The sequence below is a fragment of the Monodon monoceros genome, unplaced genomic scaffold (genome assembly GCF_005190385.1).
Source record: "Monodon monoceros isolate NGI ecotype Baffin Bay Population unplaced genomic scaffold, NGI_Narwhal_1 Super_Scaffold_11, whole genome shotgun sequence".
NCBI classification, from domain to species: Eukaryota; Metazoa; Chordata; class Mammalia; order Artiodactyla; family Monodontidae; genus Monodon; species Monodon monoceros.
The window spans coordinates 116,921,686-116,993,774 of NW_021703767.1; the positions used below are offsets into that span (position 1 = coordinate 116,921,686).

General features: G+C 37.6%; 1 protein-coding gene and 1 pseudogene across 7 annotated transcripts; both read left to right on the top strand.

Annotated features, from left to right (window-relative positions):
* Nucleotides 1-12,579: 12,579 nt before the first annotated feature.
* PLSCR1 (phospholipid scramblase 1) lies at nucleotides 12,580-43,330 on the top strand. Of its 7 annotated transcripts, none has more exons than XM_029214394.1 (10): nucleotides 12,580-13,115; nucleotides 14,729-14,799; nucleotides 15,158-19,254; nucleotides 21,741-21,782; nucleotides 26,444-26,646; nucleotides 28,615-28,657; nucleotides 31,385-31,605; nucleotides 33,130-33,291; nucleotides 39,854-40,015; nucleotides 42,350-42,702. In XM_029214394.1, exons 3-10 carry the CDS (start codon nucleotides 19,242-19,244, stop codon nucleotides 42,401-42,403), a joined length of 900 nt encoding a protein of 299 aa, XP_029070227.1. In that variant the 5' UTR covers nucleotides 12,580-13,115; nucleotides 14,729-14,799; nucleotides 15,158-19,241; the 3' UTR covers nucleotides 42,404-42,702. The 7 variants fall into 7 exon arrangements, with proteins under 7 accessions (XP_029070227.1, XP_029070224.1, XP_029070222.1 ...); XM_029214391.1 differs by lacking the exon at nucleotides 42,350-42,702 and having other exon boundaries at nucleotides 15,158-15,223; nucleotides 19,215-19,254; nucleotides 39,854-40,933; XM_029214389.1 differs by lacking the exon at nucleotides 42,350-42,702 and having other exon boundaries at nucleotides 15,158-15,223; nucleotides 19,229-19,254; nucleotides 39,854-40,933.
* Nucleotides 43,331-66,267: 22,937 nt separating this feature from the next.
* The window catches only part of LOC114890349, a 21,096-nt pseudogene continuing 15,274 nt past the window's right edge, over nucleotides 66,268-72,089 (top strand).

Below are 72,089 nucleotides of genomic sequence, written 5' to 3' on the forward strand. Positions count from 1 at the left end.
GCAGGAAAAATTAAAAAGTGGGACTGTATCACACTGAAAGACTTTTGCAAAGCAAACAAACAACAAGATGAAATGGCAACCTACAAAATGGGAGAAAATATTTGCAAAACATATATCTGGTAAAGAAAGGGTTAATATCCAAAATATATTTTTAAATTACACAACTCAGTTAAAAAACAATCCAATTTAAAAAATGGACAGAGGAAATGAATTAATATTTCTACAAAGAAAACATACAACAAACAAGCATATGAAAAGATGCTCAACATCACTAATCATCAGGGAAATGCAAATGAAAACCACAATGAGCTATCACCTCACACCTGTTAGAATGGCTAATATGAAAAAACCAGAAGAGAACAAGGTTGGCAGGTTGTAAAGAAAAGGAAACCCTTGTACACTGTCAGTTGGAATGTAAATTAATGCAACCACTATGAAAAACAGTATGAAAACTCCTCAGAAAATTTAAAATAGAAGTGCCATATGATCCAGCAATTCCACTTCTGGGTATATACCCAAAGGAATGAAATCAGGATCTAAAAAGGTATCTGCACTCCCATGTTCATTGCAGCACTATTCCCAACAGCCAAAAATGGAAGCAGCCTAAATGTCCCTTGATGAACAAACTGATAAAGAAAACGTGGCATATACATACAGTGGAATATTATTCACCTTTAAGAAGAAGGAATTCCTGCCATTTGCAACAATATGGATGAACCTAGAGAACATTATGGTAAGTGAAATAAGTCAGATACAGGTGGATAAATACTATGTGATACCACTTATATGAGAAATCTAAATAGTCAAACTGATAAAAGCACAGAGTAGAATGATGGTTGCCAGGTGCTGGGGAGAGGGGAAATGGGGAGGTGTTAGTCAAGGAGCACAAGTTTCAGTTATGAAAGACGACTAAGCCCTAGAGATCTACTGTAAAATATAGTGCTTATAGTAAACAGTACTGTAGTGTATATTAAAAATTCACTGAGAGTAGTACTTATATTAGGTGTTCTTATCAAAAAAATAATAACGATGATAAATAAAGAGGGCAAGAGTGAGATATTGGAGGTGATGGATATGTTTCTGATTGTGGTGGTCTTTTCACAAATGTATACTCATGTCCAAACTTATCCAGTTGTATACATTAAATGGACAGCTTTATGAATGTCGATCATACCTCAATCAAGTGGTTTAAAAAACATATTTTAACTGCCCAATTTTGTTTCTACTTGAGCAGATAATATTGGTTCACTGTCATATGGGAGGACTAAATGATATGAACTCACTAATCTGATAATAATTTCAGAGGACAGGAAAAAACAAAACTGGTAATATGACCATGGTCCTGTTCTGACAGGTGAGTAGTAGAAAGAGGGAAGAAAGGAATTAAAGCCCAACTACAAATTACATTTCTTATCTTCGCTATCTTTGTTATCCTCAGTAAAGCGAGTCATGTCATTTTTGGCATCTTTTCTCCAATCTGTTATTAACAATTTCCACAAAGCCAAATGCAGACACCCCCAAGATAATCTAGCTTGATGCAAACACTTTGAAATTGAACAGGGACCAATCTAGCTTGAGGCTGTCATGATCAGAAAATTGTTTCCTGGAGAAATTGAATAGTCAAAGGAAAATAAAAAACCTCTAGATTTTTGGGATATCTGAAAGAAAAAAATTCAGTTTCAACCCATTAACCCTACAGTTAGGCACACCAATCAACAAGGTCTGCTGCTGAAATCTTTTACTGAATATTTTACTGCCTCTGGCATATATATAAATAGGCTATCTAAGGATCACCAGACACCTAAGGCAGGTATCAGACAAGAGAGACAAAAACAAACAAAAGAAAAGCAAAACTTGGGAAAAAAAGACAATTGCTGAAAAAAATAGGAAAAAAAAATATCCAAACCCATAATTAATATCCTCTGAGACATAAAAATCAATTTATAAAACAAGAATACAAAACTACAAGAAAGAGTATTTGGGGTGGTGGGCAGGAGTTGAAAACATAATAGCAAAAGTTTTAAATTAAGTTTGGGTATGAAAGATAAATTGAGAAAAATCCCTCAGAAATTTTAACAAACAAAAAGTACCAAGAAGGAAAATAGGGAAGAAAAGGTATGAGAGGGTAGAGGGGAAGGAAAAGGGAGAGAATTGAATGAGAAAGGTGAATTGAACACCCTATTAGGAAGGGAATTCTGGTTTACTTTGGATGTTGTCAAAAGTTCAGAAATAACAGAAGTGAAACCAATTAATCACCAAAGTAGTAAAAGTTTTCTGTGCACACACCAGAAAGACAGTTTGAGAATTGGGAACACTCAAATTAAATATTGAATGAGCCTCTGGGTAAATTATTAAAAGTAATGACTATTTTTTCTTCACAGTGATTGGTTATAACCTTAGAATTTTCTTAAATAATAGAGAATTGGTTAGTGGCTACCTCATATCCATTTTGGGAACCAGTTTAAGTTGTGCTTATGATTCCCAGACACATAAGCAAGAAACGACCCAAGTCAACATCAGGAACAAGTTAAATTAAGCTTTGTTTGTATGACTAAACTGATTTTTGTCGCTCAGGGAATTTTCAAGGCTGCTTGTCAATTTGTGTTTGATTTTAACACCAATTAAAATGAGAAGTTAGGGCTTCCCTGGTGGCGCAGTGGTTGAGAATCTGCCTGCTAATGCAGGGAACACGGGTTCGAGCCCTGGTCTGGGAGGATCCCACATGCCGCGGAGCAACTAGGCCCCTGAGCCACAACTACTGGGCCTGCGCGTCTGGAGCCTGTGCTCCGCAACAAGAGGGGCCGTGATAGTGGGAGGCCCGCGCACCGCGATGAAGAGTGGCCCCCGCTTGCCACAACTAGAGAAAGCCCTCGCACAGAAACGAAGACCCAACACAGCAAAAATAAATTAATTAATAAACTCCTACCCCCAACATCTTCTTAAAAAAAATAATAATAAATTAATTAATAAAATAAAATAAAATGAGAAGTTATATGTGCAACCAGTGTTGGACTCACTGAAACACCAGGCGTCTCTGGTCCAGAGGAAACTAACCTAGGAGGTCGTTTTTTATTTTCCAAGAATGAAGGAAGGATAGAGGGAAGGGGATAATTGAAGCATGTCTACTGAATCTCTATGTTCAGTTTCACAGCTCCTGAGTACTCTTCTGTAGAAAAAATGGTCCATCTCTGCTATGAAGAATTACAGACAATTTGTGAGACAGTCCTGTAAGTATTATTTGCAAAGCACGGCTCAGCTCTAATAATAAATGGAGATAACGCTCTTATTTTGAGAGATCTTTCTGTATCCCAAAGTAACTGAACCAACTCTATGGTTATTCCAGGCCTCAAAACTTCTCTAAAGAATGGATTCTGAATTTTCACAAACTCTAATCCAAAACAGGTCTCTTCATAACACACCATACTGAGACCTATTCATATCATTTGTAGCTAGAGCAGACCTGTATTTTTTAATTTTCTATGATCCCAAAGATAATACCAAATAAACAAGCATCTTTCTTCCAAATCTCAAAGCTTAAAGTATTTTTTTACAGGCACAACAGATGATAAAGTTTAATTTGAGTGATCTCTGAGAATTTGGCCTCTCAGTGAGGGAGTTAGCCTTGCAGAACTTCTGAGAGAGTGCTAAGGTGGGGATCAAGACCGGTCCACATGATAAATCAGTGGCAGCTACTTGATTTGGACTCCCTTATGATACCCAACCATGGCAGAGGAATAAGTGGTGCTTCCTCAGCCAAGATGAGTGAGAAAAGGAATAGGGCTGACTGCCAAGGCTATGACACATCTCACTGCCACCAGCATTAGATTTTATTCAGGAATGACAATCAAACGTGTAACTGGGATGGCACGAGACCAACGTAATCAGAATGGTAGCTGGGATAGATTGTAAGGATTTCTCCCCCAGTTTTCCATTCCCTGGTTAGTTGATCAAACACTTATCTAGGTACTGCTGTGAAAGTTATTAAGTTTGCTAATCAGCTGACCTTAAGATAGGGATAGTCCCTTGGATTATCCAGGTGGGCCCAATGCAATCACACAAGCATAAAAAGCAAAACAGGAAGATAGAAGACGCAGTACGAAAGATGCAGCAGAGATGGAGGTCAGACAGACTTCAAGCATGAGGAAGATTCAACACACAATTGCTGGTTCTGTGATGTATGGACCCATGTGGAGCTAAGGGTAGGCCCTAAGCTGACAGCCAAGAAGGAAATGAGGACCACGCTCGATAACCACAATGAAAGGGATTCTGCCAACAACCCGAATGAGTTTGGAAGTGGGTTCGTTCCAGAGCTTCCAGTTAAGAGCCCTAGATTCAGCCTTTGAGACCCAGATCAGAGAACCCAGTGAAGCCAACTACAGAACTGTGAAATGACAAAATTGTGTTATTTTAAGCTATTAAATTTGTGGTAATTTGTTACAGCAGCAATAAAAATCTAATATAAATGCCCATCCTATCAGTAGAACTTGCACACAGGCTACACACAGTAACTGCTAACTACCACCCCTGGCTATGCCATGTAATGTTTTACCTGAAACTAGTGTTGCTGCCTATCTAACTACTGAAATACAAAATGTTTGTTGCTGCATATTTCCTCCTACATTCTATTTACAGTCAAATAATGCATAAATTAAATACCTGAATATTCATTATCCACGTACACTAGTCCCATTTGTACAGGTATTTAGTGGCAAGGGCCAATAGTACTGATACCTGTAATAGTAATGATTTCATACCTAGGATTACCTGTAATAGTAATGATTTCATACCTAGGATTCTAATCCCTTTAAAACATTCTAGAGGCTCACAGGTTTCATGTAGGAGACTGCTCACAGCATTTTATATAACAATAAAGAATAAATAAAATACATCATGGCACAATTATTACATGAAATATTATGTAACCCTTGAATAGATTTTTGAAGGAAATGATCTCCAGTTGCTAAATGAAAGCAGGATACTAAATTGTATCAACTATCTGAGTCTAATTTTATTAAAATTACAAGTACACTTGCACACACAATGAAGACTGGAAAGAAATACATTATGTTATAGTGGTCATTAATGTGTGGTAGGTTATTAGTAATTTTTACATATTTTATCAAATTTTTATATATTATTACTTTGCAATTTGATTTTTTTTAAAAAACACTGAATATTAATCTGTAGAATTAGTTTGCTACTTATACATATGGCACTAATTCTATATACTACTTTGCCAAATCGACGTTTTAGCACATTGGTTCCCTCATCTTCAAAAATAAATTGACCCAAAGAACCTAACATCTCTTTGAACACAAAAATTCTAAGAATATCTAAGTATAGAAATGCCACGAAAACCCTAGGTTTATAATGTATAGCCCTAGAATCATCACTTGGTCTTCGGCATTTTGCTATTTTTCTCCTTCATGTCATCGTTGCCAAAGGTCCTTTATGAGCACTTTTTGAACTCTGAACATGAATCATCTCTTAAACCGCAATAAATGATCTTCTTATCATCCTATCACTACATGAGTTTTGAAGACAATTAAGAAAGTACAAACAAGAGCACAAACTATTGGGAAGTTGCTATCTTAATTTTTCTTTATATTTTTTAAGTAATATTCTTACATGAATGACAACTACATAGAAGTATTTGTGATTTTCCTTTTCAAAATATTTATGGTCTTATCATTGCCTTATATTAACATTATGCATACCAAAATAAGGTTTGCATATATGTTTGTTTGTAAGAGTTTTTAATTGAATTCATTATTTTAAAAATTATCAAATCTATTTTGTATCATTAAAATTATATTTCAGCCATCTAGTTTAAAACTTAATAAACTCTATGCATATCTGTTTTCATTTTTTAAAAATCCTGTCTTTCACATATTTCATTCTATATGTAGGAGTATAAATAAAATTTCAGGTGGAAGCAAACTTGGTACAATTCTTTTGGAAAGCATTTTAGCAAGATACACAAAGAGAATTAAAATGATTAAGCAATCTGACCTCAAAATCCACCTGGAAATTTATCCTTATGAAATGATTCAAAAGAAATAAAAGATCAATGATGGATATTTACTTCCATTTAAAAAACTTTTATTCAATTATGAGCTTAAAAAATCTATTAGCATTCATCCTGAATTGTTTGAATTTCTCATCTACACAACCCAGATTAAACCTAATTTCTTAATGTACTAATTTGCATTAACCCTCTAAGCCTAAAGAATGCATTAGAAATTCGGTACCCAGTGAAGGAATGGTTTGGAATCTATTTACCAGACTAATAAGTGCAAATAACATTCCTTGAAATATCACTATATTTAAGTTATTACAAATGGCTATGAAACTTTTTTCTTCACTATTATCTCTTCACAAATGAATATAAAACCATATAAATAAATGCAATTCCTGTTCTGGTATGAATTTAAATGATATTACTTTGCAAACGAATTCAGTTCACCATCTGAGTTTGCAAATATGTGCTGTCAATACCAAGCAGTTTCTTTCTTGTACCACAAAACAAAACAAACAAAATAAAACAAAACAAACATAACAACATCATTATTGGAAAGATCAAGACTAAAGTTTTCTTTTTTAAAAAATGTAGATAAAATGTTGAATTACTAAACTGGTGAAAGAAGAGCTAACATTTAACAGAACCATGATTAGTTGTTGCCGTATGTTGTGGTTTGTTTTCAATGTTGATTCCACTGGTAACTTGATTGTAGGTGATACAAACAAGCAAAGACGTGATCAGAGGAGAAAGCAAGAAAAGGGCAAACATGATAAAGTGTAATTAAGTAACTGAAATTTTTATCTGTTGACCTTATATAATATACTATCTATACTGAACTCAGATTGACATATGACATTCTTAATATAATGACTTATTGAGGAGATGAAAGCATTATTGACCTGCTATGGGGTTTTGTTTGTAATGAGTTACTTTGTTTTGTTTAAATTTGGCATTCATAAAGGAGTATGACACTCAAACTCACCCTCTGACTCAGTAACCAGATATTTGTACTTCATAAGCAAGAACGCTTATAATCTGCATATGAATTCCTCAGTTAACAGGGTTTCAAATTGTTCTTAGAGTTTTATTAAAGTGTCTCTTCTCTTGTTTTCACTTGTGATACATCCAAGAAAGTTAATGTTTTCAGTTAACAAAGGGTTAGTCCAATGAACTTGATCCCCTTTAGGGTTTTTCATTACATCTTCATGGTTAGTAATCTTACAATTGCTTATAATTACTTTTAAGTAAGCTTAATTAGCAGTCATTTTATTTACTTTAAAAAAATCCTAAAGTCGTCTATATTTCATTGCCTTCCTTTTTATTCCGTAAACCATTGAAATATGGTTTCCATTCCCACAATTCCAATAAAACTGTCCTTGCTAAGACTGGTAATGGCCTTTATACTTGTTAGACCATCTGGAAACTGTTAAATCTTTAACTGACAGCCAGGACAAATGTATATTAAAATATCTCTTGTGCTCAGATTCCTTGGATTTTTTTTTAACCTAATAATTATCTCTTTAGATGGTTATTTGATATTGGCTAAATAAGTAGAAAATTTAGGCCCCAGATCTGACTATTTTGTTTTGCTGGTTTGGATTTGGGGTAAGTGAAAATTGTTTGACTTGTGCAAAGTGAAGAATCAAAACAGATAAGCTCATCAGATGGTGATTGATAAAGCTATAGCTACAACTTTAAACCTCAGGAAAAGATTCAGCCCTGCACCTCCTTGCAGGACAACCTGGTGCAGCAGCCTGGCCACTCCCACCCTGTTCACTGAAACACAGCTCTCTATCTCTGTCTCTGTCTAAAAAAAATGGGAATTAGTACATTACAGGGACCTGAAACTGTAGAGCGAAATCTTACTTTCTTTCCACTCTGCTCATATCTACCTACTAAGGTTCCGATTGTGGATAAGATCGTGGGATATATTTTCTGTTTAGTAACTTCCCTTCCCTTCTAGAACTGGGGAAGTGGAGGGCACGATAAATTAGGCATTGCGTTTAACCAGAAGGTCTCTTTTTCTTGTCATCAGGTGCAAAAACAGGACATGATCTTATGACCTAAGTGCAAGACTCAGCCACCGCAACGACAATTTCTCTTATTTCTTGCAGTTGTGACACCATTAAAAGTTTCCCATTAAAATTTAAATTTAAATTTTTTTAAATTTAATAATGACACCATTAAATTTTCCTCATTAAAAGTCCCTTCCTCTGGGCTTCCCTGGTGGCGCAGTGGTTGAGAGTCTGCCTGCCGATGCAGGGGACATGGGTTCGTGCCCTGGTCCGGGAAGATCCCACATGCCGCGGTGCGGCTGGGCCCGTGAGCTCTGCAACAGAAGGGGTCACAACAGTGAGAGGCCCGCGTACCGCCAAAAAAAAAAAAAAAAAAAGTCTCTTCCTCCTTAGTTTCAGGAACATTACACTTCTGCTTTACATTGCGCTCTTTGTCCTTCCTCCCTTTCAGTTTCTTTAAGGGAAGGATACAGTACCCACACTCATTAAATACCAGTGTCTCTCATTTCCATCCTTGACCCATTCCTCATGCTGCAAACTCAGTGGTGTGGGTGTTTCTATAACATCAATTACTGTGCATATTTCAAGTTCTCTCAACAGGTAGGGCGGAATATCTTAACTATCTACCTTAACTACCTACCCATTGTCTCTACTTTGACGTCCCACAGCCATCTCACACTCAACAAATCTAGCTAAACTCTACTCCTATTCTCATTCTCTGATGTCTATACGTATGCACTAGCATCTATCCAATTGTTCAAAATGGAGACATTCCCCATTCCCCCAAAGGCAACGGGAAATAATCCCCTTCCCTTTCTCTCCCCAAAATCTGTAGTCACCAAGCAGCACCTGTCCTTTTATTTTTTTTTTCCCATCCTTGGAATTCATCTCCTCCTTTCCAACTTCACTAAACACCATCTCACTATTTTTTTCAGGATAGTATCTTTGTCACTAAGATGATCTCCTTTCTTCTCCTACTCTACAAATCATTCTTCTCCCTGTCACAATTCAGTCTTTCTAAAACAAGAGCCTAATAGTGTCTTTTTCATACTTAAAATTATATCATACTTCAATCCAGTCTCCAAGATCAAACCCAATCTCTTCTGCACAGTGTATGAACTTTTACTTATGCTTCCTGCCCAACCTTTCCAGAATTGATTAGTTTGGCTGATGATAGCTCCTATAACAAATTTTAATGGCTTTTATTAATACAACTTTATTTTTCTTTCCCATAACTATCAAGGTGAGAATTTCTAGTCTCTGGGCAGCTTTCGTTCACACAGTGTTTCAGGGCCACGAAAGCCTCTGTTTTGTAGTTCTGTCATCCCTTAGGGTCTCAGCGTCTTCTGCAACAAGCCAATGGGAAGGAAACAGTATGGTGAAGGCTCACCTAGTGCTTAAGATTCTTAGTTTGGAAATAATACCTTGGTTTCTTCTCACACTCTGTTGGCTGAAATTCAGTCATATGGCCAAATAGTAGCTGGCCACTTGTCAGCAGTAGTTCTATACCAAGGAAGAAGGAACACAAATTTTGGCGAACAGTTCATTTTCTCTGCGTCAACATCAAAAGTCTCCTTCCGTTCCCTATCTTGCTCCCTGTTGCATGGCAGCCATACTTAACCCTCATACTCCTGAAATACACTATGGCATCCCTTGGCATATGTTGCTGCCTTCTGCTCATGGCTATCTTCTATTCACCCTTAAAAATGCAGCTGAGAAATCTTTTTGTGTAGAAAGCCATTACAGAACTCTTATTTCTGGATTAATAGCCTCCCTATGTGTTCTATATTTTTTTGTTGCAATAGGTGCTTGGAAAATCTTGATAGACTCAGTTATGTACATTTTAAGTTCAAAAATGTTCATCTCTCTTCTCAGTGGGACCTAAAAAATATGAGTGTTGAAAATGAAACCTGACTCATTTGGAGCGATTCTTATTACAAATTTATGAAAATATTTTTGGTAAAGTAAAAGGATTTATGATTTTATAAATAGCTGTTATCATACAACTGGTAATATACAATTTGTCAAACAGGAGCTTTTTGTGTGTTTTTCATCTTAAGTGAAAACCTGTAGAAGATGGTATAAAAATCTTTTGCTTAATAACACTCACTTCCTTATTTTTCTGAAGAGACACCAGACAGCATCTCTCAGCTTCCTTTGCAGTTAGGTGTGGCCATACATTTGAGTTCTGACCAAGGAAATGTGGACAGAAATGATTTGTCTCAATTTCAGATCTGGCCCATATAAACCTCTCATATGCAACCAACTTCTTTCCCCTGCAGACTTAGTGTCAAAGCCCAGAAAAATCTCGAAAGCCATATGTTAAAGATGTCAGTGTTTCCATGAGCCTGGGTCCTTGAGTGATGCTGTAAAGCAGAGCCCCCGGCCTACCAAAAGGGAACACTTCCATTTGGCTGTTATGTCGTGAAAAAAACAAAACAAAACAACTTTTATTATGTTATGTCATTGAAGTTTTGAAGTTGATAATGCCACCAGCATTATGCCAAATTATACAGCCCAGTGTTGATGACTACAGAATTCATGTTTGGTGATCTCCTGGAAAATTAAAAATCTTTGCTAACATTAATATTTCAAAATAGATAAATTTGCCTGACCAATGGTGAGCCTGAGGCACTCAGATGTCAGGACCTTCTGCTGCTTCCCTATTGTACCAATTTCACCTTGGGGCTGCGGGACTCTCTTGGAGCTATCGGCTACAGCAGTTGGCCTAAACAAGAAAACAAAGAGCAAAAAAGAGGATTTTGGAAAGAATATATTAAGATTCTCGGTGGTACAATGCTAAGATTATTTAAAAAATAACTTTAAACAGCTTAAACAAAAAGAAAGAATCATGAAGAGCTATAACCATGGTGTAAAATTATAAAGACATAAACCCCACCATGCAGAAAAGGACAGCAGTACAGAATCCTGTTTATTTTTAGTATGCAATCAGATGAAAAACAAAAATAAATACTCTTGGTGAGTCCATAACCACAGCCAGCTTACACATAACAAGTCATCTGGAACTATGTAAGTCAGGGTCAGTGCTGTGGCTCAAAGGGGTCATTATGCTCCTGAGATCGTTCCACAATTCCTATATGTATGTGTGAGTGCATGTGTGTGTATGTAAGTGTGTATACATGTATGTGTGTAGGTATGTACATTTGTATGTGTGTATATACAGAAATATATATATATATATATATACACACACACACATATATAAAATTAGGCAGGAATGCTTTTCTCAAAGTCCTCAAGAAGATTTTTCCTCAGCCAAATCTGAGAAATATGCCCATGTGTGCACCAATCACAGGCAAAGGAGACAGGCCGGTGTCAATACAATTGTCTACCAATGAAAATTCATACTTCGGGTTAGGACACTTGTTCCATGAACACATTGCTCCCCAATACGTAACCAAAATAGGATTCCCTTACCAAGTGGTTCTCAAAGTGAAGTCCATGGACCAACATTATCAGCACCACATGTGAACTTATCAGAAAAGCACATTCTCAGGCTCCATCCCAAACCTACTGATTCAGAAAAATTGAAGATAGGGCTTCACAAATTGAGTTTTAACAAGAATTTCTGGTGCTTCTGATGCACATTAAAATTTGAGACCTACTACTTTACCATATAAAAGCAGATACTGAGTTTGGGGTAGGCAACTAATTGTTTATGCTATGCCTAGACATTTTCTAATTAAAGATATTTTCTAATTAAAAGTACTTTTCTTTAGAGATCATAACAAAATGAAAGCAAATACAGTTAAAACAAAACGAACAAAAAACCAAAGATATAAAAAGCACAAGAAGAACAAGAAAATGTTAATTACAGAGGGGAATAAAATCTTAACATGTTTGAGAAAATGGAAAGAGGCAGATGTGGTAACTATTTTATAACAGGAAGTTACAACGTGTGTATAGACAGATGTAAGAATAAAGAGATCCAACTTACTACCACAGAATCCCAGAGAGACTGAGGACTTAGTGACTTCAAGTAAAAGGGAGAATAAAGTTGAAAATTAAAGATCAAAATGAGAAATGCTTGAAAGTCTATATTCACAGGTCTATTCACCAACCCTCATTCACTATCGCCATGGAGAGAATGTGGCAATGGTATATACCACCCTAAGCAAGGTGTAGGAGCTTTCTTCTGTTTAAAAGATAACAGAAACTTCTAGAGATTCAAAAACAATATTCATGGAGGAGAGGTTGAAAAAAAAACATTGAAAATGGAAGGTACTGGATCTCTACAGTTTTCCTATTCCTTCTGCAGCAGATATCAGCAGTCAGAAAGCTAAACGGCAAGGTACATATCACTTCTTTTCTCCATATCCAGCTTTGTTTGGAAGATCGTGTGTTACTTTGGTAAATAAAAATTTTACTAGAAAAACAACAACAATGAATCCTTCAGGTCAACAAATATTTTCTTACTGCGCCAGTTTGCCAGTAGGGGCGCTGGAAATAGTAAACATTCTAAACACATCTGGTTGATTGGACTCTCCAAAGGAGTTAACATCATTTAGCGGAAAGAGAGAGACAGAGAGAGAGCGAGAGAGAAACAGAAAAGACACCATAAAGAAAAACAAGTTTGACTCTCCCTCATTTGTACCCTGTACCGCTTCCTGCTTCCTGGCGAGGCCACCCCGGGGGCGGCCACTCCCCTGTTAATGACCAAGTTCCAGCTGGTTTCGACCTCCCAGTCCCTCGCGGCCCTGAACCTCAGAACCAACGTTTTTGGAGCCTCTCCAGGGGTCAGAAAGGGAGCTGACAATCTCTCCGCGCTGCACTGGGGCGGCGGTCCCGCCTCCGGGTCTCAAGCCTCCCGCAGCTACGCGGAAGCGCCAGTCCGGGGACGAGGGCGGGAAGCCCTTTTGGAACTCACGATCTAGGAAACGAAACCAGAGGCCACGGGTTTCGTCGCCGTCACCACGGTCTCTTTCCTGGTAACTTCAGGGAAGGTTGTGTAAGGAGCACTCTTGACTGCGAAAGGTCGGAAGCCGAGCACCGGCTCCGCGCCCGGGTTCCCCGAGCTCGTCTCACCGCAGGCAGCGCCGGAGCTGCGGCGGCCACAGGTTGGTGGGCGGCGTGCTCGGTCTCCTCCCACGGGTGCCGGGCGCGGGGCTGGCGCGGGTTCCCAGGCCGGGCGGGGGGCACTGAGGGCTGCTTGGGAGCGAGGGGCGCGAGGGCCGGCGGGTTACGTTTGCGCTGAGGTTGGGGGCGGGGGGCTCGGGCCCCAGCGGCCTCGGGAAGCGACCGCAGAAGCCGACCAGGGGCTCAGCAGGGAGCCCGGCTGACCTAGTCCTATCCCGGCCTGTCCCAGGACCTTTCCAAGGCCAAGGTGTTTTCTGCCTGAAACCGCCTTGTACGTTCGAATGCGCTTAGTCCATCTCTTAATAGCGCATGGCCAGAACCTGGGCTCAGCGGTATCTGCGAGCATTTAGGGGTATTCAGAGGGACGATCAATAGATCCTGCTAGCTGTCGTTGAACAGTCAGTATTAATGAGGAGTGTGGCTGCGGCCAAAACTATACTAGGCACCCTGGGACAGCAGACGAATTGGGAAGACAGGCGGTTTATCACATAGAGGCTAAAGCCAGTAGCTCAGGTAACCACCTGCCTGACTTGAACCTGCCTCTACTACTTAATATCTGTGGATTCCCAGACAGTTTCTTCCTACATGTTCCTTCCTTGGCTCATCTCTGAAACTGGGTAACGATCAAAAGTTACAAGAGTTAGAGTGTGACGTATAACTTTGGCACTGCAGAGTGTACTCAGTAAACATTAGATTTATTACTTTAAATATTTGAGCAAGTCCTTGATCCTCCAAGCTCACTGTCTGGTTCCCATGTGGTTTTATTTAGACAGCTATTTCAGCAAATCCTGGAATGGCCACTTCCCAGTTCCGGGAACAGGCAGTCAGTGTTTCTCCTAGTTGAGCAATTTGAGATACATGGTTAGTGCAAGTGTCACTTGCTTAGTGTGAAGTATCAGGAGATTCAGGGTCCCCTTGTTCTTCCTGGAGCTTTCTTAACAATGGAACTTTCTCTTAATACCACCCTGGCGAGTATGACAATTGTAGGGCTTTGAACACTGAACAAACACAAGGAAATGAAAAATAAATAAAAAGGGAAGTGAGTGGGTTTCTGCAGTTGGATAGAAGTGTCACATGAAACAGCTGAGTCACAGATTAGCCAGCCTTCACATCTGTAAGGTAACTGTCCTTTCTGACTGAAGGGAGTGAAATAATACTGTACACAACTATTGAATCAGCAAGCACCAATTAAGCGTCTTGTCCTGACAGGCCATGCTCTGGCCTTTGAGAGCTTAGACAGGAAACCTGTAAGAACTGTTCCCTGTTCACCTCTCCATCCTCTGGTCCAGTGATCTCTCTCCTTCTATGCTCTGTGACCCACAGATCTTTATTCCCTTGAATGAGCCAAGCTCCCTCCCTCCAGCCTCAGGACTGCTACCTATGCAGTTCCCCCTGCCTCTAATGCCTCACCCCATCCAAATACACACCTCCATAGCCTAGTTGTGACTTTCACATCTCAGATGTGACTTTCTGACAACCCCACTACACTATCTAAATTAGTGCCTCCATAACTCTTTTTATAGAACCATTATTTTTATTCATAGCGCTAGTATTTGTAATAATATATTGTTAATTGTCTGCCATTTTGTTCTAGTGATTGTTATAGTGCCTTACATGCTCTGTGCCTTCAAGCAATATTCCTTGGAAAGAGGCACAAACTTTACAGTGAGTGACTATTTACAGACATATTTATATGTGTATATGTGCATTTATATATGTGTACATGAGTGTGTATACTCTACTGCATTTTCTGTAATAGTGCTAAATTTTAAAAAACCAAAGCATTGTAGTTAAGCAGTGCTAACTATTGTGCTTTCCATTTTTCAAATTTTGAAAATACTAAGTACTTACAAAAAACTCTTGCCTGGCCTAGTAAAAAAAACAAATAGGCAGCAGTAAATTTGAAATTCCTGCTCTCTGCCTTACATAAGAAAAACACCATAAAGATAGTCTCTTAACAAATTTCACTGAAAATTGGCAATTTGGGATAATGTCTTGTTTTTTTGTTGTTTTTTTTTTCCAGTGAATCAAGGACATGACTGCAAAGGAAATGAATCGTGAATCATTCCTATGAGCTAGTTACTGAGCTGTAAGCTGTATGACATCTCTGGCCTTAGTTTCCTCATTTTTAAGGAGGAAAGAAAACAACACAAATTTGTGAGGGAGCTCTCAGTTGTCAGGAAAGGCTCTTCAGGAGTAATAAAGCAACCAAACTAGGATAGCTGACATAAAGATTAGTTTATGTGTCTTTGGTCTCTTTGGTTTAGTTGCTAGTTTTGTACAACACTTGACTACCTCTCTCTCAGTTGGTCCCAGCTGATGAAATGTCTGCGTTGTTCTTCAAGGTTTACTATGAAATGCTATCCCAATGTGGTTCTGAGCATATTTGTTTTGATTTCTTGAATCTAAAATACAGAAGTGGTATTTTATAGGCAGAGTCTCTCTTTTCAGGTTCCTTGCACTGATGATGGCCTCAGCCACCCCACTTCGGTCCCCTGTCTCGGACATACGTGTACTGGTATACTCAAATCCTCACCAACATCTTAGCCACCTGTTTGTGTGAACCCATCTGTTTTTGCTCTGCTTGTGTTTTACCAAAACCACAGTTCAACAGATGAAGTGCTTTTGACCTTAGGTGTTAACCTTTCTAAATGCATAAAATTTACCTACAAACATAAGCTGAACAACATGGAAATTGCTTGATTTGTGACTTACCTCAGCAAGGGTTGGGTTCTCCGCTAGCTCTAATTCCTCCCCTCCCCCTAGTCTAGCATCTCATTTTCATTTATTCATAGGAAGTTAGGGATATAGAATTCTGGGATTGTGTTTAGAGCAGTAAAGTTTTGTTAAAATAATTAAGGACACATATCTCCATCTTGGGACTCTGAGAAAAATGTCAACTGGCTTGGTTTTTGGCAGTTAAGTAAAATTGGATAAGTAACCCAAATCTAGTTTATGCCTAGTTCATAGGCTTAGTAGTTTCAGGATCTTTCAGAATTAGGGATGTTTCCCCTTTGGGTTGCAGGTTATACTTTAATGTTTTTGACGAAATAAGATAGAAATTTCAGGACCCCAAGAGATGGGTCAAAGGGTTTCCTGTAATATGAATTGTGGAGCCACAACTGGATATCACGTGCACTATTTCCCCTTCTCCTGGGTGGTAGAGGTTTATGATTATCTAGTATCCCATAGCACCAATAGAATAGGTCTTAATGGTGTCTGATAGAATAAATTTAACAGATACATGCTTATATGTATAGTATATGATGCCTTAATTTCCTCAGAAGCTCTCATTTAACAAGTTAGGATAAGTGTGTAGTAATCAGATTATAATTTGGAATTCTGTATTTGTCCTGAAGTAATTATGATTCCAGTGGTACAATGTATAATATGACTTCATTAGAGTTCTTTTTCTTTTAGTACAGGATAAATATGATTTTCTTGCAAGTCTTGCTGTGATTTGTTTCTTACTAGGAGTAGTGGAAGACATTATTTAAAAGTTATAATATTAAATTAATTAACTAATAAATTAATTCATCCAGGACACACAGCCCGATCATTCCCAAAACTGAGTGATGTTATGTCTTGTAATAGAACCATCAAGTTTGAGAAAACCAGAACATCCTTAAAACAGCAAAGGAGAGTAGACAGGGATGAACATGGGGGATGTCTTTAGTCCACAAGTGCGTTATTCTGCCTGTGGCACACATACAGGTTCAACTGTCACTTCACATTTTGCACCAGAGCTTATGATGTAACATTTTTCATGCTTGAGATATTAGGAACTTGTGAAAATTCTAAAAACTACAGGAAAATGAGGACCCAGATTATACTGCAGTAGTTTTGCCAACAGGTACTCATCCTCACAAAACTATAGTTTAAGACTCAAAATATTGTGACCAAGTAGGAAGGAAAGAGTAAATATGAACAAATGAGCTCTGTTTGAGTCTGTTTCACTTCCTTTCCTTTGATTTCTGTGCAAGGAGAGAATTATCTCTGGCTTCATGAAAAGTAAATACTCATATTCATAGTTGGTACTCATTCTGCAAGGACTTGGGTACTTATTGCTCCATTGCTTAAGAGCCTCCACCAGTTCCTAATGTGATGCATAGCACTCGTGTATGAATTCCCTCTCTTTCTAGCACGTTCTTTATTTCTGACTGGCACTGAATTTCCCAGGCTCAAACAACTAAATGCTAAGAAGAAACATATTTTAAATTAAAACTAAATTTTTTTTTCCTCTCAGATGTATAGACTTGCCCTCCAGAAACTATGGAATTTTTTTTTTGCCAATTCAGTGATTTGTTCACAAAAATAAATTGTTTAATTCTAAAAATTAGGCCTCCAGGTATTATTTAGGGTTTTTCCTTGAACTGAGTGCCCTTCTGACATTTTAGGCAAGGCAGGAATGACTGAAACAGTAGTCCCTTAAAATTGCTAAGTTGATTGAAGGGCCATATAACTTTTTTTCTAAAAAACTAATCATATTATGAAGTGATCCTGTGAGAAACAGTAGTTAAGTAAAATCTTGACCTGTTTAGTCCAGTTTGTTAACTAAGGCATACTATGCATTTCTACTCCAGAAATGGAGTAGTTTTTAAATGTTTTATGTATGTTAGGGTATTGAAGATAATGGGTATGAATTTTAATATAGTCTTTGATCACAGAACTGCATGTTGACAAAAGTAATCATGGTCTATTGTATATAAGAATTTAGTCTCCTTTCTTAGTTGTCCTTCATATGATAGAACATAAAACGCAATAATGGCCTTTGAAAACTTTTGGTATGCTTTTGTTACATGTGTTTATTAGCTTATTGTTCACCTTGAATAACTGCAGAAAAACATAAATCTTAATCTTTTTGTTCTTTTGTCCTGAGGAGGTCCATAGCACTTGGTTTCTGACCAGTTAATGCTAACAGGGTAGTATGGTTCTAAGAAAATCCAGGAAGTCAAATTTGTAACAAAAAACATATTTTTAAATTCATTCCAGGGCCAAGAAAACCCATTACTGAACTCTTTGAGTATATATAATTAAGAGGTGACTGTAATTGGAATATTCTTAAAAGTTTTACTATATTATTAAATTTTATGCTTATAACAGGCAATGATAAATCGATAACTTAGAAAAGGAGAAGAGGGATATGGTTTCTTCTTGGGAACATTGGATTTTAGTTAAGGATATGGAAGGATCAGTTGACTTTTATTTGCCATTTAGGATAACACAGTAGAAGGAGCTAGTAAAGGGGCAGCAAAAACTGGAGAAGGCCTGGGAAGGGTAGAGCCAATTCATATTAGTGTGTAGGTCCCAGGTAAAACAACTGAGTAGCAAGTTTTTGCCTAATGTGTTAATTGTAATTAACAGGCAGATAGCGGTTGGGATTTAAAGTGGAGAGATAGGAAAAGTAGTGACTGGATAATTGTGGGAAAGACTAGGATGGGATCAAGGCCATAGAAGGTAGAAGTATTGAGTATAATGTTTTTTATCATTATTTTTCTGTAGAAATAAGCAAGACAAAGTTTCAGTTGGATTATCATGGTGTTACAGCTACTATAACCCCTGAGTATATGTTTTTAGGCTAAAATCATGTATTGATACACAAACAGGGAGTCAGGCCTTCTCAAATTTGTTGCTGAAGCTGGGCAGAACATGTTCTCAGGACCTGGAATTTCCAGAGATATTTACAGCAGTGTGACCTGATAGCTAACTTTTTTCCTTCTGCTGGACCACGCCTGCAGCCCAGCCCTACAGCTGGATGCTGGATTGCATGCTCCCTGTAGATTGTGTAGGTTGGAAGGCTCCAGTTTTTAACTGGAGGGCCTTGGGTTCACAGTGTTTCTGTCTTTCTGCCTCATTGACCCCTCTCTTCCCAAGATTTTTAGAAATTGTTCACCATCCTGGACTGGCCTACAACTTGTAAAATCCTACTCAGAAACATAGCAGCAGGGAATACAGTCAAGACTGAAGGGTTTAAATGACCAGATTCTGGAAGACTAGATGAATAGAGGAATATCTCATGTGTATATAGTTTCAGAGTATCTTGTTTCAACTGTCATATTTGAATTATATATTTATATCAGGTCTTCGTTTTCAGAGCTGTTTAAATCATGGACAAACAAAGTAAGTAATTTAAGTGTTTACTTTCCACCTATAATGTTAAATCTCTTGTTAATGTGTTATTTGTCATAATGTTCTATTCAGTTTCTGAAAGGATATAATTTGCTTTGTGTTGTTTATGTTCCAGAATCCTAAGTCTGGGCCAGTGTTTTGGCTATAGAGAAGATGTACACAAATATCCATGACCACTAATTTTTCCTTTAAAAATAAAAAAGCCTTAGATAAACCTAAGAAATTTTAGGCTTACTGGGAAATATGTTGTATAATTTATATTACATTTCATCTGAATCAAGTTTCCCTTTTCTTTGTGCATTTTATATACAAAAAGACTGTTCCCATCATATTGTTTAACAAACAATGACTTTAATATGCCAGGACATTGTAATAAAATGCTCAGATACATCCTCAATATATATCTCATAAATGTGAATAGGTTTAAATAAATACAACTTTATTTTATGGCTTTTTTTTCAAGAAAATTCTGAATAAGATGAGTATTAACCAAACGTGTAAAAAAAGACTTTGTCTTTTAAAAAATTCAAGTTTCTGAAGAGAAAAAAAATCCCATGGGAAAAATAGGGAAAACAAAATCCTGTTTTCTGAAGGATCTCTATTCTCTATGTTTGTTTAGATAGCTAAAGAGATGTTTATCTCTACCACAATGCCAGCCTTGCTACATATACTAGATACTCTTTAGGACCAGAAACCTTGACTTTCCTTCACGAAGTTTCATGATTTTTCTTAATGCTTGCTATACTAATTTAATTTTATTAACAATACTTACTTTACTTTTTAAACGTAAATTTATATAGTATTAAGCTATTTTCTTTGCTACAAAAATAGGATGCTTCAAATCACTTAAAAAAAAATCATTGGGTCATGGTGACAATTACCTTTTAACTCTTCAGCTTCCTATATACAAATGCATGTGTTTGTATGTATATGTGTGCATAAATTGAAATAGAATGTATGTATGTATATAAATATAGAGAGAAATAACAATAACTTGTTGACAATATGAAAGTCCTGTGATTTTTGTAAGTTATTCTAAGTTGCATTTCACAAATGCAGAAATCCATCCATAATTCATATGCTCTCTGATCTACTTGAGCACTCGCCCATGCATTTATTTTCTCTTTGTATAAATTCCCCTGGAATTCCTGAAACCAGGATCACTGCTCTAGTACCAAAACCCCAGGGATTATGAGCTCCTAATTTCTTGAATATGTCAACTCCTTGATATGTGTGTATATTTACTCTTGTTTAAACAGTGGTACCTGTTAAGAGGTGCCAAAATGTGACATATCATTTAAGGATGGGTCTTTAAGTCTTTCAAGACCCATGATACATACAGGAAATGTGTCAGATTGAAAGTTTGGTCAACTTTTTCTTCTGCACCATTGCCATGTCCCCATTATTCAAAAATAAACTATTTTGAATTTACAGTTAATAAGCCATAGGGAAGAGACGAGAATATGGTGTAAGTGTAGTGTCCACTAGACCATAAATTCCATGAAGGCAGAGCCAGTGTAGCCGGAGAGCCTAACTGAGGGTGACACAGGAGATGCTAGTACTAAATATTTATTTTCTGGCCAGGGTGCTTGCTAAAGGAATGATTAGATAAGCACAAATATGAAGAACTAGGAAACTGAACCATTTGTACATACATATTAAAGATTATTCAAACTACATTGATTAGCAGATAACAAAAGTTAATATGTTTATTTATTGTAACTAAGTCAGTTATGATTTTTGTAGTTCAAAATCAGTCAAATACTGGGAATTTCCTATAGTTCAAACTTAATGGGGTAGTTCCAGAGTAAGCATAAAAAGGATATTTAAATACTGAATTGCATGTATTATTTTAAATATTTAAAACATAATTCTTATAGCAACAATTATAGATATCTTTAAAATCACCTATTATCCTTCTATTACCAAACCCACATCCAACTAGGTTCATTTATCTCCTTCTTCACAGTCTATGTAGTTGTTTTTTTTTTTAACATCTTTATTGGAGTATAATTGCTTTACAGTGGTGTGTTAGTTTCTGCTTTATAACAAATTGAATCAGTGATACATACACATATGTCCCCATATCTCTTCCCTCTTACGTCTCCCTCCCTCCCACCCTCCCTATCCCTGAAAAAACCATAATTCAAAAAGAGTCTATGTAGTTTTGAAACAATCTATTTTTCCTAGTAACAACAAAATCAGTGTATGGGAGAGAACACTCATCAGGCATATTTGAAAACTAGAAATTCAGCCCCAGTAATTAGCTGCCTATTTTATCAGAAGGGAATTTGTTTGAAACAAGATTCTACTGCAGACTAACTCTGATAACAGGCATAGCTTTTGTTAAGTGAAGAATTCACTTTGTTTCAGTACAACACAGGAGCATATAAATGAAATTATCTAAGAACAATGCATTTTTTTTCTGATATGTATTTTTTTAAGACGATATATGTTTACCTCTCCTTGAATTGCAGATGTGCAAATGAATGATCCTCACCCAGGAACACAGTTACCAGGTGGGTATCCCCCTGAATATCCTCCGGCAGCTTTCCCAGGTAAAACACTGGCTTAAAGAATAAATAAACAAAATTTATGAGTTATTGATATTCCCCAAAGGGTGTGTGTGTGTGTGTGTGTGTGTGTGTGTCTGTCTGTCTCTCTCTGTATTTTAGTAGCGTCTTTTACTAAAAGTTCAATAATGAAATTTGTAGCCTAGTTCTGGATTTTTTTCTTTGACTATACGTTATCATAAATATCATTAAAATATTTTTTATTTATACAGAATAGTAAAAGTGTTGTGTTAATAAAAACAGTAATGAATTGACATTTAGCAAATAAGATATAAGGTTGCACATAAATTAAACCCCAAAATACACATATTAAGTAACAGATTTTATCGATTCTCCATTCGTTCTGAAAATTATGGTCATGCAGTCACATTTAGGAGATTTATCTCTGGGTGTTTTTGAGTCATTTATTATCTAGGGTTAATTATGTTAAGTGATTGTCATGCAAAAGAGATGACTGCTTAAGCCTGGAAGCTTCAAGCAATAGAAACATAGCTACCTGGGATAATTCTCATTTTTATTTTGTAACATACAAAAATGTGAAACCTTTGCTTTTATATACATGCCTTGCCTTTCTAAGAAAAGTAACTGAGTCATATCGCTACATACCAAGTAATATATTATTTCTTTTGAACCACTGCATAGAAGACTTCAGAGATTTTCATTTAGACAAATGCAGTTATCAACATTACCAGAACTTGGGCTTCCCTGGTGACTCAGTGGTTAAGAATCCTCTTGCCAATGCAGGGGACATGGGTTCAGGCCCTAGTCCAGGAAGATCCCACATGCCGCGGAGCAACTAAGCCCGTCACACCCACTGAGCCTGCACTCTAGAGCCCGCGAGCCACAACTGCTGAGCCCGTGTGCCACAACTACTGAAGCCCATGTGCCTAGAGCCCGTGCTTCATAACAAGAGAAGCCACCACAGTGAGAAACCCGCACACCGCAACGGAGAGTAGCCCCCGCTCTCCGCAACTAGAGAAAAGCCCGTGCGCAGCAGCAAAGACCCAACGCAGCCAGAAATAAAATAAAATAAAAAACGTTACCAGAACTTTACCAAATGGCAGAGTTCATGGTGCACCTACATTTGCAAGTAGGCCGGCTACCCACATCTTGAGAGACCATCCTGAGGACTTAGGATCAAAAGGAGTCTTGTTTGGCCAGAAGGGTGTATGCATTTTTTATTCTACCCTGAGCAAACAAATCTGTTTAGGAGCTGAATGGCTTGTTTAGTGGTCTAGCCAGAAACCTCAGTGGAGCCTGGATCTCATCCAGATGTTTGCATTTAAACGAATGCGAGGTAGAAAGACTACCAAGGCTCTAAGATGATAGTTCTCAAAGGTGCCTGTACTCAAGTATTACCTGTAAACTGCTGAAAACACTAGTACCAGGGCACTATCCCAGGAAAACTGAAACAGAAGCTCTGGCTGTGGGACCCCAGGATTGGTAATTTTTTAATTTCGCAGGTGATTCTAATGTGCGGCCAGGGCTGAGAACTGCTACTCTCAATTTTTAAATGGTTGGTGTTTGAAGAATTATTAGCAAGTCTATAGTATGCACCCAAGGCACTTGGAGGATATTTTAATCCACCCATGGCTAAATAATAGTAGGCGATACATAATTAAGTTATAATGAGACTTGAGAGTTTGTGAGAAAAATAGCTCAAATTTATTTCTCAAGTCGAAGGCCAGTATAGCACAGGTCTTTTATGACAGTGATGCTAACAATAGTAATAGATTAAAACTGAGAGTTTATTGTGCCTAATGTGAATTAACTCATTTAATTCTCAGACAATATTATGGGGTAAATACTATTAATTATCACCATTATGCAAGTGGGAAAACTGGCATAGAGAGGCTGGATCAGGCTTCAAGTTCTGGCTTCTGTACTTAATAGTTGTGTTGTGGTTTTAAGCAAGTTGCTGTACCTCCAAGCCTCAGTTCTTATCTATAAAATGGGCATAATATTTTCTAATTCAGGCGTTTTGGAGATTAAATGAGAGTATGTGTAAAGCAACTAGCACAATGCTTTACAATTAATAAATGACAAATATTTGCTAACTATTATATTAATAATATATTAAATCAATTGGGCTTTAGGTAAATGAAATATTACCTAAATTTCAGGTAATTCTATATGCTTAATCCATTGATTTGGGAAATAATTATCCTAAGAATCTCGTGAAGGTTTAATAATGTAACCAATTAATTCACATCTCCTCCCCCTCACTGGCTTGCCTATGGTTTCGTCTTTGCACTGTAGTCAGTGATGTTTAAAAATAGTTATCTGTTAATATTACAGACAGTACCCACTGGGTACATCATTGGCTTCCTTTTGCTTTCAGGATAAAGACCAAAATGCTTAGTTTGGTCCACCAAACCCAAGGGGCTCCCCTGCCTTCTCCTTATCTGTCTCTTAAGACTGTCTCTCCTGTTCAGGTAGACTGGCCTTTTTGCAGATTTTTAAATGCACTGTGTTTGTTACTATCCCAGGGCTTCTTTCTGAAATATTCATTCCCTGCTGCCCACCTACTTAACTCCTTTGTATCCCTCAGATCTCAGCTGAGGGTGGTCCTCAGGGAGGCTGTCCCAACTCCCTCCCTCTGTCTCTCCCCATCTAAACACCTTCCTTTGGCACATAAAACCCTGGTCCCTCCCTTCAAAGCGCTTGTCTCTGATTTTAGTTAATCACTTACTGACACTGGTGTTGTAGATCCCTAGAGTAAGGGTGAGTGTAAAATTCTCTCTCCCATTAGGCAATGAGGGCAGGGGTTGCATTTGCATTTCCCATTTTAAATCCCAGTGCTTGGTACTCCTAAAAACTTTGCAAGATATCACACAGATCATGGAACTCAGTCTTCTGTTTAAAATCCCTAAAGCCTGTCAATCACACTTGGAATAAAATCCACACTCCTTATTAAGGGGCTCTCAAGATGAATTGATCCTATTTCTTTACTGACAGCTGTTTCTGTTCTTCCTCTCCCTTATAACGTCCCTCTCTTTCTCAAACATGTCAGATTTATTCCTAAAGTCAGAGATTTTGTATTTGGTATTCCTGCCTCCTGGAATACTTCTTACCATATCTTCACACACACTTTTTCCCTTCTCAACTTTTAGGTGTCAACCATAAATTTTATCTATCTAAAGTAATTGGTTGATGCCTTGCCCTTTTCCCCATGTATTGTCTCCATCAGGTCAATCTGAAATCTTTTTTTAAAATTTATTTTCTGTCTCCTAGAAGTTGCCTCTAAGCTCCCTGAGAGCAGGTTGCCTTGTTGATAGCTGTATCCTCTGATTCTAGACCCAATCACATTATAGATCATCTGTAAATATTTATTCATTTAAGAGGGAATAAGTTATAAAACTATACTTAAAAGACAGTGCTATGAGGTTTAGTCTGTCTTCTGAGTCATACTTTTTATTGGTGTATGTATTTTGTCCTCAGTATTCCACTTAAAAGTATTTACAATTTTCCTGCTCTAAGTGTTAAATTTTGCATAGCCTTAACTGTTAAAATATTGTGGGACACAGTTCTTTGCAACTACATCCTCCATTCCTATGGAACAGCTACTCTGCAGACTATTCATTTAAGTTATAAAGTTATGAAGCTTCATATTTGTAATCACAAATTCGTGTGGAATAGAGTATATACTCATTTCTTCCTCTACTGTGCTTAATAAGTACTTGAGACAATTTTGCCTACTATAAGGTTTTACCTTCCTTGGTTCTCAAACTGTATTTTCCAGAGAGCTTAGGGTGCCAAACTGTGAAATTTACATTTGTAACCTAATATCATAACTTTTTTTTTTTTTTCACGTGGAGGGTTTTAGGAATGGGATACACCATGGGTTAAAACTTCAGGCAAATTGTTAACCCAGAGGAGTATCTGGGCAGTACTGGAAGGAATGACATACCCTTACCACTATACTAGGGTTTCTCAACAAAGATACTACAGTATTTCAGGATGGATAGTTCTTTTTTTTTTTTCAAGGCACTGTTCTGGTCCTTGTAGGATATTTAGCAGCATCCCTGGCTTCTACCCACCAGATGCCAGTATCCCCTTCCCTTCAATTATGACAGCCAGAAGGGTCTCCAGACCTTGCCAAATATGCCATGAAGGGACAAAACCACTATCAGTTCTATACAGATAAGAAATGTCACATGTTGGAATTCTAGAATTATCATTTTTTACAGGGTGGTTTGGTCCTAGAAATGCTGAATCAAAGCCTTTATTCTGGGCTTTCTACTCAATGCCATCCCTCTTTTCCTGGAAGCCATTCCAGAATTTTTATGTACCTGACTCTAGATCGTTGCTGACTTTCTTTCACTTTATTAGATTTCAAGCATATTTTCACCTGAGTTTTGAATGATAAGGGTAAGGCTGTGGGGCAACTCTAAACACAGCCTAAAACCCTCAGAATAGGAGTGGACCTGAAACCACAGGTATTTCATTGAAAAATCATTGAGAGAGAAAAACACAAACCTTAAGCTTTTAGAAACAGGATTTCTAAGTAGAAATTGTAGTTTGTAGATAGCTGGGGTGATCCTAAAAGAGTTGAAGTTTGCATTTTTCTCTGCAGTTACAAATAATTTCACATGTTCATATTTCAGGACCTCCAGGATATACTGGCTATCCTGGCACCCAGGCTGGCTATCCAGTCCCGCCAGCTGGCTATTCAGGTGCTGGCCCAGTCGGCTTTCCTGTCCCATACCAACCAGTGACTAGTCAGCCAGGCGCACCTGCAGGGGTACCATGGATGCCAGCACCATCACCTCCATTAAACTGTCCACCCGGATTGGAATATTTGACTCAGGTAATTCAATGCATAAAAGACTCATTAAAAACAAAACTGTGCTTCCAGTTTACTTAATGAGATTAACAACTGGCTAATTCACAAAAGTCTGAAATGGTAAAACAACATGTTTTGCTTACAGATTACTCTAATTCTTCTAGGTCAGGTTTACTTTTAAAGCAAAATGAAAATGTCTTAGGAAATTGTATTTTCTATGATCTTGAATATAATCTGCAATAATAGCTAATAGCAAACCTTTATTAAGCTTCCAGGCTTTGTTCCTAAGTATAATTCATGTATTTACTCATTTAAATTCTTTTTTAAAAATTCTGTGATATACAAGTGCTCTAATTATCACCATTTTACAGAAGAAGAAACTGAGGTCCAGAGAAGTTACATAATTTGCTTAACATCAAAATGCAGAGGAATTGGGAATGGCTTTTTACTTCTGGAACCTTAGTTCTGGATCCTGCCCTTTAATCCCAATACTGAATAATTTCCTAGGAGTTGGAAAGAACCATCAAACTCGATTTAGTGTTGATTTTCCGTAAGTGGTACCAAGAAAGGAGTTATTGATTTGTGTATAATATGACCTACCTTTCATTATAATTAAGAAAATTACATTTTTATGTTCCTTTTGTTCTTTAGAAGACCCAATTTTATTAATGCTACCAATAAGAAAAAAAAATTCCTGGATTTTAATGTACTACATGATAGCTTATCTCAGCAATGTGAGATTTAGTATTTGTCTGCCATTAGAAATCTGGTAGGTTAGTTTTCAGTAAATGAATTGTCTCTCTTGCACTCTTTGCACTAATTTAATTTACCACAATGCACTTGGGCAGCCTATAATATAAGAATTTTGCTCTGTTGGTGGGAATGTAAATTGGTACAGCCACTATGGAGAACAGTATGGAGGTTCCTTAAAAAACTAAAAATAGAACTACCATACGACCCAGCAATCCCACTACTGGGCATATACCCTGAGAAAACCATAATTCGAAAAGAGTCATGTACCACAATGTTCATTGCAGCACTACTTACAATAACCAGGATTTGAAAGCAACCTAAGTGTCCATCAACAGATGAATGGATAAAGAAGATGTGGCACATACATATAATGGAATATTACTCAGCCATGAAAAGAAACAAAATTGAGTTATTTGTAGTGAGGTGGATGGACCTATAGTCTGTCATACAGAGTGAAGTAAGTCAGAAAGAGAAAAACAAATACCGTATGCTAACACATACATATGGAATCTAAAAAAAAAAAATATGGTTCTGACGAACCTAGGGGCAGGACAGGATAGACGCAGATGTAGAGAATGGACTTGAGGACACGGGGAGTGGGAAGGTTAAGTGAGAGAGTGGCATTGACATATACACACTACCAAATGTAAAATAGCTAGCTAGTGGGAAGCAGCTGCATAGCACAGGGAAATCATCTCAGTGCTTTGTGTCTACCTAGAGGGGTGGGATAGGGAGGGTGGGAGGGAGACGCGAGAGGGAGCAGATATGGGGATATATGTATACATATGGCTGCTTCACTTTGTTATATAGCAGAAACTAACACACCATTGTAAAGCAATTATACTCCAATAAAGATGTTTAAAAAAAAGAAGAATTTTGGTAGCTCCTAAGTTCTCTAAGAAATACCCTAAGCAGATTTTTTTTTTAAATTAGGCCCTTACAAAATATTTGGGGAAGTTATAACCTACTACAAATGATGATATCAAAAGAAAGAAAAAATGTTTAGATTTGTAGAAAAAAGCTCTTTAAATGGATGAAAAGGTCTTAATATTTCTTAGGCCCTTCTGGAAGGAACATATTAACTTTAATTTTATATCTAGAAGTAATATAAACAATTATTAAATATTGATAAATGTTGATAATTGATTACATACATTCTTCTAAAATATAAGAACACTAATGTTAATTTGTTTGGCTTAATAACGTATGGTTACAGCTTAATTTTTTTTATTATAATAGATAGATCAACTATTGATTCATCAGCAAATTGAACTTCTGGAAGGTATGTATTCATTGTATTTATCATATTTCTAGGAAGAGAGGACATTTATGCAGATAAAGGCATATCACCAACCACAGATATAACACCTTCAGTGATGCTGGATATTAAAACTGGTTATTTACAAATGTCTCTCTTCGTGATAATGAATTGATAAGGATTATCAGCAGCTCATTTCTTGAATTAGGAGCCAAGTGGTAAAATACTATTATGCTGGACATCTCTCCTCATGATACAGGCCCTAACTTAGAAGGAAACCAGTCAAAACTTACTGTTGTTCCCCCTTCTCTCTAGAAATCATTTCAGTGATTCTATCACTTTGCCTAACCTCTGTCCCTTCAACCGTTTTTTTCCCCAGTTTGTGATGTCCTTGCAGTTGTCACAGAGCCACATGCAATAATTCAGTTACCTTAGTAAATATATTTCCAAAGCAAGTGAACTCTGAATTTGGATGGATGGGGATGTTTTGAAAAATTGCATTACTGCCCAATTTCTCTTGGGAGTTCAGAGGAACCCTATAAAACCCTTTTTTCCACGGGCTGTGGATTATCACCTTGGGCACAGGGACACTGCACTGGAGGGTGTTGATCAGCCGGCCAAGAGGCCTGACTTCCTAGAATGCCACTGGTGCTCCTATGAACGGGGCCTGACTCCTACAGCTGTTTCCTTAGGTCCAGTGCTCGTCAGGTGCAAAGTAAACTTAAGAAGCCACTAGATGTTTCAAGACTGCTGCTGGGGGAAAGGGAATCTGGGTAGATTCATGCACTACAGTATCTTCCTTATAGGTATAAAGAGGTCAGTGAAAACTCTAATAGATTTTAGAATATATCTATTAACTCTTCACATCTTTGCAAAGTTCTTTTCCACTGATAGAAATTATAATGTGAACTGTACTACTGTAGAAATATGGTTGATATTTGGTTAGAATATATAATTGTTGCTTATTACACTTAAATTACTTGTAATGTACACTTAGATATTTAGAATGTTCTCATTTTTATTAGTTTGTTTGTATTACATTTTCTCTGGAAAGGAACTCTTCATAGTATGACAATTTATATTCTTTTTTAATGATTCATTTTAGGGAATTTATTCTTGATATTATAAAAAACAAAAAAACAGACACTATACATTATATAGCACTCCATTTATAGTTTTAAGATGTATAAGTTTTATGTATATATTTGGAAATATATATGTATTAATCATGAAATATAAATTTCAAATTTAGTAGTTATAAATTCTTCAGTTTTTTAAAGAAGGATGTCTAATTTTCTTTTCGTCTCCAACTGAAAGTTTATATTTTAACATTATGAGCAGTATAAAGAAATAAAGATTACTCAGTTCATTTTTAGCACCTGAGACTATGACAGGCACTTATACATTTCCCAATTCAAAACTTAATAGGCAATAAAGACATAACCATAGAATTCTCTTGTTTTATTTGTTTTCATTTTTTAAGTAACTAGAAGGAAGCTTAGATTGTGTAAGCCCACTGATCTCATTACACAGATAAACAAGCTGAAGAATTTTCAGCTTAAGCTACTTAATGAAACAGTTAGGTAATAGATCCCATTTCATGAATCAGTTTAATTTTTTCACATGAAATATTTGACTGGCCGATATTGAGGTAAAGGGTGGTTCTATTAAAGGCAGGGTCAGGGCCGGTCTGAGTCAGAGCAAAGATACTTAAGGGAGGTCATGGTGATAAAATTTGTGAAGAACATCTCTATCTGACTAAAAGTCCATCCACACCAATATTAGAGAGTGATTTTTGTCTCTATGTTTCTTTTAATTGCTCATTATGTTGGTGGCTTCTAATACCCTATGACCCACGTTAATCAGGGCTATGGACAAGTGGCACCATGAATTGCTCCCTCCTGGCTTTAAGTAAGGAGAGGTTTCCAAAGTGTGGTTCAATGTGGGAAGCCCTTTGGTAAGATACCACGTGGGTGTCAGATGTCAGCACATCTCTGTTTCCCCCGTGAAGAGATTAGCCCCTGCTAAGGTACAGAGTTCACTTAGGATGCCAGTGGTCTAGATATCCTCCGACTTGCAGCCTTGGTTGCCAAGCGCCTTTCCCCTTGTCTAATACCCATTTCCCACTTCTGAACAACCACTGCTGAGCTAAACAAGGGTGCCCTGGGCCCAGGGTGACGTTCTACCTCACCTTGCATTTTCACTCTCTCCCTCTTCACATGTGTGCATTGAGAGAAAGCCCTCTCACACCTTCCTCACACAGTGCAGAAAGAGAAGCCATGACTGTGGTTTATAAAACTAAATCTCAAGCCAATTTACTTAATATAATACTATACGGTGCATAAACACAGCAATCATCCTATATTCCCCTCCATAGCTGAATACATGAACAAGTAGACATTTTCTGCGTTCACTTAAAAGGACTGTCGCCATCGGCAGCACTGCACCATCCCTCACAGCAAAGTCTCCCTTTCTGACATGGGTCTATGGAATTAGGAAGATACGAGTTGTTTTCTCTTTCATGTCTCATACAGGAATTCCTAATTTCTTTGTACTTTAATACCCTCTCATCCATTCCCTTTGCCTTTTTTTCTCTGTTTAGATCATCTCTAAACATCTTTTCTTTTCTTCCTCCTGTATTATATGAAGTATCATCTTAAAATGGTATAACTAGATATTGTAGTATCTTAGGATAGATTGATTATTCTTTTAACACAATAGTCATAGCGAATCCCTCTTTTATGTTTTTAGCCTTAACAGGTTTTGAAACTTGTAACAAGTATGAAATTAAGAACAGCCTTGGACAGAGAATTTACTTTGCAGCTGAGGACACTGATTGCTGTACCCGAAATTGCTGTGGGCCTTCTAGGCCTTTTACAATGAGGATTCTTGATAATATGGGCCGAGAAGTCATAACTCTGGAGAGACCACTAAGGTGTACCAGCTGTTGTTTTCCCTGCTGCCTGCAGGAGGTCAGTGAGCAATGACCAGGGTAATTTTTACAAATACTTTGCAGAGTAGTTCTGCAAGAATTTTCACCTTATTGGTGAATTTATATAATCACATGAGATTTAAAGGAAAAGTGGTCCACCAGCTATTGGTTTATGCTTGAGGGTAAATGGTAGGAAGGAAGGCAGGTGGAAAAGAGTGAGCAGTTAGCCCCATGTCCCTGAGCAGTGTGCCCCCCGGGGGTGAGATCAGGGATCTCAGAGACCAGACTTCTTGATCTTCAGGGAGAGCTGAGAACGTAGGTCACCTTGGTCAAGTCCCTCACCTCAAATGACCATGAGGGCCTGGCCAAAGCCAGAGGAGGGCCCAATAGAGAATATCCTCGAATGCCATCCCAGAGGCAAGTGGACAGAAGAGTGAGGAAAAGAACACATATGTTCAGTTCATCTCATTATTTTAGCCAACCTACAAGGAGCAAACCTAGGAGAGACCCCCTCTGAGAAATCTCAACTCCTGTGTTTTTCAATTCTCCATTTGAAAAAAACAAGTAATATATTTGAGTCCCTGTAATAGGGGTATGTGAATTGTGAACACCTTCAGCTCCATAATGACCAGGTGTCTCTTTCATAGTACTTGACAGCCCTCTGATAAAGAACATGGATCTCAGGGGAGACTCCAGGGCACAGAGTGTTTATAGGAAGTTTGCCTTTGCTTGTATCTCCACTGGCCTGAGACCAGAGCTGCCTGGGTCACTCAGTCATCCATATGGGTAGCTGTGAGAGCAGGGCACACAAAGATACAAGCACATAGAGATTTGATGTCTAATACTGCTCTTATTTTGAAAGGATAACTGAAGTTGTTCATACTGAATTATTTTGTTTTCCATGTCAATTAGTTTAGATGTAATAATATTCATTGGAATAGCTGAGGGAAAACTGAGTGTGATGGAATATGCTCTATAATTTATAGAGCACATTAGCATACATTATACAATTGATCTTAATAAGGAGATCTAGGAAGTCCTCAGTTACAGATAAACTTGTTGAGATGCTGTCAAGGTCACCCAGCTAATGTTCAGAGCCAAGATTCCAGGCCCCATTTTCTTTCCATGCTAGCACTATTGCCACTCATATTTGAAAACTGCCCCAGTGATCAGGGCTCTGTCCATACACTTAAACCACTGTTTTTAAAGGAATTTGAGGAAATAGCTATTAATAATTTAGACATTTTTTGTAAGTATGGAAATTTTAAAATATACAAGACCAGTAGAGCAGTGCTTCAGAATGGAGACAGTGCATGCAGCCTCCCCGAGTTTGTGTCTCATCTCTTCCACTTTGCAGCTGGGGAATCTGACACAAGTTAATTAACCTCTCTGTTCCTCAGTTACTTCCTGTATAAACAGGGATAATAGTACCAACTTGGTAAGGATGTGGAGTGAGTTAAGTGGTGCTTAGAACAGTGTCTGACACTTAGAAAGTATTCAGTAAATGAGAGTTCTTATTAGACATTGTTATGATTACAGTTTATATATTCTTTTGCTTTTGTAGATAGAAATCCAAGCTCCTCCTGGTGTACCAGTAGGTTATGTTACTCAGACCTGGCACCCATGCCTGCCAAAGTTTACACTTCAAAATGAGAGGAGAGAGGATGTACTAAGACTTACTGGTCCATGTATTGTCTGCAGCTGTTGTGCAGATGTTGATTTTGAGGTAAGAGGTGTGATAACGTTTATGGGTTTTGCTTTCCTAGTATAAGAATAACATAAGCTGGGAGGATGTTACAAATACAGTAAATGAATATGTATGTCCTGATATCTCAAGAGGGTCTCAGTGTCCTTCATATTTATCTTTGGTCAGAGAGATGGTTATTGCTCTGATTAAGCATCAGTGTTGATTGTGCTAAATGGAAAAAAGAGAAGCAGAGATTTGTAGTCAAATAAATATAAACAAAGCATCTAACATTGGTGGTTTTTGTATAGAGGTACTGTATGTTATCCATTTTAAGTGGAACATTAACCTTGTCATCAAAGTCTGATTGCCAAAGCATATGGTTCTTCCTTAGCATGAAACACAGGCTGCCAGTGCTCTAGGCCCTCTTCAAAATCTCCGACATCTTTGAGTTCCTACAAAAAGCCCAATTATGCAAAGAGAATTTTAACAAATATATGATGTACTACCCAATCATGCTTCTCTATGATCTCTCCTTTATCTTTGTATTAAATTCATTCATTAGAAATCACAATATATCTGTGTATTTACTACCTGGAGGAATTGCATCACAGCAGTTTTTCAACAAATGGGGCCCAGACTTATGGCCCAAATTATTTAGTTGCAAATGCTTAAAAGCTGAGAGATTATAAAACTTAATCTTGATACCATGATTCTCTTGTATAAGCATAAAATCTGGTAAACTGGACAATTTTCACAGAAGGGACAAAAATCTAAAACTGAGCAGGACTGCCCCCTTATGATAAATAAGTGGGAACTCTGCCACTGCCCCTGACTTGACAAGGTTTTCCACTATCCAGCTTCATTCTTTTATATTATCTGCCTGGCTCTGCTAGTCATATGATTTTTAATTCCTCTGTTATATAAAGATGGATCAGTCCTCTCATTGACTTCAGTGTTTAATGAGGCAGACAGGCAATTCTAAGAAAAGTACATATGATGTAATTAGAGACTTTATAAAGACTCTTACAAAGAATGCATAGTGTGTGTGGGGGATATAAACTATGTATGTTTAAAGATTTTATAGGTTTGTGTATAATAATAGTTCTCTATGTAGGGGTTATCATTCCCATAAAAGATCCAGAGGATTGAAAGGTAGTTGTTGTTTCAGGGAATATTAATGGAAGTTTTGCTGACATATGTTTTATCTATGTAAAATAAGTAAAAATACTGGTGAAGTAAGTCATACTGGAGTGTGAAACTCTTATATTTAATGATAAGAAAGTTGGAAATCATTCAGCAACCCTTCTCAGTGGATACCTTAAAGCATCTATTATAGGCAATGAATTAACTTCTCTCCTGTGCATCTAGAATGGTGCTAACTAGATAACATCTTTGAGGGAATTGAGAAAATAGTACCTTGAATCACTTTCTATATACTAGATAATAGAAATTTTGAAAGCAGGAATTATCAGTATGAGGGACCACTATGGAACATGGAGAAGAGTCATTCTAAAGGAAAAAATAATTCAGAGACATTTATAAGTGTACCCAGTGGTACTGATTCATAGATTTGATGTCAGTGGAGGAAGAAAGAAAATTTAGACATGATTCTAAAGTCTTATTGGTCTGATGTCTGATGTTTAAGAAGCTGAATGATGATGCCATTGACCAGGGTAAGAATCCTGAAGGAGAAACAGTTGATTTGTGGGAAGCTAATGATTTGTTTTTGAGTCATGTTGGTTTTTAGGTGTGTAAGGGAAAATGTTAGAGTTTTTGGCATATGGATGGTAGTTGAAGCCATGAGATTATCCCACGGGTGAGTAGAAGAAGGACAAGTAGACTTTGTAACCCTTAGAGATAATGAGGGAATCTGTCTTATTCCAGGGCTATTAGGAGTAGGAAAAAAATATGCCTACATGAAACTGATATCCCAATCTAGCCCCCTCTATGATTTTGAGGTCTGAATTTATAACACCAGTATGGGGCTTCCCTGGTGGCGCAGTGGTTGAGAGTCCGCCTGCCGATGCAGAGGACACAGGTTCGTGCCCCGGTCTGGGAGGATCCCGCGTGCCACGGAGCGGCTGGGCCCGTGAGCCATGGCCGCTGGGCCTGCGCGTCCGGAGCCTGTGCTCCGCAGCAGGAGAGGCCACAGCAGTGAGAGGCCCACGTACTGCCAAAAAAAAAAAAAAAACAAAATTTATAACACCAGTATGATTCATGAATCTTAAGACATGGAAACTGATCTTGAGTGGTGATACACATGGGAGAATTGAATGCAAAAACATACTAGATGGAGACTGATCACCAAAGTAACCCTCTATCCCTACAGAACAAACCTATCTCCACATGAGCAGATTCAAAAATTAACATACTGTTCTAGGAACTAATCTACCAAAACCAAACCGCATATAATAGAACAGTCTGTTATCAGTCATACAAGAAATACCTAAATAGACATTAAAGAGCCTAACAAAGAAACAAAAAGGGTCATAAGGGGAGGATGAAACAAATAATAAAGGCCAGGAGGATATAAAAACAAGCCAAATAGAACCTCCAGAAATGAGGAACAGTCATTGATAAAACCTCATTTGAAAGGATGAGCTACAGATTAGACACAGGTGAAGAGAGAGTTAGTGAACTGGATCACCCATATTAGGAATATAAAGAGGAGGTTGGTGGGCAAAAGATATAAACTTGAAGGGACATGGAAGCAAGAATAAACTACTGCATATGCCAAAGAGGAGTTACATAAAAAGAGGAGACAGAATGTTTTGATATAATATTCAAAGAGATACATAGCTAAGAATCTTGTAGACTTGATGCCATTGGTTCTCAGATTCAGAAATTGCAAGGAGTTCTGGTAAGAAAAAGAAATAACACCCAGATACAGCTTAGATAAACTGCAAACTGCAAACTAAAATAGGAAATCTAAAATCATCAAATGGGAGTGGGGAAGATTATTTCTAATACGTAATTCTCTGACCATTAGGGATTATGAACATTCCTCTAAGTTTACTAGCTACTTGTATTTGCTCTTTGAATTATCTTTTAATATCGGTTGCCTGTATTTTCTATTGGGTTGTTTATTTTTTTCTTGTCAATTCATAAATGTAGTTTGTGTGTTGAAGACGTTGACCCTGCATCTGTATTTCTGTCCTCTGATCTGCAAATATTTTCCACAAATCTACCCCTTTTGTACTTTGTTTTATAAATATATCTCAGTTGGCTGGACAACTGTGTCATCACAATTTATTAAGTAAACTATTCATTTCTTGCTAAGCTGAAATGACATACATTAAATTTCCACGAGCAATTTCTAGATTCATTCTTCTATTGCATTGTTACCACTTTTCTTACAGTAGTGCCTTATAATTCAATTATGGTAACAGTGATGTATCCTATATTTAGTCATAGCCACACAGTCACTAATCATTCTATTTTATCATATTTTCTTGCTATTGTCAGATGTTTCCTTTCATGTGAACCTTAAGATCATTTGATTAAATTTTTCAGAAGTTAGAATCCAATTAGTATTGTATTGTCTATGATTTTTTTAAACTAACATATTTATGATGCTAAACGTGTCTCATCCCAAAAGTGTAATATATTTTAATTCTTTTATACTCTTCATAAGACCATATAGAACTTCTATCTCTTTTTTTAAATTTTTGTAAGTAATTTATAGGCATTATCACTACTAATCAGGAATATTTCTATTTGTAGGTACTTATTGTTAATATTGAAAAAAGCTATTTATTTTTGTTTACCTCTTATTCAGCCTTGTGACTATATTCTAGTATTTAATTTGGAAGGCATTTTTGCTATATTTACTTGGTTTATCTAGGTATAAAATCATATAGCAAATGAAATCATGGAAGCTCTTCTAATTTGCCAATTAACTTATTTTCTTTTCCAGCCTACTTCTTACAGCAAAACTGAATAATATTTGCCAATTTTGTGTATACCTACTAAGTTGATGATTTCAATTGAAATAGCAGCAAATGTTTCATAATTTAGAAAGATACTGGCTATTTTTCATAGTATTTTTCTATTCCTGTTTTACCTAGAGCAAGAATCAACATACTTTTTTTTTTTTTTTTTTTTGGTAAAGGAAGAGAGAGAAAACATTTTAGAGTTTTGGGCCATATGGTCATTGTTACAACTACTTAGGTCTGCCATTTTAGCATGAAAGTAGTCATACACAATACACAAATATTGGGTGTAACTGTGTCCGAATAAAACTTACAAAAACAGGGTGCAGACTAAATTTGACTCATTGACCCTTGCCTGCTGACCCTGACCTAGATTTTTATTAAGAATTGATACTTAACTTTCTAAACAGCAGAGCATCATAACAGTCATGAATACAGACTCTGGAGAAGAACACCTGGGTTTGAAATCCATTTCCATGACTTCTTATTTGTGTGAACTTGGACAAGTGACTCACCTCTCTTTGCTTTGGTTTATTCATATGAAAATTGTGTGTAATAATACTATATATCCTATAGAGAAATTATGAGGAAAAAATTACCTAAGACTTGTAAAGCATTTATATGCCTAGCATATACTAAATGTTATATAAACGCTTAATTAGTAAGTAAATAAAATACCTTTTCAGGACCTATGGATACACTCATATTTTTGAATTATATGATTTTTTTTTTAGTATTTTATACTTTATTATAGTATTTTTTATACTGGGCTCTATGTGCTAATGTACTATTTGGATTTTTGTATTTATATTTATGTTGTGAGATGAACCTATAGATTTCTTTTTAGAATACCTTTATCAATTATTTGTATTAAATTTATAGGTTTATAAATTTAATAGTAATATAATACCAGTTTACTACTTCCAGAAGTTGCAATCATTTTATTATGTAGATTTTCTGTTTTTAAAATATTTTCTAGAATTTAGCTAAAAATTATCTAGTCCTGTTGACTTTTCAGGTGTAGATCCTTATTTACTTTTCTGTTCCTTTCCTTTAAAACATTATATGTCTACCTCTTACATAAATTTTTGGTGAATTTTTAAATTTCTTGCTATAGTAATCAAAATGGGGAAGTGTTAATATCTGGTAAGTGTAGTAGTAGGATTATGATGGCTGATTATCTTTTGTATATTTTGTTAAAAATTTTTTTTCAAAAATTAAAAATAATTGAATTAAAAAATAAAATGTAAGGTTTTATTACTAGCTTCAAATCCTTACATGACAGCTATGAGCAGATAAAACATGAAGGTGTGCAATAGGGAATTTGTATTAGTTTGTTTTGCCACAAGAGCGTAACAAATAATCCCTAAAGCTCAGTGGCTTAAGAAAACATGCTTATGGGTCTGAAGGTCAAATGATATACCTAGGCTCAGACAGATGGCTCTGATTTAGGCTGCCAGTTGGTCTCAGGTCTGCTCCAGGTATGTTCATCCTGGAGCTTCAGCAACAGCAGCTGCCTGGATCATGCTTTCTAGTGGCTGATCACTGGAGAGCAAGACCAAGGCAAAACCACTCAGCCATGTTTAAGGTCTCTGCTGGTGTCACATCCACTAACACTCCACTGGTCAAACAAGGCACAAGGCCAAGCCTAATTTCAATGTGCAGGAAAGTATATTGGGCTTACAGAGGGAGGGGACTGAAATGACTATTTGATGAACAGTAATCCATGCTATCACAGTTTTTTTCATATTAGAGGTTTCAAGTTTTTAAAGAACTTAACCACCCACATCCAAATAAAATGAGTCAACTGTTTCTAATTTGCCCACATTTATGTAGCTGTCCCAACCTAAGCTAGGTCTTCAAAGGTTGTTGCCAGCACGTGTGGTACCTTGTGCATATTTGAAAAGGACACTTCTCTTACTGGTTTGACACAACTCTGCCTATATATACCCTGGCAAGTGTGGACTACATTCAGCCTCCACATGCCCACTTGGTGGGGTGCATTTCTCTGGCTATAAGCTGTTCAACTCTTTATCATGGCCCTGAGCTTTCCTCAGGCAGAACTGTAAAATTAGAAGAACTTTACTTTGGAGCTTCTTTTGTTCCATACACATTTCCTCTTTTGTTGTTCATCCTCCTCCTGTTGTCGAGTCGTACCCCAACCTTTGACCTGAGGCATCTCATCAAGTTACTATTGGTTACTTACCTTCACTCAAAACTGCCAGTCCTTTTTACCAGGCTCTTGGCATTTCATGTTTTCCTACTGACAGTGGGTGATAATGGGGCCTCCCATCACCTTTAAAACTCTGCCTATATCAACTCTCTGTGCTTGTGTTAAAGCAGAAGTCAGATAGGAGTTTCACTTACTACCTTCCTGATGGCTTCTAGAAATTTCATCAAAGAAATATTTCCTGCTTAAATTTTATTTTGGCTCAATTCAACTAACTTATTACTGTATGTCTTAATGGAGAACAGAAAATGTTAAATATTTCAGCTAAACTACTTTCATATTAGTTCTCTGTACCAAAGAAACAGGTTTTTTTAAATGAATCTATAAATGGATATAGGAATCTACATGCATGTAATGAGTGATATAATGTTCATAGTTATGAATGGCATATAATTTTAATATAATATTTGTTTTATTCTTTGTCTTTTTTTAAAATTAGATTAAATCTCTTGACGATAAATATGTGGTTGGCAAGATTTCCAAGCAGTGGACTGGCCTTGTGAGAGAGTTATTTACAGATGTCGATAACTTTGGCATCCAGTTCCCTTTAGACCTTGATGTGAAAATGAAAGCTGTGATGCTCGGCGCATGTTTCCTCATTGTAAGTTTATTCTTGCTAATCTGGGGTATAGATGGTTTCTCTAGGATCATTCTGAAATAATTTGGTAAATTTTACATTTTTAAATGACCTTAAATTTGTAGGTTTTATTGAAAGTGGTCCTATTTAATTTTAGCTTTGAAATTCCATTTTCTTCTGCTACTCTGGGTTCACAAATGACTAGCTTCTCTCTGGAGGGTCTATGCAGTTTCACATTGTAACAAGAGGATCTTATATATTAAGGAGAGGCTCTGGTTTTAGTAAAAAAAAAAAAAAAAAATTGGTGATTTGGAAAAGAGTCTGAATCTTCCAGTGTGTTTAAATGGAATAAGTCTCAGTGAAACGAAGAGATTTCTGCCTGATTCATTATTAAATTAAACCATCTAATACAGAAATACAAATTGTAGTAAGAATCTACATTCAATCAAGCCTTAGACAGAACTACCAATTAAGAGGAAATATATGAGATACAGCAATGACTTTGAACTTGTCTTCACATTAAATTACCTAGGGAGCTTTTAGTAGTAGGCCATATTCCAGTTTAACTAAATCAGAAGCTCAGAATTAAAAGTTTGTGTAGCTCCTCAGATGATTCTATATACAGCCGATGTCAAGGACTCCTGGGACAGAGCAGTGGTTTTCAACCTTAGCTGCACAGTAGAAACACCTGGGTAGCTTTCGCACTCCCTGTGTCAAGACTACGTACCCAGATCTAGTAAACCAAATCCTGAGGTGGATCCAAGCCTTCAAGCTGTTCGAGCTATCATATGATTCCAAAGCAAGCAAGGTTTGGAGTCACTAGATTAATACGTTAAATATTGGCATATGGATGCAATCAGAAAAAAAATAAAAAGTAAAAGAACATACAGAAAAAGGATCCAGTTACTTCAACAAATAAATACCAGGAAAATAAAATAAAAAGAGAGAAACATCAGCTTAATGTAGTTTGTAGACCATGTTTGGAAACTGATTTAAACAAACCAATATAAAAAGACATTTACAAGACACTCAGGGAAATGTGAACATTGGCAATTTGATGATATTAATGAATTATTAAGGTTTTTTTAAAAAATATGATGTTATTGTGGTTATACAAAAACAGTCCATTTTCTTCAAGGGCACATACTGAATTATTTTCGGTATAAAATGATATGGTATCACAGATTTGCTTTTAAATAATGGGGGTGAGGGAAAAGGGACACAGCGGATGGAGTAACTGGTGAACCAAGCTGGGTGAGTGGTCATTGGGACTTTATTATACTATTCTATCTACTTTGGGACAGGCTTAGTATTTTCTATATAAACTTTTAAATATAACCACAGTTCTATCTAAAAACTATGTTTTCAGTAAGTGTTTATTTCACATGAGAAGAAAATTTTAACCTTAACTTGGGGAACTGTTTAACCAAAGGTTTACACACCATAACCAAAGATACGGTGTGTACAGGGTGGAGAGAGTAGTCTGGGGTGTTTGGATAGGTGAGAAATGGGATTGGGGTGGTGGTGGTGCGGTTATTAGGAAGTGAATATGGGGTAGATTGGGCAGTCTTCCCAATCTTATAGACCTTGGGAAGATACTGAAAATTGTTTAGTTAACTGGTTAATTTTAAGCTATGTATAAATAAAAGAGTTATAAACCCAAATTTTAGAAAGATAAATCCTGGTGACTGTGTACCAAATGGATTGAAGAGAGGTAAAATTGTAATAGTGCAATTGCAAGTGAATGGTGATAAAGATTCAATTATTTCTTTGTAAAGAGAAAAAGGAAAATGATAGATGTGAGAGAGGTACAATCCACAGGATCTGACAGAAGTTGTAGGGGAGAGGGTCTGGTTAGAAATTGATGGAGTAAGACAAGCTGAGGAACACAGTGGACAACAAGTTTGGAAGAGAAATCATAAAACTGGGCCAAAAAATTCTAAGATGTTATTCTAACTCTAAGATGGCTGTCATTCTCCAGAAACAATCTAAAAATTGTACATGGAACTCCAGTCACAACACAAGTTATATTACTAGAGAAGGAGTACAAAAAGTTGAGGAACAAAGATTGAAAGAGGAACATTCTAAGAGGCATGAAAAAAGTGAAATTTAGAGAAATTACCAGAGGATTAATTAAGTTCATACAGGTATCAATAAGTGAATAGAATTACAGGATTTAATTGCCATTAAAATGGAAAGCTGAAGCTATCAACCTTTCCCAGATCTACCTATTAGTTGATTTTTCTTGTTTAGCAGATACGTTATTGTGTTTCATCAGATCCCTTAGCATTTATGCATCTGAGAGCTGATCTCTGTTTTGTTGCTGAAAACCCATTTCCGTATTTTGTTTTTATCTAGGACTTCATGTTTTTTGAAATGACTAGAAGTGAACAGAGAGCAGGAGTGTGGTAATGCATTCATTGACATCTCCTCAGAAAATCTGAAGTCCCTATATCGATTGGGACTATGTAAAAGAAAAACTGGTGGATTTTTCTCTTAATGTAAATGACTTATTGTAGCATATGTGAATTACACTGTGATGCCTAAAGCTCCAGATACATGATTTTACTTTTCAAATTAAAGAGTTTATTTTTAATATCACTTACTTATAAATGTTTTTATACATTTTCTGTTTCATTGTGTATTTTGGAGAAAGGATATAGAAATTTTTACATTTAAACATAACTTCCTATGATTAATTACTGTGAACTACAGTCTTTGCTTTATTTTCAATTTGTATTGCAAAATTAATTAAGGACTTTTTAAAGTAATTTTAATATAAACTTATACATTATTTTATTAAATCTAGTTACAATTTATTTCATATGTAACAACTGTTATTTTGCAAATACGTATATTCAAAAGAATTCAAAATGAACATAATTTCAGTGTTTTTTTACAATTACATTCAAATAATACTCAATATTCATATGTCAAGGGAAAGTAAAATTATTTTTTTGATCAGAAAATCACACTACGTTTAACTTCTCCTATAAGCTAATCTGCAACTATAAATAACATTTTCATTTTGACAAGACTATAAATTACCAATTTTTGATAATGATTTTTCATGAAAAAAGAATGATTCTGTCCCCAAGAAAGACACATTTAAAGACTCACTCACTCTAAAACTGGGATATTGTTATAATTTTTGAAGTAATTATTTATATATGGAATGGTTAGCTCCTGTTCTGTATTCTGTCATTCATGGAACATAATAGTTTTCGGATCACTCAGGTGTTAATTAAATATATATATTCTGAGTATAAATGTCTACAATGGTCTATTAGATTATTTTTACCAACAATCAAATAACTAAAATAAAAAATTGCTGATATATTTCTTTGCATATTTGATTTTTGTTTTTAAACAAACTGTGAACAGTCAACTCACATGATATTCTGAACTTTACACATTTACCTCCCCTTCCCTTTCGAATCTCCTTTAAAAGAGCAAAAGCATATGATAATCTTTAGCAAAATATATACCTGTGCTGGAAACTAAGTTTTCTTCCTGTCAGAAAGTTAAAGGAATTTTTATACCCTGTTTTGTAGGGAAAACTGAATCAAGTGAGAGGAGTTGTCCAACCCACAATTTACCTCATGGAAAGGAAAAGTGTGTTTAGGAAATAAGAACTTAGGGGAGAGGTTCCCTTTCATCCTCAGCAGAACTCCAACACCATCAGCTCCTAATGTTGAGAACACTGGGATGGCAGGAAGCTGCAGAAAAGGTGAGGTCCAGACCGCCTTTCGTTAGCCTAAATAATTCACCAGATGCCAGATTCCTATGATGAGGTGTAACCGAGGCATTCACATTCAGTTTATAGTTGGTACAGACAGCATGCCAGTTAAGGCGAGGTACTTGCACAGCTGGACCCAGTGGCATTAGCTATGCCAGTTAGAGAAGGGAGGGTTTTCCAAGCCCGCTGTCAGGTACCACAACCAACCCAAAATGAGGCTAAGAGACTGACATTATCCCTGTGACAGCTACATCTTGCTTTCACTTCCCCCTCCTCCTCCCAATCTCCCCTACTCCTACTCCTTCTTCGCATAGGACTCAAGATCTCTGGTCAAGCAAAGTAAAACTGCAACTTATCTGAACAGCTCCTTCCTTCTTCAACTATGCAAAGAAGATCTGAGCGGAAACCCACACACTATCAGCAGAATCTATTTAAGTTTAAATACTAGAAAAATGTGCTCTCATTAAATATTTACACAGAAAAGACTCATCATACATGGAAAATTAGAAATTTAAGTGAGAAAAATATCAGGACTTGAAACAAATGTCTTCATTTGTAATCTCAATGAGATTTGAGGAAATGTTGCATATTTATTTCTGGAACAGGCAGTAGAGAAAAAGGAGCATTCTGGGCTTCCCTGGTGGCCCAGTGGTTGAGAGTCTGCCAGCTGATGCAGGGGACTCGGGTTCATGGCCCGGTCCAGGAAGATCCCACATGCCGCGGAGCGGCTGGGCCCGTGAGCCATGGCCGCTGACCCTGCGCGTCCGGAGCCTGTGCTCCACAATGGGAGAGGCCACAACAGTGAGAGGCCCGCGTAAAAAAAAAAAAAGGAACATTCTGATGATGCAAAATTTTAATAAAGTCGAAAAGTATGATAACCACACTTTAAAGTATGATGGTGGCACTGGTATAGTAGATTGATTTAGGTAGAAAAATAACACAATAAGATAAAAGAGATTTTTAAAAATTCTCCCAGAAGTCAGATAAACACAAAGTATAGAGAGGAAAAGGTGATTCCTGAGGAACAGATACATTCACTTCATGTTATGCACAACAGAAATTCCACAAGCAGAAATTAGATGAGGTCAAGAGAACACTTTATTTCCAAACAGGCTGTCATCGCTAGGTGAATGGATTTATCACATACCAGACAAAATTAATGAAAATGACCCATTTCTTTGTTACTTCTGAAGAATAATTTCACCATATACAGAATTCTGGGTGGTTGCGTTTTTTCTCTCACTCTAAATATTTCACTCCACTCTCCTCTTGCTTGCATGGTTTCCAAACAGAAGTCGGGTATTATCTTTGTTCTTCTATAGGTATGGTGCTTTTTCCTCTGTCTCCTTTCACAATTCTTTTTATCTTTGATTTTATGTAGCTTGAAAATAATATGCTAGTGTAGGGTTTTTCATTTTTTTCCTGCCTCATGTTTGCTAAGCTTTCTTAACCTGTGGGTAGGTGCCTGACAATATGAGGAAATTCTCAGTCATTATTGTTTCAACATTTCTTCTGTTTGTTCCTCTCTTTCTCTTCCTTCTGGTATTCACATTACATTTATGTTACACGTTTGTATTTGTCCCATAGTCCCTGAATATTCTGTTCTGGTTTTTTTCAGTTTTTGTTCTATTTGCTTTTCAGTTTTGGAGGTTTCTACTGAGACATCCTCCTCAGAGATTCTTCAGTTGTGTCTAGCCTACTAATAAGCTCATCAAAGGCATTCTCCATTTCTGTCACAATGTTTTTTATCTATAGCATTTCCTTTTGGTTCCTTCTTAGGATTTCCATCACTTTGTTACATTGCCCATCTATTTTTGCATGCTATTTTATCCCTTAGAGACCTTAGCATATTAATCACGGTTGTTTTAAATTCCCAGTCTGGTAATTCCAACACCCCTTCCATGTCTATTTCTGATGCCTGTCTCTTCAAATTGTGTGGGTTTTTTTTTGGGGGGGGGTGTTTTTTTTTTATATATATATTTTTTTGCGGTATGTGGACCTCTCACTGTTGTGGCCTCTCCCGTTGCGGAGCACAGGCTCCGGACGCGCGGGCTCAGCGGCCATGGCTCACGGGCCCAGCCGCTCCACGGCATGTGGGATCTTCCCGGACCGGGGCACGAACCCGTGTCCCCTGCATCAGCGGACTCTCAACCACTGTGCCACCAGGGAAGCGGACTCTCAACCACTGTGCCACCAGGGAAGCCCTCAAATTGTGTTTTTTGACTTTTAGTATTCCCTGTAATTTTTTCCTGATAGCTGGGCATGATATATGGGATAAAAGGAATGCTGTAAATAGGGCTTTTCATAATGTACTGGTGAGATGTAGGGGAGTGGGAAGTGTTCTGTACTCTGATGATTACATCTCAGTCTTTTACTGAGCTTTCCCTTCTGGACTGGGAACTACACAAGTGTTTTTTCAGTATTTTTTTTCTCCCCTCTTTGATGGAACAGGATGGCTATAGTGGGCTGGAGTTGGGTATTTCCCTTCTATCACATGTAAGGCTAGAGCTGACCGGAGTTGGGTATTTCCTTTCCACCAGGTCATTTAGGCTGTGGTTAAGTACTTTTTCCTGAGGGCAGACCTTGTTAAGAACAGAGTGCTCTGGTGTGTTTCAAAATGATACCTTTTCCCCTCCCATGCAGGAAGCACAAGGGGATTTTATCTTTTTAATTTACTGTGAGAACTTGATTGAGCTTCTGAGGGAGAATCTCACAAAATTGTGTCCCGCATCTCCCCACACCCACCAATGACAGGGTCCTTGTAGAGTTTCTAACTCACTGATTTGTGCACACTGTCAGTACATTAATACATTTTCCTTTTCTGGCACTGGTTCTGTGGTGGTTTCCGCTCCTGAGCCTTAGCTCCAGTAAGCCGTGACTTCCTGTGTTCACCTGTCTCTCCAACCTTGGGGACAGCAGTTGGCCTTGTGTCCTCACTTCTGTTACAGATCCTAGAAGAGCTGTTAACTTTTTAGTCAGTTCAGCTTTTTACTTGTTAGGATGGAGAGGCGACTTCCAAGCTCCTTACCTGTGGAACTAGAGTCAGAAGTGGCTCTTCATTTTTTTAATGTCAAAATTGTTGCTACATCAAAATTCTTCTCTGATTTTCGTTCAGTCTGTATTTCTTCTTTTCATGCCATAAGTAAAATGGTAATTTTATTATGAATATGAGCACATTTTACCCTATATTATAGCTATGTATCTTCTGTTTATGATTTATTTTCTTTACTACAGTGTGTGCTCCTTCTGGGCAGACTCTGCCTCAAAATCATTTTTGTACCTATCCCCAATGATGCCAAAACACTGTGACTTGCATATAGTTAATTTCAATAAATATTTCTCTTCTTGTTGTGGAACAAATGAAAATTTTAAACAGATACATGTAACATCTCAGACTTGACTGAAAATCATGAAAAATTTTGAAATTGAGAGATATCAACATTTCATGTAAAAGGAGAACAGGAGTTTATTTAATGACAAACCCAAGAAACCTCAAAAAAAACTACAGTTTTTAAGGATGAACTGACATAAATATAATGTGCACAACAAGATTGGTAGCTATGGCACTGGATATGTCTATAATCCTCATCCTGGGTGTTATAAATACTATAATAATACTATAATAAGAGTATCCAAACTCTTAGAACTCTGGCACCTGAGAAAATATGATTAAAAGGATGAAGAGTGTGGAAACCATGTTCTTTGAAGATGACTAATGGTATACAGCCTCAAGAAGGGAAAATGTGGGTGCTGAACTATGGAAGTGGGATAAGTTTAATTCTTAACTGCTCTGTAATGCCCCAGATTTCTCAGCTATAAAACTGATACAATAATTGTATAATCCTCATAGAGTTGTTGTGAGAGTTAAGTCACTACATGTTAAGCTCTTAAAATAGTTCCTGGCACACTGTAAACACTATAAAAATGTTAGCTACTATTACCATTATTATTCCTCCAAAGCGTTGAACAAGGACCAATGATATACATAGACAGATTTTTCTTTGTATAAGAAAGTGCTTCATCATAATTAGAATTTTCCAACCTCTCAAAATAGTGAAACAGTTCAACTTCCAACTTAAATGCTTCTAGGTCAGAAACTTAGAGTATTTTAGTCGTGGAAAGAAGCCAGACTACACAACCTCCCAGACTCTATGTAGGGACTACTGATGACCTGAATGCAGCTGTAACCATAAGTGACAAGTGCCTTGGAAAGTCACTAGTGAGCACTCTGCATGTGTTTGCAAGATGGTCTGGAGCATTCCATGTTCCCCTCCCGGCGCTGAGCTGCAATTACTTATGCTTTCAGTCAGCAATGTCTTCATATTGGTATGTTTTCATGGTGAGATTTATGACCATATGAACAGAACACTAAAATTAGGATTCTTTAGACATAACAAACAATGAGGGTATGGGTTTAAGAGAAAGCTAGAAGGAAAAAATAAGGCATTGACAAGGTGTCTACTTCATGACTCTAAAATACACTCTAAAGTACACCTTTTTTATAGAGGCTAAGCAAAGGCATTAGTTGGAGAATATGCCATTGGAAGCATAATGTCCCTAATCTGCCTGGAGTGCTCTGATCATCCAGGAGATAGCCAACTAGAGTACCTAACAGTGTTTTATTTCTACCTAGAAAATCCACAGTCATGTAGAGGAGAGGCTATGTGCTGTTGTGTGTGTGTGTGCACGCGTGTGTGTATTGGGGTTACTAGAAAGAACTATGAACAGAATATGTTCTTTTTCCATATTACTCAGTCTGTTGTTAAAAAGGATAACACGAGAGACTCCAGGATTCAATTCAGCACTAAAAAAGTGAGCCCTAATTCTTCATAAAGGAAATAGTTCATGTCATAATCTCAGTAATTACACTGAAGTCATTAATTCCACTTACGTTACCCTAAAGTCTGCTGTCTCAAACCATTCAGTTATTTGCACATGGAAAGATGTCAAATAAGTTCTCTCCCATCCTACACTTGGCAAACACCATAATGAAAATAATAATCAAGTCATATTTAATACGGGCATTACACATATGATAAAAATGCCATCTTAAAGCAGTAGTAAGAAGTCAACTACTTTTAAGATGACATTAGGATAATCAGAAAATATTTGAAAAAAGAAAGAAAAAGCTAAAATCCTTGTATGTGTCACATAGAAAAGGAAATATCAGATGAAAAACAAAATACAAAAAACAAAACTTTATAAAAAGAGTAGAAAAACCAAAAGAGTTTACTTTTTTATAATCACTCTTTTGATGAAGGTGTCCCAACAAAAAACTCAGGAAAATACTGAAAATTTTTAATTTTATATTTAGAATCTTATATTGTTGACACGAAATGCCCTAAATTAAAAGCAAAAAGTTTAAAGATAATATTGGTATCAATGAGCTATTTAAATTTCCCAGAAATCTATAAAAGTTAAATACAAGTCAAAATAAATAAACAGGAAATAAATGATAACAATCATTAAGTATCCAGTGTATTTACAAATAAACATTCAATCTCACTAGCAATCAGAATCATAAAGACTGAATTTTGGTTCTTGAAAGAAAATCCTGTACATATTATTTCAAGCAGAAGTTGTAAAAGAAGTTGTCTTCTTTTCCATGTGTCAGCAATGGTTATTTTATATACTTTTAAAGTACCTTAACTGTCTGCTTTTCCAAAATTATAATGACTTTTGAAAACTTGAAATTTTCAAACAACATTAAAAGCCTTATTAAATTACAATACATTTACAACTTCAAACCTCTAAAGATGTAGCTATTTTAGAAGGCTAAACTTCTCATATTGAAAAAGAAACAAAAATACTAACTTGCACACATTTTTTAAATTACCGAGCTTAAAATGGTAATATACATTACATATAGTCATTATAGACATAAAACTTATGCGTCCCTGCCACTAGACTGCACTACTTTCAGTCAAGAACAGAGTCCCTTTCAATTTTTATTCTCTAGTGCAAAGCACGGTACCTGATATGATAGAAGAAGCCTGATAAATATCAGTATTTGCCAAATGAAAGTCAATCTGACTCAGAATGAAAGCCTCTGACACAGAATATATGTGCCAAATTTCCATTATACTTATTCCCTATAAATACAAATGGAATAAATAGCACAGATAGATTTATTTGGATTATGTAATAGTGGATATATATATTTTGTAATCCTCATCTGATTGTGAATACCTATGAATAAATTCTGGTATTATGATAGAGCTACACCTATTAGTAGTTACATATGTATTATCTCAAGTTAAGTCTTCAGAACTCAATTTAATACAGAAAGGCAATCTGGAAAATTTCTAGACTGTTATCCCAGCTTAACTATAGTTAGTATGTTTGCTATCAACTGATTTCTAAAGCACAGTAACAACAAAATATAAATTAACAAGTAAATAAATGTAAGAAATGTGTTCATGTTTGTTTTCTACAATGGCCAGTTTTAATGAACTCAATAAACAAATTAAGAAAACCCAGAGGGTACTAAACAGAAACAGATTACAATTAAAAAGCAAGCCGATTTCACATATAAATTTCCCAAATCTTTTAGGTTTCTAACTGGTGGAAATGAAAAGCATCTCCCAATTGTAAATATGATCTTTTCAACCATAAACAAAGATTGCAAATAGTATAATTCAAATTATAGATAAGGAATGTGGCTGCTTAGTGCATTGTGTTCATCTTTCCAAGGTGAAAATTCACCTCCTACTTTGTCTAGTCAGCTGTACTTCTTCTCACTAATATAAACTGTTCATTTAATTTGGCAAACTTTATTCTACAAACATGGCATTGAGAAATGAAAAAGGGTGAGAAAGAACGAACCTATCAGCAATAAATCCAAGCACATTTTCTACCCCTGGTAGATAATAATGATGATAATACTTAACAGATACTGAGCATTTAGTATGTATTAGACATGTACTAAGACTATATATTAACTTATTTGACTCTAATATTTTTATAATATTATCTCCACTTTAGAGATGAGACAGCAGATGAGGAAAGTGTGCAGAGTGGTGGAGCTACCACACAGCATCTTTGTAGACTTTACAATTGAGACAGCACTAAGTCAGTTAAGCTCACACCTCATACTACTTGTACATGAACAACCAGTGAATGTTAAGAAGTTTGATATGTCATGGCCCACTGACCAAGTGGTTCAGTAAATGTAGTTTGCAGTACATACATCTATACATATATGTGCATGAGTGTGTACTCATGTATGTATGGGATCTTCAACTTAGAAAGGTTTTTTTTTTTTGAGAATGAGGGTGGAGAAGCACTGATGATGCCATCTAGTTGCTGGGGCAATTACAGAGATTAAGGCATCCACTGAATAATCTGCTCTTATTCTTTCTTCTCCTTTCCTGTGTGACGTGCCCCATGTGACTAAAGAAAAGGCAAAGCAGCTGTGCTGAGATGGTAGACATTTATCTCATATTGAAATTATTTTCCCTGACTGATTTTATGAAAGGGGGTTTCTTTTATATTTTGTTGCACATGAGCTTATCAAATAAACACATCCCAAAACCCAATTAAATCAAGAATTTTATATGTTGGAATCATGGCTACTTTCCTCAGTAAAACAAGGGAAAAGTTGAACTGGTAAGTCTCATAAATGGATATATTTGAGCCAAGAAGGAACATACAATGTTTAAGAATGTTGGCCCTGGAAGGTGTACTGCCTGGCTTCAATTCTATCAGCTGTGGTCACATTCCTTAACTCTCCATAAACATCCATTACCTGTCAAATCGTGATAAAATTCAACTAAAACAGGGCTACCCTGGTGGTGCAGTGGTTAAGAATCTGCCTGCCAATGCAGGGGACACGGGTTTGATCCCTGGTCCAGGAAGATCCCACATGCCGCAGAGCAACTAAGCCCGTGCACCACAACTACTGACCCTGTGCTCTAGAGCCCACAAGCCACAACTACTGAAGCCCACGTGCCTAGAGCCCGTGCTCCGCAACAAGAGAAGCCACCACAATGAGAAGCCTGCACACCACAATGAAGAGTAGCCCCCGTTCACCGCAACTAGAGAAAGCCCACGTGCAGCAACGAAGACCCAAAACAGCCAAAAATAAATAAAATTAAATTTAAAAAAATTTAAAAAAACATTTAACTAAAACACAGAGAATTAAATTTTTATAATCAATATAGCATTCAAATCAAGTTCTGGCATGCAGTAAGTGCTTAACTGCTATTTTATTTACAAAAATATGCAAACTCTTTCCTTTACAGCATTTCTAATCTCTTAACCTTTGTAAGGGCTCTGACTGTTCACTAAGCTGGATCCAAGAACCTACTACGTCTGGGGACTTATAAGAGTGAGACATAGGTAGAAAACTATGAAGTTCATATTATTTCTATTTGTGTCTGCTATTAGCATTCCACAGTTATCCTGAAATAATTAAAGTCTAAACCCTGAAAGAGAATCTGTGAATTTACTTTGCTATTTAGTTGATACCTAAGATTCAATATCATATATTTACAACTCACTTTTTTGATAAAATAATATAACTGCACTGCATTTTTTCATTTTGGAGCTCATAGATGACATCTTTCATATATGGATTTAAATTAACATTTACATCAAAGAACTCTTTAGAAATACTGCCAATGAAATATGAGGTTTATTGGGAAACCAATTTTAAATACTTTTTCAACAGTCCACTAGTTTCCCTGTATCCTGTCTTTGTATGTAGTCTGCATACCAAAAAATGATTATCAAAGTACAACTGCCTACAAATTTCAAATATTTAACATATCTGTAATTGTAATTAATCCTGATTAAATACATCACATGACGCACATATCAATGTTCATACAAATATGAACATACATCCACAATATTCAGTATAATCAAAAAAGAATAGGAAAATTCAAATAAAAAAACCCAGCAGGAGCTTCAAGATGGCAGAAGAGTAAGACGTGGAAATCACCTTCCTCCCCACAGATACATCAGAAATACATCTACATGTGGAACTGCTCCTATACAACACCTACTGAACGCTGGCAGAAGACCTCAGACCTCCCAAAAGGCAAGAAACTCCCCACGTACCTGGGTAGGGCAAAAGAAAAAGGAAAAAACAGAGACAAAGAATAGGGATGGGACCTGCACCAGTGGGAAGGAGCTGTTTAGGAGGAAAGGTTTCCACACACTAGGAAGACCCTTCCCGGGCGGAGATCGGAGGGTGGCGGAGGGGGGAAGCTTCCGAGCCACGAAGGAGAGCGCAGCAACAGGGGTGCGGAGGGCAAAGCGGAGACATTCCCGCACAGAGGATCGGCACCGACCAGCACTCACCTGCCCGAGAGGCTTGTCTGCTCACCCGCCGGGGCGGGCGGGGCTGGGAGCAGAGGTTCCGGCTTCGGAGGTCGGATCGCAGGGAGAGGACGGGGGTTGGCTACATGAACACAGCCTGAAGGCGCTAGTGCGCCATGGCTAGCCGGGAGGGAGTCCGTGAAAAAGTCTGGAACTGCTGAAGAGGCAAGAGACTTTTTCTTCCCTCTTTGTGTCCTGGTGCACGAGGAGAGGGGATTAAGAGCGCTGCTTAAAGGAGCTCCAGAGACGGGTGCGAGCCACGGCTAACAGCGCGGACCCCAGAGACGGGCATAAGACACTAAGGCTGCTGCTGCTGCCACCAAGAAGCCTGTTTGCAAGCACAGGTCACTATCCACACCTCCCTTCCTGGGAGCCTGTGCAGCCCGCCACTGCCAGGGTCCCGTGATCCAGGGACAACTTCCCCGGGAGAACACACAGCGCGCCTCAGGCTGGTGCAACGTCATGCTGGCCTCTGCCGCCGCAGGCTCACCCTGCACTGTGTACCCCTCCCTCCCCCTGGCCTGAGTGAGCCAGAGCCCCTGAAATAACTGCTGCTCCTTTAACCCCGTCCTGTCTGACCGAAGAACAGACGCCCTCAGGCGACCTACACGCAGAGGCGGGGCCAAATCCAAAGCTGAATGCCAGGAGCTGTGCGAACAAAGAAAAGAAAGGGAAATCTCTCCCAGCAGCCTCAGGAGCAGCGGATTAAATCTCCACAGCCAACTGGATGTAGCCTGGATCTGTGGAACACCTGAATAGACAACGAATCATCCCAAATTGAGGAGGTGGACTTCGGGAGCAATGATATATATATGTATTTTTTCCCTTTTTCTCTTTTTGTGCGTGTGTATGTGTATGATTCTGTGTGTGATTTTGTCTGTATAGCTTTGCTTTTACCCTAGAGTTCTGTCTGTCCATCTTTTTTTTTCTTTTTTCTTCTTAATATAGTTTTCAGTGCTTGTTATCATTGGTGGATTTGTTTTTTGTTTTGGTTGTTCTCTACTTGCTTTCATTCTTTTTTATTACTTTAAAAATATTTTAATTATTATTTTTTGTTTTTTATTTTAATAACGTTTTTATTTCATTTTATTTTATTTTACATTTTTCCTTCTTTCTTTCTTTTTTTCTCCCTTTTATTCTGAGCCGTGTGGGTGAAAGGCTCTTGGTGCTCCAGCCAGGCACAGCCAGGCTGTGTCTCTGAGGTGGGAGAGCTAAGTTCAGGATATTGGTCCACCAGAGACCTCCCAGCTCCACGTAATACCAAACGCCGAAAACCTCCCAGAGATCTCCATCTCAACACCAAGACCCAGCTCCACTCAACGACCAGCAAGCTACAGTGCTGGACACCCTATGCCAAACAACTAGCAAGACAGGAACACACCTGTTAGGACAGACGCTGCCTAAAATCATAATAAGGTCACAGACAACCCAAAACACACCACCAGATGTGGACCTGCCCACCAGAAAGACAATATCCAGCCTCATCCACCAAAAGACAGACAATAGTTGCCTCCACCAGGAAGCCTACACAACCCCCTGAACCAAACTTAGCCACTGGGGGCAGACACCAAAAACAATGGGAACTGCGAACCTGCAGCCTGAGAAAAGGAAACGTCAAACACAGTAAGTTAAGCAAAATGAGAGGACAAAGAAAAACACAGAAGATGAAGGAAGAAGGTAAAAACGCACCAGACCTAACAAATGAAGAGGAAATAGGCAGTCTACCTGAAAAAGAATTCAGAATCATGATAGTAAAGACAATCGAAAATCTTGGAAATAGAATGGAGAAAATACAAGAAATGTTTAACAAGGACCTAGAAGAACTAAAGAGCAAACAAACAATCATGAATAACATGATAAATGAATTCAAAAATTCTCTAGAAGGGATCAATAGCAGAATAACTGAGGCAGAAGAACGGATAAGTGACCTGGAAAATAAAATACTGGAAATAACTACTGCAGAGCAGAATAAAGAAAAAAGAATAAAAAGAATTCAGGACAGTCTCAGAGACCTCTGTGACAATATTAAATGCACCAACATTTGAATTCTAGGGGTCCCAGAAGAAGAAGAGAAAAAGAAATGAACTGAGAAAATATTTGAAGAAATTATAGTTGAAAACTTCCCTAATATGGGAAAGGAAATAGTTAATCAAGTCCAGGAAGCACAGAGAGTCCCATACAGGATAAATCTAAGGAGAAACATGCCAAGACACATATTAATCAAACTATCAAAACTTAAATATAAAGAAAAAATATTAAAAGCAGCAAGGGAAAAACAACAAAAAACATACAATGGAATCCCCATAAGGTTAACAGCTGATCTTTCAGCAGAAACTCTGCAAGCCAGAAGGGAGTGGTAGGACATATTTAAAGTGATGAAAGTGAAAAAGCTACAACAAGATTACTCTACCCAACAAGGATCTTATTCAGCTTTGACGGAGAAATTAAAAATTTTACAGACAAGCAAAAGCTAAGAGAATTCAGCACAACAAAACCAGCTTTACAACAAATGATAAAGGAACTTCTCTAGGCAGGAAACACAAGAGAAGGAAAAGACCTACGATAACAAACCAAAAACAATTAAGAAAATGATAATAGGAACATACATATCGATAATTACCTTAAATGTAAATGGATTAAATGCTCCAACCAAAAGACATAGACCAGCTGAATGGATACAAAAACAAGACCTTTATATATGCTGTCTACAAGAGACCCACTTCAGACCTAGGGACACATACAGACTGAAAGTGAGGGGATGGAAAAAGATATTCCATAAAAATGGAAATCAAAAGAATGCTGGAGTAGCAATTCTCATATCAGACAAAATAGACTTTAAAACAAAGACTATTACAAGAGACAAAGAAGGACACTACATAATGATCAAGGGATCAATCCAAGAAGATATAACAATTGTAAATATTTATGCACCCAACATAGGAGCACCTCAATACATAAGGCAAATACTAACAGCCATAAAAGGGGAAATCGACAGTAACACCATCATAGTAGGGGACTTTAACACCCCACTTTCACCCATGGACAAATTATCCAAAATGAAAATAAATAAGGAAACACAAGCTTTAAATGATACATTAAACAACATGGACTTAATTGATATTTATAGGACATTCCAACCAAATACAACAGAACACACTTTCTTCTCAAGTGCTCATGGAACATTCTCCAGGATAGATGATATCTTGGGTCACAAATCAAGCCTTGGTAAATTTAAGAAAATCAAAATCATATCAACTATCTTTTCTGACCACAACACTATGAGACTAGATATCAATTACAGGAAAAAATATGTAAAAAATACAAACACATGGAGGCTAAACAATACACTACTAAATAACCAAGAGACCGCTGAAGAAGTCAAAGAGGAAATCAAGAAATGCCTAGTAACAAATGACAATGAAAACACGATGACCCAAAACCTGTGGGATGCAGGAAAAGCAGTTCTAAGAGGGAAGTTTATAGCAATACAATCCTACCTTAAGAAAAAAGAAACATCTCAAATAAACAACCTAACCTTACACCTAAAGCAATTTGAGAAAGAAGAACAAAAAAAACCCAAAGTTAGCAGAAGGAAAGAAATCATAAAGATCAGACCAGAAATAAATGAAAAAGAAATGAAGGAAACAATAGAAAAGATCAATAAAACTAAAAGCTGGTTCTTCGAGAAGATAAACAAAATTGATAAACCATTAGCCAGACTCATCAAGAAAAAAAGGGAGAAGACTCAAGTCAACAGAATTAGAAATGATAAAGGAGAAGTAACAACTGACACTGCAGAAATACAAAGGATCAGGAGAGCCTACTATAAGCAACTCTATGCCAATAAAATGGACAACATGGAACAAATGGACAAATTCTTAAAGAAGCACAAACTTCCAAGACCGAGCCAGGAAGAAACAGAAAGTATGAACAGACCAATCACAAGCACTGAAGTTGAAAGTGTGATTAAATATCTTCCAACAAAAAAAAAGCCCAGAACCAGATGGCTTCACAGGCGAATTTTATCAAACATTTAGAGAAGAGCTAACACCTATCCTTCTCAAACTCTTCCAAAATATAGCAGAGGGAGGAATGCTCCCAAACTCATTCTATGAGGCCACCATCACCCTGATACCAAAACCAGACAAAGATGTCACAAAAAAAGAAAACTACAGACCAATATCACTGATGAACATAGATGCAAAAATCCTCAACAAAATACTAGCAAACAGAATCCAACAGCACATTAAAAGGATCGTACACCATGATTAATTGGGGCTTATTCCAGGAATGCAAGGATTCTTCAATATCAATCAATCAATGTAATACACCATATTAACATATTGAAGGAGAAAAACCATATGATCATCTCAATAGATGCAGAGAAAGCTTTCGACAAAATTCAACACCGATTTATGATAAAAACCCTCAAGAAAGTAAGCATGGAAGGAACTTACCGCAATATAAGTAAGGCCATATATGACAAACCCACAGCCAACATCGTCCTCAATGGTGAAAAACTGAAACCATTTCCACTAAGATCTGGAAAAGAATAAGGTTGCCCACTCTCACCACTATTATTCAACATACTTTTGGAAGTTTTAGCCACAGCAATCAGAGAAGAAAAAGAAATAAAAGGAATCTAAATTGGAAAAGAAGAAGTAAAGCTGTCACTGTTTGCAGATGACATGATACTATACATAGAGAATCCTAAAGATACAACCAGAAAACTACTAGAGCTAATCAATGAATCTGGTAAAGTAGTAGGATACAAAATTAATGCACAGAAATCTCTGGCATTCCTATATACTAATGATGAAAACTCTGAAAGTGAAATTAAGAAAAAACTCCCATTTACCATTGCAACAAAAAGAATAAAATACCTAGGTATAAACTTACCTAAGGAGACAAAAGACCTGTATGCAGAAAATTATAAGACACTGATGAAAGAAATAAATGATACAAACAAATGGAGAGATATACCATGTTCTTGGATTGGAAGAATCAACATTGTGAAAATGACTCTACTGCCCAAAGCAATCTACAGATTCAATGCAATCCCTATCAAACTACCACTGGCAGTTTTCACAGAACTAGAACAAAAAATTTCACAATTTGTATGGAAACACAAAAGACCCCGAATAGCCAAAGCAATCTTGAGATTGAAAAACAGAGCTGGAGGAATCAGGCTCCCTGACTTCAGACTATACTACAAAGCTACAGTAATCAAGACAGTATGGTACTGGCTCAAAAACAGAAAGATAGATCAATGGAATAGGATAGAAAGCCCAGAGATAAACCCACGCACATATGGTCACCTTATCTTTGATAAAGGAGGCAGGAATGTACAGTGGAGAAAGGATAGCCTCTTCAATAAGTGGTGCTGGGAAGACTGGACAGGTACATGTAAAAGTATGAGATTAGATCACTCCCTAACACCATACACAGAAGTAAGCTCAAAATAGATTAAAGACCTAAATGTAAGGCCAGAAACTATCAAACTCTTAGAGGAAAACATAGGCAGAACACTCTACGACATAAATCACAAGATCCTTTTTGACTCACCTCCTAGAGAAATGGAAATAAAACCAAAAATAAACAAATAGGACCTAATGAAACTTCAAAGCTTTTGCACAGCAAAGGAAACCATAAACAAGACCAAAAGACAACCCTCAGAATGGGAGAAAATATTTGCAAATGAAGCAACTGACAAAGGATTAATCTCCAAAATTTATAAACAGCTCATGCAGCTTAATAACAAAAAAACAAACAACCCAATCCAGAAGTGGGCAGAAGACCTAAATAGACATTTCTCCAAAGAAGATATACAGACTGCCAACAAACACATGAAAGAATGCTCAACATCATCAATCATTAGAGAAATGCAAATCAAAACTATAATGAGATATCATCTCACACCAGTCAGAATGGCCATCATCAAAAAATCTAGAAACAGTAAATGCTGGAGAGGGTGTGGAGAAAAAGGAACGTTCTTGCACTGCTGGTGGGAATGTCAATTAGTACAGCCACTATGGAGAACAGTATGGAGGTTCCTTAAAAAACTACAAATAGAACTACCATATGACCCAGCAATCCTACTACTGGGCATATACCCTGAGAAAACCAAAATTCAAAGAGTCATGTACCACAATGTTCATTGCAGCTCTATTTACAATAGCCCACAGATGGAAACAACCTAAGTGCCCATCATCGGATGAATGGATAAAGAAGATGTGGCACATATATACAATGGAATATTACTCATCCATAAAATGAAACGAACTTGAGCTATTTGTAATGAGGTGAATAGACCTAGAGTCTGTCATACAGAGTGAAGTAAGTCAGAAAGTGAAAGACAAATACCGTTTGCTAACACATATATATGGAATTTAAGAAAAAAAATGTCATGAAAAACATAGGGGTAAGACAGGAATGAAGACACAGACTTACTAGAGAATGGACTTGAGGATATGGGGAGGGGGAAGGGTAAGCTGTGACAAAGCGAGAGAGAGGCATGGACATATATACACTACCAAGCGTAAGGTAGATAGCTAGTGGGAAGCAGCCGCATAGCACAGGGAGATCAGCTCGGTGCTTTGTGACCACTTGGAGGGGTGGGATAGGAAGGGTGGGAGGGAGGGAGTCACAAGAGGGAAGAGATATGGGAACATATGTATAACTGATTCACTTTGTTATAAAGCAGAAACTAACACACCATTGTAAAGCAATTAGACTCTAATAAAGATGTAAAAAAAAAAAAAAAAGGATAGAACTGAAAAGTGTAACACCTGAAATGGAAAAATCACTGGATCCCCTATCCAAACAGCAGATTGAAATAAAGGTCAAAGCTTGTAGAGAGATTCAAAGAAAATATCCAGTTCTAAGAAAAGAATAAAAGAAAGAAAATACAAATAAATCCTCAGTGATCTGTGGGACACTATCTAGAGTTCTGGCATATATTCAGATGGATTCCTGGAAATAAGGGAAAGAATGGAACAGAGAATAGTTTAAAAGAAAACTGGCTGAAATGTAACCACATTTTGGGGAAAAAATCAGCTGACATATCCACAAAGCTCAGAGAACTCCCAGCAGGAAAGACACAAAGAAAACCACATATTTTAGACTAACTATTTTAACATATTTTAGACTAACTGCAGGAAAGCCAAAGATATAAAACAATGACAGCCTACTTGACAGATAAAAATGGAAATCAAAGTGATACTATCTTTAAAATGTGCGGAAATAAAATAAAACACTGTCAATCCACAATTCTATATTTAGTAAAGATGAATCTGAAAAATGAAAGCAAAATAAATATATTTTCAGATTAATAAAAGCCGAGAGAACTTACTGCAAGCAGATCTGCACTTTAAGATATCCAAAAGGAAATTCTTTAGCCCAAGGAGAGGTGACACTATATGAAACTCCAATGTCCAAGAAAGAATAAAATGCACATGGACTTATGTATATGTGGGTAAGTATAAGATCTATCTTTTTTTTCCCTTCTCTTAATACCTATAAAAGAGAACTGACTCTATGCCAAAGTTATAACAATGTACGTGAAATTTATATCATATGTCCATGTGAAATATGTGACAACAATGACATAAAGGATTGAGAAACTGAAACATACTGTTGCAAATTTTTAAATTTTGTACGAAGTGACATAATATTAACTCTAAGTGGACTGTGACAACATAAGAGCAACTGGTTAAAGATAACAACACACCACACAAAAAGATGCAGCTAAAAACATCAAGACAAGTGGAAACAAATACTTAAAACAAAAAAGATGCAGTTGTTATCACGTGACTTATTCAAGTTGGAACATCATTAGATCCTGACTTTGAGAAAGACTTGAGTTTAACTGGTCATAGCTTTGGTGCCTGTTTCTTTGTTTTATATTTTAACACACTTTCTACATTTGAAAAATGTCCTGTTCAATAAGAAAATTTTAGAAAAAGAAAAAGGGAAATGTCCTGTGCAATTTCTAAGCAAAACTACAGTATGATTTTAAAAATTTATTCTCACACACATACTGACAAATAGCATGCATACAAAGGAAGATGGAAAATTGCAGAACTCCCCTCCCATATGCTTTCCCCTATCCAAACTTCTCCCATACTGGGGCACTGCGAAGTACTCTTCATAGCTTAATCTATTTTTGTCCAGTTTTGATTGCTTAATCTAGAGGTCTGGGACCTCTAGAGTCTCATCCTTCCAGTGAGTAACCAAGCAGGACTCTATGGGGCCTTTCTGGGCAGGCCAAAGTCCTCCACCCAAAGTTCTCCACCTGCCTCTTGTCTGTAGAAAAACTTTAGCCTCCTAGGTCTTCACTGAGTTCCAAAGAATACATTTAATCAGAGAAGTGAGAAAATGCAGAAAGAAAGGAAAACAGTCAAGCAAGACAAAATAATCCTATAATAGTTTTAGCCATTAAACAAAGTCGAGGACCTTTAGTTCTTCCTCAAGGGCCATACATAATATTCTGAGCCATATCCTTTGAGCTGTGTTTGCAGATACTGAAACCGCCACCAGGGGGAAGAAATTAACTGTATGCTGCCCACAAACACTCAGGCCCCAGACTGATGGGAAGCAGAAGGTTGATGATGTTGACTCCCGATTACCTCACAACCAACCAATCAGAAGAATGCCCACCAGCTGATGGCTCAGGCCACAACCTGCCTCCTTCACCCTGGCTTTAAAAACCTTTGCCTGAAAGCCATCAGGGAGTTCAGGTCTCTTAAGCACTAGCTGCCTAGACCGCTTGCTTGGCGCCCGGCAATAAACACTGCACCTTCCTTCACCACGACCCCAGGTCAGTAGATTGGCTTTACTACACTCAGGGCACGCTGACCCAACAGCGACAAGTGAATTGTGTTCCTCCCCACGGACCACAAACCTGAACTTCAGTAGTCTGAAAACAATACTTGTGCCTAACAACAGTAATTAACAAATGGCTTTGTTCTCCCAATGCCAGAAAACACAGGCAACCCAGCTCCCGCACCTCTCTTTCCTGGCACCCCTTCCTCCCTCCCTCCAACATCAAACTGGCCTCCTCCAATCCTGTGGAAAGGAAAACAAATGCCCGGGCCCCCGCGACCCAGTGTTTCCAGCCAACATTGCATCGCCAAGGCCAATTCTCCAAGCCAAGCGTGTGAGGGACTGACAGGTGCAAATTAACAGGGCTCTTACGAAAAGTGTCTTCTTTTCCTTTCTGGGCTCTTTAATCTCTGCCACGAAGCCCTGCCTCACAGGCTCTAGAAAGTGCCTTTAGGATTAGAGGCAACCGTCGACTTGCTCTTATCTTTTTCTTCACCTCACATGTGAGCGGTGACAACTAGTTTTCCCTCTTTTCCTGTCCGCTGTGTTTTTTACTTGAAAGCCGGCTTCAGCGGCGGCCCACGCCTCCAGGGGGCAGCTGAGCCGGGGCTGCGGAGCACCCAACGCGGGGGCGGGACGGGGCGGGGAGACGGCGCCCGGGGAGGGTCCCCGCCCGCGTGGTCACGCCCCCGACCCCCGACCCCTGCCCCCTGCCCGGCGGGGCTCTATTTGGTTTTAATTAGAAAATCCTCTTCTTCCTTCTCCCGTTCCCGGCCCCGTCCCTTTCTCTTTCCTCCCTGGATAAACTCAGACCCCCAGTCTTGGCGTCGCGGGTGCCGTGCGGACAGCGGGCCGGGAGGTGAGTGGGGCCGGGCGGGCGGAGAGCCGGGTCGCGGGAGCCGCGAGGAAAGGCCCGAGGCCGGAGGCCGCCCTGCACCACATCCTCAGGTGGTTCCCGAAGTTTCGGGACTGCCGGGAGGGAGCGGTCTCGGGCGCTGAGTAGGGGTCGGGGTCCTTTGGATCTGAAGTCGGCGGCCGTGGTCCCCAGACGGAGTCTGTGTTGGGGAGACCGTTGTGCCTGCGCAGAAGCGCGCCCCGGAGAGCGGGCTGCGCTGCCTGGCCGAGCTGCGCCCCTTTCCCGCCTCTCCTGGCGCGCCTCCCGCCGCCCGGGGCCGCCCGCTACCCGCCTGTTTCTGTCCCGCAGGCCGGGTCCCGCCGGATGCGACTCAGCTGGGGTCTCCGGCGGGTGCTCCCTCCGCGTAGCTCTGGGGAGCCGGGTCAGGTCGACTCGCAGGTAAAAGGGTTTGTAATCACTTCTTGACGGGCCTGACGGGCGGGGTTACAGGAAGAACCCATCTATCACTTTAGCATTCAGGCAAACTGGAGAGATGTAATTATATCGCGATGCACTTACATGTAAAATAAAACTTATATTTCTAGACTTAGGTTTTCTCTTAATTTTATATTCTCCCCCTTTGTTTACCTTTACTGAGAACCTGCATTGAGTTTTAAATTTTATATCACATATTTAAAATTGGAGCCACCTAAACAGGTCTAGGTGAAGAAAATATGTGTGTACTAGGTTCATTTCTCACCTTCTTAAAGCGTTATAAATCAGTATTTTAAGTTGCATGTCTCTCTGATAAGAATATACAGATAATCTTCTGTTGTTCTGACATGTTTAATGGTAAAACACTACTATCATCTCCATCAAATTTGAAAAGGACAAGAATGTTCACCATCACACAATCAATGTGATAATACTGTGAATTGTACAGCCAAGCAAATTAGGTAGAACAAGTTACTCTGAATGGAAAAAGAAGATGCAAAAACCACCTTTATGCATAATATGGTTGTATTCCTTGAATATCCAAATGAAACAACTGAAAAGCTATTTGAAAAACTAAGAAAATTTAGTAAACTGGATAACTACATTTAATCTTAATCTACAGAAAACGTTACATTTCCTGTATATAAACACCTAGAAAATTAAAATACCCTCTTTTCAGGTTATCAACAAGGAACACAAAGTATACAGGACTTTTTTTTTTTTTTTTTTTGCGGTACGCGGGCCTCTCACTGTTGTGGCCTCTCCCGTTGCGGAGCACAGGCTCCGGACGCGCAGGCTCAGCGACCATGGCTCACGGGCCCAGCTGCTCCACGGCATGTGGGATCTTACCGGACCGGGGCACGAACCCGTGTCCCCCGCATCGGCAGGTGGACTCTCAACCACTGCGCCACCAGGAAAGCCCTGTTTTATCTTTTAATCCTACATTTTAAGATCCTAGAATATTTTTAAAGGGATGATAAACCATTTTAGTGGCCACTTTTGAAAAATTATAAGACACGTTCACACCCCTCTCCCATCTGGTTGTGTTTTCATAGAAGAAAAAGTCTTGAATTAAGCATGGATTGTGTTCTCTCTACCCTCCTGTAATCAACAACATGACTAAACATTCATGCTCAGTTAAGTCACTTTCAATTTTATTCATTTCAAAATCTATTCATTAACTTATTCACCAAATTCATTAACTTGTTCATTAATTTATACAACAGATATTTAAGGAAATATGGCATTTCAGTCAATGTTCTGTGTTCACAAATTAGGAACGATGTAAAATTGTATAAGGTATGATCGGTCTGTCCTCAAGGAGATTTCTTTCCTTTTGCTGGAAGGACTCAAGTGTAATAGATAATAGGCCTGTCAAATGTCCCTCTTGGGAGTAATTCGGAAGTAAAACTAAGATAAAAAGTTTATCTAATGGTATTCCCAACCTCTCTTTCCTCTCTTGTGCCCTAATCCTAGTCATGTTTCCTGCCCTCTCCAACCTTTTCCTTATTAAAGTGTGCGCTAAGGGAAGATGTTGGTGTTTAGTAACTCAAGTGAATGGCAATCATTATGTTACTCTCTCAGAAGTACCTGTGAAATGATACAAAATTGGACATTCCTGTATAAGGTCCACTAGCTGATTCACTCTCCCAAAGCCGCTGAGAAAATTGGCTTCTCTGTGGCTGGTCCATGTTAAACTGTCCTGAACTTCCTGACAAGTCCAGTCTATGGAAGACATGTCAAAGGTGTCAGTGAGTATGGACTGAGGAGACTGAGCTAGGAGCAATCTATGTCAACACAGCTTCTCAATGCAGTTACTGTAGCAGGAAGGTGATTTTCTGATATTTTAGATAAATGTTTCAATCTTTTACGGTAGAACTGGAGGAAAGTGTTTTTCCTATCTGGACAGCTCTGCTAATAACCATCTGATCAGGTGCAGATAGGCTGATTTCATTTGAAAAAATATATAATTAATTCTACTCATATTAAAGATACTTTAAAAATCAATTAATATGCTGTAATACATCTATCTTCAATTTCTTTTCTAATGGTAACTTGTTTTAATTCTATTATTTCTCTCTCTCCTAATTGCTTTTTTCTATCCCAATAGTTGGACAGCATACACATTCTTCAGCGTTTTGAACCTCTGGAGAGTATGTATAATCCAGTAATGTTCAGCAATATTTGAATCAGGTTTGAATCAGCAACATTTGAATCAGAATTATCTAATATCCACTTTCTTCTTTAGATTAATCAATTTTTAGTGGTTCAAAGAGGAAAGATTGTCCTTTAGAAACTAAGGGAATTATTTTGTATAATTTTATTTATTTGTAAATCAGGTAATCATCAGATCTTATATATTATTTGGTCCTACACTTAGTCCTTCTCTCCACCCCCATCATTCACCTTTTATAGATGAGGGGGAAAAAAGAGCAGAAAAACTAAATGACTTAGCAAGAGAAAAGCAGAATCTCGATTTACTGAATTCCAGTCCATGATCCTTGCTTTGGAAGTAGGAAAAATGAGGACAGTCAACATGAAGCTTGTCCTTTATTAGTAAAGCATTCCTGACCCTTAAAGTAACAACTCTACACATTAGTTGGGCTACAGCATAAAGCTTTTAACTCTTCTTGGTCCTTTTTCTATTTGCAAGTCGCAATGATATTGATCATCTTACCACAGTTCACAAACTGACTATTTCATGATGCAAAGTATAATCTCATTGAAATATTTTTATAAGTCAAGTTTTCTGAATACAGGTATTATATAAAACATGATCAGTCTTATTCAGTATGGTTTCTATCTTTGTTGTTATGTGAAAAAAAACATTTTTAAACCATTTTGCCCTGAGCTTAAAATAAATGTTTTAAATTCTAAAGGACTTATAGACTTATAAGGGTTATAAAATATTTTGATGTTTGAATCAATTGTGTATGTTTCAAATAAAATTTTTAAAAAGCTGTTTTTCTTTATACCCTAAGAAATGCTGCACAAATACTTCTTGAGGACCATTTTCACTACTTCTAATTTAAGATGGCTTTCTCAGTTTGTTTTTTAATGATGGCAGGTTTTGAAACTATTTATAGATACCATGCTAAAAACAACCTGGACAAGATAGTTTACATTGTAACTGAAGACAGAGGCAGCCAGCTTTATTCAGAATGATGCTGAGACACATTAGCGGCTGTCCACCTACTATTCCTTCATGAAACAGGATCTAACAACCCCACAGGAATTCCATCTGACACAGACAAAATTCCATTTCACCCCTACTACACAATTAAAGACATTCTAGGTGCCTTACTACTAATCGAGTTGAGGCTCTCAGGTCATTGACTGTATGGACCCAGAAGTCATGACAATGCAAGAGACCTTTCAGATGCACCAACTTCTGTTGTCCCTGCCCCAGGCAAGAAGTCAGAGAATGGAAGTCTAATCCATTGTTTCTTCCTGATCCAACTCTTCATCGAATGGCAATGCTCCTTCCAAAACTACAGAGGAGGGGATTTCCACTGGCTCTGCCAGTCAGAATGGAAGATTGGTGGGGAGGGGGAAACCAAATTATTTCACCTAAGAAAAATCACAAAGGGCTTTTTCTTATGGGTTCATGCTCTTCAATGGTAATTGGTGGGTCAAGCACAGATTAGGGTTGTTTAGTCAGTGACCGCAATTCTATCAGTTGTGTCTACTGAATTAGAAATTTACCTATCACCTAGAACAGAAGTCACACACATTTATCTAAATGTCTCTTTGGATCCCTAGATAAGGTGTTGCTAAGCATACACTTATGCTTTTAGAATTAGAAGAGATTTTAGATAACTTTACACTACCCATCACGACCCAATGTCTTGCTACAGATAAAGAAACAGTGGTTCAGAAAGATTTAAGTGCCTGATGACGGTGTTACGTTCAGCGGGTGGCAGTGCTGGAGCTAGAAAGCAGATGTTCTGGGTTACAGTTTGTTACTCTTCTACAACCTGTGCAGCTCTAGGAAAATTGTTTGCTGCAGGGAGAAGAAAAGCAGCTTTAAATAGAGACCAACCAGAATTTTGAATTCTATGTATGTTACCTACTTAAATGTGTACAGTCTACTTAACCTCTTTGGGGCTCAGTGTTCTTATACATAAAATACATATAATAATACCCCACAGAATTACTTTTAAAAGGCATATTAAGTATGAGCGTTTACTAAATATTAATGTATTAATGTAAATAAATATTAATTTATACATTTACATTAATTAATATATTTACATTAATACATTAACATTTAGTAAATGCTGATACTTAATAATTATGGTTTTTTAAAGTTTATTTATTTAATTTATTTATTTTTGGCTCTGTTGGGCCTTCGTTGCTGTGCACAGGCTTTCTCTAGTTGCAGCGAGCGGGGGCTACTCTTTGTTGAGGTGTGCAGGCTTCTCATTGCAGTGACTTCTCTTGTTGCAGAGCATGGGCTCTAGGCACATGGGCTTCAGTAATTGTGGCACACGGGCTCTAGAGCGCAGGCTCAGTAGTTGTGGCTCACGGGCTTAGTTGCTCCTCGGCATGTGGGATCTTCCTGGACCAGGGCTCGAACCCATGTCCCCTGCATTGGCAGGCGGATTCTTAACCACTGCGTCACCAGGGAAGCCCAATAATTAAGTGTTTTGATTGTCTATAGAATGGAGATAATAATAGTACATATCACCTGGATTTTTTTGAAGATTAAATAGTAAATAAATGTAAACTGCTCAGAACAGCACCTGGCACATAGTACAGTGCTCAAAAAATGTTAGTTGTTATTTCCAGGTATTATACTTTATCATTACTGTTTTTGTAATAATAACCTTGTATTTAGCATGAATCTTCACTTCTAATCCTTGATTCTTTTGGATATTCTAGGAATATCCAAAAGATATTTGCTTCATATTCATGGCTTGGTTTTCTTCTCATATCCTGTAAGTGCAGCCTCCTAAGATTAAAGTAAGCCATAATGTAGTAAAGCTAATCAAAATGACAAGCCTACTCAATTTATGGAACATTTACCCCATGATAGATTTTTTTCTGATTTCTCTAGTTTTACTTGTATTCATGGCGTGTGTGTGTTTAGTTCTGTGAATTGGATCACTTGTGTAGATTCCTGTATCCACCACCACAATACAGATACCCAACAGTTCAGCACTACAAAAATTCCCTTTTATAACCACACCCACAATAAAATTAGAAAGGGAACTGGCAGTTTTATAGCAGGTGGTAATCAAGCTTCCTCTGTGTCCTAAAGGAAAACGTGGCCCCATCCTTCAAAGTTCCTCCCTGCAAAGGCATTCTTGAAGAGTAGGAGTGAAGTGCCAGAGATCCATTGAGGACTGTCTCTCCCAACAACAGTTTCCCTAGTTCTTGAGTGAGTTAAGAAACACATCTAGGTGGTGTGTATGTGTACATGTATAAATGTAGCATCTTCGCCTCTGTCACTGCTTCATTTGCAGCTGGAGGTGCAGTGTCCTCCTGGCATCACCACTGGCTTTGTCATGGAACACTGGAACCTGTGAAGGGTGGTGTACAGCATCCAAAAAGAGAAGAAAGAAAATGTGATGTGAGTGCATGGGCCGTGCTCCACCTACAGCTGTGGTTCGGATTCTGTTTTTGAGGTAACCTAATGTTAAAATAATGTATTTAGAATTTTCTCTATGTGGGGTAACCAACTTCAGAATGATATTGTTTCAGTCCACTATCTCATGTTAAGTGAATTGAGGTTTATAATATCACTTATAGAATGAATATAGTAGTATGGTGAAAGAGTTAACCAGCTGACATCAAAATATTTTCAAAGATTGCTAATGGATTGCATGGTATTTTTCCAAAATGTGAGCTCTTTTTTTAATGATTTCAGCAGTTGATAAAGGTAAAAAGAGTAATAACTCATTAAAAACCTTATGAGAGAAATAGCCTGACCTAATCTATTTTTTTTAGTACAGATAAAACTCATAATAGGTCATATTATAGCATTTTTTCAGTAAAAGAAAACCAACATTGCCTTTATTTCAGTGGCTACAAATAATTCCTTATTGTCTAACAAATTTGACAAAAGAAATTCATAGAAATATTTCCTGGATTTTTTTAAAGATTCCTTTCTGAATGCCTTACAATCCAGCTAAGTTCATCATGTACATCTAGTAAACTTTTCGAGTTCCCATTTTATTTCACCGTATCATCAGGCATTGCTTATGTGATAAAAAGGCCATTGTAGCAAAAAGAAAATGTGGATAAACTGAAGTGTGGGGAGAAAAGAGTGTATTATTCCCATGACCAAGTGACATTAGCACATCTACCCTATAGCAAGTGCCAGGGTCCCCCTTTTAGAAGCAGAGTCTTTTTGGTGTCCTAGGATACCTTAAAGAAGACAGTGAATTTAGCCTACAGAAGCTTATGTGATTATATGGATTGTGTGAAGTGCACAGCACCATACATACCTCCTTGCTTTTTCATGTGGCTTCCTGAACTGGAGGAGTTTTCCTCCCAATCCCCAGTCCTAATCCTTTGCTATGTTGAAAAGAATTTAAGAATTAGTTCACATCATACCTCTTGACACAAGTTCCCCCTAATGCTTCATTTAAGGATGAAGAAAGAGCATTGGCCTGATAATTTTAAGATGTAGTCCAGCTTAGCTCTTAACTAGTTGCATAGTACCTAACCTTTCCTAACTCTTAACCCTTTCTTCATTTGAAATTACATAACTTCTATATCCTTTTCATGCACTGTTTTTATGCTATCTCAATATAAACTGCTTCTAATTAGAAGATTAAAACATGTATTTTAACACTTTTCAATCATCACAGAGTCTCATTCTTGTCTTTCTAGGTCAAATCACTCAATGGTGTATCCAACGTGGGCAGTATTACTCAGAAGTGGAATGGTTTGTTATCTGCAATGAGCAATGCTGACCACTTTGAAGTTCACTTCCCATTAGACCTGGATGTGATGATGAAAGCCATCTTTTCTGGAGCTTGCTTCCTCATGGTAAGTCTGTCACTTTTGAGTTATCTTGAAAATGTTATCCTTTCTGATGAGAAGTAGTACAGGGTGCTGGGAAGGGAATAAATGTGACAACTAGGATATCTCCTGACTCCGCCACTCACTAGGTACATGACTTGTGACAAGATTCAATTGAAAAGGTCAGTCAGTAAATTTTAGTTATTTATTAACCTAAAGCCAAGGGCATGTCTAGTACATCTGAAATGCTCAATTAATGTTGAATAAATGAATGACAGAATGAATAAAAGTCCTATTGTTTGTAAGACATTGCTAGGTATTTAAGGAGATTCAAAGATGAACAGAATAGTACTCTATCCCTCAGCAAGTGTAAAGCAAGAATATATAATTAAAGTATGAAGCTCACCAAGAGTTATTGATATAAAATAATCAGTTTATACATGTGTGTCATATGATTCTCAAAACTACATCATGAGACAGGTATCAGTTAATCTTACTTTTTAGAGACAAAGCTGAAATTTCATTAGGAGTTCATAGTAGGCAGATGGGGTGCTGAGGAATCTCTTCCCTCAGATGTAATTGTAAGGAAGGGAGTTGGAAAGAAAGGGAAAAACATGAAAGGTCCTGGAAGAGGGGATGCAGAACAGGTAGAATTTAGCTGATACAAGAGCTGTTGAGCTCATGAGTCTCAAAGTTCCAACAGAAACTTGGTGAGGCAGCCTGCTGTCCTAACCCTGTTTGCCCAGTCCCCCAATAGGCTGGTGGTCATTGTCACTGGTGTGTGTGGCAGAGCAGGGGGAGGTGCTGGGATGACTGTGGCTCATCCACTCTTGAGGTTAAAGCTGTATTCAGTTTACTCAGCCTTGTGTGTATCTTAGAGCGTCTATCCATGTAACATTTTCTGGACTCTACAGAACCAAAATATGTGTGCCCCAACATAACACATTATAAGGCAAATGATTTATGCTGGAAACCTATATATAAGTGTAGCTTTAAAAAAATAAATGGTAAGTTCTAAATGCATTATATAATTAGATAGCTTAATAGTTGCCCATTAAATTTTCCTGTGGTTCTTAGTTCTGCTGCTTCTCAACAAAGACCAGTCATGTGAAATCAAATAATTTTTCTATATATAGTTGTTAGGTTTACCTTAAAATTTAAGTGCAGGCCAGATGGATATGCATCTAGGTAAATATGGAAGAAAAAAATCCTAATGATGAAATAGGTGGGATAATGTAACCGATTACCTATAACAACAGTGATGCTAATGATGATAAGAGCAGCTAGCCCTTTTTAGTGCTTGCTATGTTCTAGGCATGGTTCTGGTTCTAACTACTTTCCATATAGTAATTCATTTAATTCTTGTATGTTAGATAAAGTACTATAATAATTCTCATTTTAAAGATGAGAAAACTGAGGTTAGGTATCTTGTTCAAAGTCATCCAGTTAGCTAAATGTCCGAAAGCCACTATCGAAGGTGGCTCCAGAGGCTACACCCTAAACCACTGTGCCATGTGCCTCTTTCATCTCTGTGTGATATTTGGTTTCTTTCTGTGTTAACACAGGAAGAGAAATAGAGTAAAATGGTGGCCTGTTGCCTCTAGAAGCCCGTGAGTCTCCAAGGAGGTCTTGTCTGAGGTTACACTCTCTATGAGCAGTTTGCTTTTCCTTCTGCTGGTGTCCCAGTGGTGCAGCCAATTGAAGACCACTTTTTATGTTATTCTGTCAGTTTGGTGCTTCCCAAGTTCTGTATGTGTTTTAAATATGAACCCCTAAACAACAAGTGCAAATCTTGATTATGAATTCTCAGTGGACAGTTTTTTCCCTACCTCTGGCACAGGCCAGTGCAGTCAAGCTTTTTATTAATCCTCATTTGCCAGTGGGTAAATTTTTTCTAGTCTATCCTTTAT

Excerpts from the sequence above, each read along its gene's own strand:
- PLSCR1 (XM_029214391.1), top strand. Across the intron at positions 26,647-28,614 it reads GATTGGAATATTTGACTCAG|ATAGATCAACTATTGATTCA; the intron begins GTAATTCAATGC and ends TTATTATAATAG. Across the intron at positions 33,292-39,853 it reads GTGCAGATGTTGATTTTGAG|ATTAAATCTCTTGACGATAA; the intron begins GTAAGAGGTGTG and ends TTTTAAAATTAG.